General features: G+C 38.3%; 3 protein-coding genes and 1 long non-coding RNA gene across 4 annotated transcripts; 3 read left to right on the forward strand and 1 right to left on the reverse strand.

The window, feature by feature from the left end:
- The first annotated feature begins 1,656 nt into the window (after positions 1-1,656).
- LOC141657262 (putative methyltransferase PMT7) lies at positions 1,657-11,166 on the forward strand. Its single transcript, XM_074464428.1, has 7 exons — positions 1,657-2,063; positions 3,327-3,741; positions 4,115-4,404; positions 4,702-5,082; positions 6,139-6,385; positions 6,795-6,933; positions 10,591-11,166. Exons 1-7 carry the CDS (start codon positions 1,889-1,891, stop codon positions 10,747-10,749), a joined length of 1,806 nt encoding a protein of 601 aa, XP_074320529.1. The 5' UTR covers positions 1,657-1,888; the 3' UTR covers positions 10,750-11,166.
- A 26,591-nt stretch (positions 11,167-37,757) lies between these two features.
- On the forward strand, positions 37,758-39,368 carry LOC141657263 (uncharacterized). Its single transcript, XR_012548702.1, has 3 exons — positions 37,758-37,993; positions 38,274-38,367; positions 39,017-39,368. It is a non-coding gene; the product is annotated as an uncharacterized LOC141657263 (long non-coding RNA).
- A 2,072-nt stretch (positions 39,369-41,440) lies between these two features.
- Positions 41,441-43,630, forward strand: LOC141657266 (psbP domain-containing protein 6, chloroplastic). Its single transcript, XM_074464430.1, has 3 exons — positions 41,441-41,945; positions 42,355-42,671; positions 43,373-43,630. Exons 1-3 carry the CDS (start codon positions 41,582-41,584, stop codon positions 43,541-43,543), a joined length of 852 nt encoding a protein of 283 aa, XP_074320531.1. The 5' UTR covers positions 41,441-41,581; the 3' UTR covers positions 43,544-43,630.
- A 129-nt stretch (positions 43,631-43,759) lies between these two features.
- LOC141657265 (bZIP transcription factor 17-like) lies at positions 43,760-48,552 on the reverse strand. The gene is made up of 2 exons (XM_074464429.1): positions 46,704-48,552; positions 43,760-44,470 (listed from the first exon to the last, which is right to left on the reverse strand). The coding sequence occupies exons 1-2, from the start codon at positions 48,340-48,342 to the stop codon at positions 44,025-44,027; spliced, it is 2,085 nt and encodes a 694-aa protein (XP_074320530.1). The 5' UTR covers positions 48,343-48,552; the 3' UTR covers positions 43,760-44,024.
- Between the last annotated feature and the right edge of the window lie 23,537 nt (positions 48,553-72,089).

The raw sequence follows: 72,089 nt of genomic DNA on the forward strand, positions 1-72,089 counted from the left end.
GCCGATCTCGGTTTAAATGGAATAGTCAGTCCGACTGTTACATTCAAAAGCCGGATCCAACCAAAATTGATTTTCGAAGAAGGAAATACGTTGGTCTCCCAAGTACATCATTTGCAACTATTGTGGTAAAACTGGTCATGTCTTCAGTGCTTGCAAGAAGAGACATAATAATTTCAACAAGAACATTAAAGTTGTAAAAAAAAAAATGGATTAGAAAAGATATGTTGAGAAATGTAAAGGATAAGAGTCGGAATCATCGGGATGAGCCATAAGACATCTAAGATGTTCAATTTTAGAGGGTTTAGAGACTTTATCCTTGAAATGATGTGTGAGACACTTTTTTGCCTCTAGTTCCTCCTCGATGGTTTCATCTTCCTCGGAGTCGGACATTCCCAAATGGCGGGCATAACCTTATGCTTGTATTCTTTCTTAGCCTTATATCTCTTATCCTTAGACTTAATCTCATCCCACTTTGGACATTCTTTAATTTGATGTGATTTGTCACCACATTTAAAGCATCCAATGGTGGTAGTAGGTCGTTTCTTAGGAAAACGTTTTTTCGTATAATTGTTATTGAACCTTTTATGTCCTTGACCATTTACCATTCCTACTAAGTTCCTAGAGAACAAAGCAAACTCATCTTCCTCTTCATCCTCATCATAAATTGAAGAGGATGTTAGAACAAAACTATTTCCCTTTCAAGATTCACTAGAATGCTTGTCAAGATTGAACTCGTGAGCCATTAGTGATCCTATTAGTTCATGAAGAGATAGAGTAGATAAATCATTGGCCTCCTCTATGGCGGTTACCTTAGGTTGCCATATAGTGGTAAGACTGCGAAGAATTTTTTGAATGATGTCCTTAAACTCGAAATTTTTTCCTAGACTTTTTAGTTCATTGATAATACACGAAAAACGAGATGAAAAATTATTTATGGACTCATCCTTTGACATATGAAACATCTCATATTGTTGCACGACATCAGGTCAATACGGTGTTTTCTAACTTGAGACATCCTTTCATAGGCAAGAACAAAGGAGTCCCAAATTAGTTTAGCCGTAGGACATCAGGATATTCGACTCACTTCCGCCTCGCCTACACATCGTTGAAGAATCGACATTGCTTTCGAGTTTTTCTCGGCCAATTTGAAATCATTTTCATCATAATCCTTTTCGGCCTTGACCTTATAAAAACCTGTAAGAATGTCGGTTTCCTCAATAGCAAGAGGTCCGTCCTCAATGATTTTCCAACATTGATAATCGATACTTTTGATATAGTGCTCCATTTTGAGCTTCCACCATCCAAAATTCTCACCGGTAAAGACCGGGATCTTGAAGTGTTTTGAGGAATCCATATCCCAAGAATCAAACTCTAATACCTTAGACCTCATTAGTTTTTGAGCTTATGTGTATTTGTTCCGAGCTTTTTAAAGTTTATAAGTTACATTATAATTTTTGCCATCAAAACTCAAATTTAACAGAGTTATATTGTAATTTTTTAAGCTTAATGTCTAATTGAATGAACTAAGAAACTTTATAGTAAAACTCAGAAACTTTAAAATAAAACTCGAAAACTAATGCTAAAAAACTAAGCAATTGGTGGTAATATATCAGATATATAATCCATTTACTGGTGTATAATCCACCCGGTGTTAGTGTAAATAATTACCGGATGTAGTTCCTTCAACCGTAAAAGTGGAAAGCCACAGCCACCCTCGACAATCGACATCCACGTGACCATGGTCTTACTTTGTTCAGTGCAATGTTATTCATGTTCCTTTCTCCACCATCACTCCTGAATCATATTTCTCCCTCAAAAAAAACCTGCAGATCTCACCTGTAAAAAGACAATTAAACCCCTTTGATCTTCGTCCACAAACACATTAAACATGGGAACAACTGAATTTCTGACATGGGCAAAACCGGAATCAATCAAAGGCCAAACAATAATGGTGGGTTTGATTTTAATGGCAGCTTCGTTTTATGCAGGCACCCTTTTTGCTAATAATCCTCCTCTTTTACAAGATTTCTCTAATTCTTCACCTTCTCATAATTTTTCCCTTGGTAATTCACTAATTCTCTTTACCCACTTCTTAATTTTGTTCAGTTTTATTAAAGTTTCAATCTTTATATGATTAGTTTTCTGTAATGTTAATTTTGTTTACCCTCTTCCTAGTTTCTTTTAATGTTATTAAAGTTTCAATTTTTATATGATTAGTGTACTCTATTACTCTAATGGTAATTTTCCGTTCCGTCTCAGTCATTTGTTTACATTTTATATTCTCCGGAAGGGGTATTTTAATCAGGGTAAACAAATGATTGAGACGGACGGACTATTTGAGTTTATTATAGTGTTGGAAGTTTCATGTTTGAGGGATAAAGGCAAATTAGGTCTACCATTGTGTGGTGTAAGCTTAGTGCATGCATCTTTTTTGTTTTATTGGATTTGGGTTAGTGTGATTTATGCTTGTAGTGAGCTTTTGGTGAAGAAAGATCTAGAATGCTGTTTAGCTTTGGAAGTTATTAGCGTAGTGGTTAAGGCGGAATTAGTGATGATTGATTACATTGTATATCCATGCAAGTTGAAAATCTTTGCAACTCATTATAGCTCGAAAAAGAAGAAATTAGTGGCGTAATCTTTTTGAGATTGGTGATAGATCAAATTATGGGAATGCGATCCTCTTCGTTCAAGCAATGAGTTGATGGTTAATCAATTGAGCTAAATTTTAGTTGTAATCATGAGGAAGGAACTCTCAAAGATACTAAAGTGAAGGTGAATTGATGAAACATTGAAGCGAAGGAACGGAGAAGTAATAGATAGGATAGTTATGTTTCTCGTATTGACATTCCTACCCTACATTATGCCAATCAGTCTGTATATTATTCTGTGATGCACTTGTTAGGCAAAATGGTTCTTCACAATCACTTATCACTTATTGAACTTAAATACAACAACAATACTGCAGTGCCTCAAGGACTCTAGCAAATAGTGAAGGAAGGGATGGAATGTATGGAACCTTAACCTTGTATTAACAACACAAAGAAGGCTGTTTCTGAACACCCATTACGAAAATTACATTTGAGAATTGCATCAAATGGTTCTAACTCCATGATGAAAGAAGAACACCTAGTTTAGAAAACATAACTTATTGTGTGCAAAGTTGAGATGCTAACTTGATTTAAATTACATCAAATGGTTGCTCTACTCTTGAAGTAATTATGCAAACGATGATAAAACCTCTCACAATAGCATACATTTTTTTCATACTTCTAGATTCTCCGTTGCTTTTGTTCTTTGTGTAATTGACAGTAATAAATAAACTGCAGGTTCCTCAAGGTTTACAAATAGAGTTGCTCTAACTTATCGGAGAACGCCATTGATAATCCCTCAATCAGGGATGAATGTATGCCCAATAAACTTTAATGAGCATATTCCTTGCCATGACCCTTCCTATGTTAAAAAGTTGCTCCCGACACTAGATGCGTCAAGGAAGGAGGAACTGGAAAGACATTGCCCCCCTTCCGAGAAGCGTTTATTCTGTTTGGTGCCACCTCCCAAGGATTATAAAATACCAATTAGGTGGCCAGTTAGTAGAGATTACGTTTGGAGGAGTAATGTGAATCATACTCATCTTGCCGAAGTGAAAGGAGGCCAAAATTGGGTGCATGAAAAGGATGAGTTGTGGTGGTTCCCCGGTGGTGGTACTCATTTCAAGCATGGAGCCACTGAATATATTGATAGGTAGGTCATGTTAGGCTAATGCATGATAATTCTGACAAATAATTGAACTAAACTTCGTTCCGGGTTAGAATGTTGGTGGTGTCAGATTTTAAAAATTAATGCCCTGTGACATTGTGAGTGTCGAGCATTTGAATATATTGGACATAAACAAGATCAAGTTTTGTTCTTTTTTTTTTTTTTTTAGAAACTAGAGGGGTACTGAGTAGTGAGTACATCGTCTTTTTATTCCTGACTGTTGACTTACTATTTAAGTGTCGTTCTTTGCAATGTCTTCTTTGCTAGCCTGAGTACATTGCTATTGTAGCGGTCACAATTCTTTTTTTTTTGGTATTTTCTGCAGAAATTTTTATCTTCTGGCTTAATTTGTCTGCAGGTTAGGAAATATGACCACTAATGAGACAGGTGATCTGCGTTCTGCAGGGGTGTTTCAGGTCCTAGATGTTGGTTGTGGTGTTGCTAGCTTTGGGGCGTATTTGCTTCAATTGGGTATACAGACTATGTCATTTGCACCTAAGGATGGTCATGAAAATCAAATCCAGTTTGCTTTAGAACGAGGAATTGGGACAATGATTGCTGCCATATCCACAAAACAACTTCCTTACCCGACGAGCTCCTTTGACATGGTACATTGTTCAAGATGTCGCGTTGATTGGCATGAAAATGGTGGGTATTTTCAATCTCCTTAAATTTCTACTTGGGTTGTTCCCACTGATACCATATTTCTCTCTTAGAAAAATTCTCCCCGATTTTTTTTCAATTGTTGACATGAAAGAAATTTCGCGTTGCATATCAAAATGTATTGTCACTGGACTTTTTAACTCCAAATTAACTGGTACTCCACACTCTGCTTTAGAATGAAGATGTTTGCTTTGGGAGCCATTCTATTTTGCTTCTCAAACCTAATAGCTCAACCGATTTTACTTCATCTAGTGATTATACTGAATTTTGTACTATATGCAGATGGCATTCTGTTGAGAGAAGTTGATCGCCTATTAAGACCCAATGGATACTTTGTGTACTCTGCACCTCCAGCATATAGAAAGGATAAAGATTACCCCATTATATGGGATAAGTTGGTGAATATAACAACAGCCATGTGCTGGAAGCTCATAGCCAAGAAAGTTCAGACAGCAATCTGGGTTAAACCAGGAGATCAGTCATGTGTGCGACACAATGCCGAGAAGAACCTTGTCAAAATCTGTGATGTTACAGACATTTCTAAGCCATCATGGTATACGCCATTGGGTAATTGCGTAACATTTAGTGAACAAACAAATGTTAATAGACTTCCTCCACCACCAGAGCGTTTGTCAGTGTATTATGAGAGTCTCAGCAAATCAGGTAACATTTTACAATTTCTGATTCGACTAACCTGTATGTCATTAGCATTTGATATGAAATATTAAGGTTGTCAAAAAACTGGGTCATATTTGTGTTTTAGATCATGGTGCAAGTCCATACCATATTTCCCTCTTTTAAAAGACAAGTATACTGAAGTGGTCGAGATGAATAATGATCGAATTGAGCACTGGGATGTTCTTTGTTCATTTGTTTGAAAAATTGTGCCTTTTATTGCTTAATTTCTTGTATCAAACTATAAAACAAATGATTGCTTGTGTACCAAAATGATGATGATCTTTCAATTTTGGTTGTGCAGAATAATTAAACAAGTTCTATACTTAGTTGGGTCTTGGGTGGTATTGTTCTCATATTGCCCTCAATCATATAAACAATTTTGTTGATCGTGGAGGGACATTTTTTGGGTTTAACTTTCCATCCTTAAAAATGAGCTCTTTTGTGATCAATGTTTTTGGGACAATATTTTGGCAGTGTGAAAAGCTTTGACTGATGTTTTAGATCAATATTCGTGTGGTGATGTTGACACTTGACACTTAAAGGAGCCCTCATTAACAAGCACACTTATTTTTAAGGAATAAGAAGGGTGAAACAACATTCTAGGTCCAGAGCCTAGACATTTTAAACTCACGTACAAAAAAAACTGAATATCAACTAGTCTTGTTGGTCCATTAGCGTGTTAGTCATAGTACCAGTTCATTTTTCGGAGAGTTAGGCATTTAACTAAAGTGATCTGCGTAGTACTCCTAAGGTATTGGCCTAGTAGTAGATACGCAGGGGTTCTGGACTATTGATCGTTGGTTTGAATCCCCCTCCAAATTTAGAGACTGGTATGCCTTTGTGTACTCCCCCAAAAAAAATTATCCGCTTAGTTGGGTGTGGAAACACAGTTCATTTGCAACTTTGTAAATAGCTGATGTGAACAAGACATTGATTTCAAAGGTGTACCTTTTTACAAATGTGGACTCAGCAACTATTTTATACATGTTCTAAACAATATTTATATTATTTGATCGGGTGATTCACTGTATTGCTTGACAGGTATTAGTCGAGAACACTTTGCCACAGACACGCTGTTTTGGCAGAATCAAGTTCAAAAGTACTGGATGTTGATGAATGTTAACCAGACAGAGATTCGAAATGTGATGGACATGAATGCTCGTTTAGGTGGTTTTGCTGCATCTTTAACAACATATCCTGTTTGGGTAATGAATGTGGTTCCGTCAACCATAGATAATACATTGTCTGCAATCTACAACCGGGGTTTGCTAGGTGTTTTTCATGATTGGTGAGGCCCTATCTTGTAATGTCCCCCAGTTATCTACTATTTGCTGCACCCTTGTGTTTTTCAAAGTCTTACATGTACTCGATTTTTCAAATCATCTAATATTCTGATATACTAAACTTTAGTGATAGTTTATCTCACGTACTCGAGTTTACCTTTTTAGACGTTGTGTTTAGTCACTTTCAATTTATTATGCACTAATATGTCCTGTCATCAACAAATCCAAAGTATGGTGCTTAGGTTAGAAAATTCTATTTGTTGAACATAAGATTACATTAGATAGTTTGGAAAAGTAAAGGGTCTTTGTAGAATGTGGAAAAATATAGGGGTTCAGTATAAGAAATCCCAATATTTTTTAGATTTATGTACGTCAGCAGTCTCTTTCTAAACTTATTGAATGCTTCCTGTATAGGTGTGAGTCTTTCTCAACATATCCTCGAACATACGACCTTTTGCATGCAAATTATCTCCTCTCTCATTACAAAAATCGTGGGAATGGCTGTCAACTGGAAGATATAATGATGGAAATGGACCGTATTCTGAGACCGCAGGTATCTTCTTACTTTTGAATTGCTTCCATACACACCTTTAGACTCCTCCTCCTATTGCAAGTAAGTTTCTCAAACATCCCGCCTTAAAAGGGTTTGGGGTATTTTTTTTTTTTGGAGAAAACTATGATGATTGGTGGTGACCTCAATTGATCATTTGGTGACTTATAGAAGTGGAGGGTCTGGGAAGATTTGGAAGAGGTTGTAGAACGTGTCCCTATTGGAGAGAAATTGATCATTGGTGGTGACCTCAATGGGCATGTGGGTACTAGTCGAGTTGGCTTTGAGAACATTCATGGGGGTTTTGGGTTCGGGGAGAGAAATGAAGCAGGAAGTGACATATTGGATTTTGCTTTGGCATATGACTTGGGTATAATGAACACTTGGTTCGAGAAAAGACATTCTCATTTGGTGACTTATAGAAGTGGAGGTAATGCTAGTCAAATTGACTTCCTTTTGGTAAGGAATGTGTGGAGGAAAGAGTACACCGATTGCAAGGTCATACCCGGGGAAAGTGCCGCAACACAACATAGACTAGTGGTTCTTGATTTTCGGGGTAAGAGAGACTTGAGGAAGAGAAAGATAATCGGTGAGGCACGGATCAAGTGGTGGAAGCTACAAGGGGGAAACCAACAAGCGTTTTTGGATAAGGTTGGAAGTAGCGATATTTGGTCGGATTGTGAGGAGAAAGATATTGATGCAACGTGGGATAAATTGGAGCATGTTGTAAAGGAGTCAAGCGAGGGAGGTATTAGGGGAATCTAAAGGGAATAGACCATCAAGTAAGGACACATCTTGGTGGAACGATGTGGTGAGACAAGCGATAAAGACTAAACGTGAATGCTATAAGGTTTTGGGGAAATGCATGAGTGATGAGAACTTTGAAAAGTACAAGGAGGCTAGACGAGTCGCTAAAAAGGCCGTACGGGATGCGAGGGCAAAAGTTAACCAAGAAGTGTATGCCAGGTTGGACACGAGAGAAGGAGAGAAGGATATCTATAAACTGGCTCGCATAAGAGACCGAAAGACGAGAGATATTGGGAGAGTTAGGTGTGTGAAAGATATGGACGACAAGGTTACTTTCGGGATAACGAGATAAAGGCTAGATGGAGTTCTTACTTTGATAATTTATTCAATGAACATCAGGAACAAGGTTTTGGGGATGTAGAGGTAACACCAAGCATGGTTAACCGGGAATTTGTGCGTAGAATACAAAAGAGTGAAGTTAGAAAGGCGTTAAGGAAGATGGGGTCAAAGAAAGCAGAGGGACCGGATGGTATACCCATAGAAGTTTGGAGGTGCTTCGGGGAGAAAGGGATTGAATGGGTAACCATGCTCTTCAACAAGATTTGGAGGAGCAACAAGATGCCATCGGCTTGGAGGAAAAGCACTCTTGTCCCTTTGTACAAGAACAAAGGTGATGTCCAAGAGTGTGCCAATTATCGGGGAATTAAACTTATGAGTCATACAATGAAGTTATGGGAGCGGGTAATCGAGCAAAGGCTTAGGAGATATGTAGACATCTCGGAGAACCAATTTGGATTTATGCCCGGGAGATCGACTATGGATGCGATTTTTATCATGAGACAGTTGATGGAATACCATCGGGACAAGAAGAAGGATTTGCATATGGTTTTTATTGACTTGGAAAAGGCATATGATAGGGTACCAAGAGAAGTACTTTGGTGGGCTTTGGCGAGAAAGGGTGTGTCGCGAAAATATATTGACCTCATAAAGGACATGTATGAGGGGGCTAGTGCAAGTGTTCGCACTAATGTTGGGAGAACGGAAGAATTTCCTATTACCATCGGGGTGCATCAAGGTTCCGCACTTAGTCCTTTTCTCTTTGCTATAGTTATGGATGAGTTGACAAGGGATATTCAAGACATCCCTTGGTGTATGATGTTTGCTGATGATATTGTGTTGATTGATGAGACAAAAGAGGGGGTGGAGAGAAAGTTGGAATTGTGGAGGCAGACTTTAGAGACTCGTGGGTTCAGCCGAGCGGGGAGTAAGACCGAGTATTTGAGGTGTCGTTCACTAAGGTGGCGGGGTTGAGATCGACAGAGGCGGGGAGTATTATTTTCGATGGGAATGTTGTTGAGGGTTCGGATTTCTTCAGATATCTAGGATCTATTATTCAAAAAGATGGGGAGTTAGACGGAGATGTGGCTCACGGAATTAAAGCGGGATGGTTGAAATGGAAGAGTGCTTCAGGGGTTTTATGCGATAAAGATATGCCCCAAAGATTAAAGGAAAAATTTTATCGCACGGCAATTAGGCTCGCTTGCCCTACTTTACGACTCGAGTGTTGGGCGTGAAACATTGTCACATTCAAAAGATGAGTGTGGCGGAGATGCGCATGTTGAGGTGGATGTGCGGACATACAAGGAAAGATCGGTTAAGGAATGAGGTGATTTGGGAAAAGGTTAAAGTGGCGCCAATAGAGGACAAGATGATGGAAAACCGACTAAGATGGTTTGACCATGTGAGAAGGAGACCTATGGGCCTTTTGATTAGGGAGGTGGAGACTTGGAGAACGAGAAAAGGTCCCTAGAGGCAGAGGAAGACCGAGACAGGACATGGTTGAGAGTGATAGAGCACGATATGAGAGTTCGGGGACTTGAGGAGAGTATGGTGACGGATAGGGCACAATGGAGGGAAATGATACATGTGGATTTTTAGTATTTGATGTTTTTTTGTGATTTAGTGTTTTTATTTATTTATTTAATTTAAAGAAATTAATTTATTTATTTTTCTCTCCTTTATTACACACTTTTTCAACAACCACTTTCTTATAGATTTTACCTGGTTCATTCCGGATCCTTAACTCTATTTCGGTTTTTAAAAATCGTTTTAATCTTTTCTCTCGATTTAAATTTTAAGTTTTTATAAAAGAAAGACGGAATTCGATTTTAAAACCCCTAAGTTCACCTTGACTTTCCATTACATTTTCGTTCTCCCTTTTGTTTTTTATCTTCCCCTTTTTTATTCGCATTTTGAGGCGTGCGTTCACCCATGGACGGTTCGAAAGGATGATTCATGTCAGCCGACCCCAAATCATTTTGGGATTAAGGCTCTGATGTTGTTGTTGTTGTTGTAGAAAACTATGATGATACGATTGGTATAATACAATTGTCATTTTTCCCACTTCCCAGAATCAATATGAAACAGCTTATGAAGTCTAGAATATATACAGCGCACAATACTCGTATCTTGGTAGCCCGTGAGCCCTAGTAATACTCAAACATATAGAGAAAAATCATATTTTTAATTACATTCTTCTGCTACCGCATTATCTTATCCTATACAATAGCCATTTTCCAAATAGATTGATAAGTTTTGGTTAGGAGTTGGGACTTAATTTTGAAAAGGAAATGTCCGAAATGCTTTTTCACTCTTAAAATGTTAAAGGAGATGTTGCAGGTCTTGCGCTACTATTCCATTCGCAATTTGTTTATTTTAATTGACGAATAACTGGTGATATGACCACTTAATGTACCAAGTATATAACATGCTGAATTATTTGGGGACTCTTTAAAAAAAATGAAAGTTGATCTTTATTTTGGGGATTGAGGAAGTATATGTTTGAAGAGATAATGATGGAATATATTCCAGGTTATGAAACTAGAATCTCACGAAAAATGGTTATGCCTGTAGGGTTTTGTAATTATAAGGGATGAGGAATCGATCACGACAAGAGTTAAGGCTCTGGCACCCAAATTCCTTTGGGATGTGAGCTCGTACCAGTTGGAGGACAAACAGAAGCAGCCTGAAACTGTGCTAATATGTAGGAAGAAATTCTGGGCAATTGTGTAACTAATAGTCTAATAGGGTGCACCATAACAATCTGGATCTAATTTACAAGAGATTCTCGAGTCACCGTGAAATTCAATGCGACATCCATTGGCTCTAGGTGAAGGTGGTGAGAGAAAGGAACGGCGCTCGGACTCAAGATAAGTATGGCGGAAGTTGTGTAGCATGCTGCTTCTTGGAAGTTTTGCTTCTCTTGGTTGTTCCCGCTTGTATATTTCTGAGTTGCGATTTCATGATAAAATTATCGTGATATCAGTATGTGATGTTATTCCTTGTTTACAATTTTAAGTGAGTTAGCTAGGTACAGGCGTACAGTATATGAAATTGAAAATTTAGTGAACATATAGTATGTTCTGTTCCACATTATTATGTGGAACTGTCTCAGCAACGTAATTGCATTTTATGTTACACGCAGTTTCTCTTGTAACTTTGAGAGAGTCCTGGATTAGGGGAGCGGGTTTAGGTAGGAGTATTACAAACTATTCTTTATTCTCTGACTCGTTTTAAGTTTAAGATGCACTAGGTCTAGGTGACACAACATGCTTGTCAATTCCATTTTTTGTGTGTAACCGTTGATAACATTGTAACGAAGAACTCACCCTAGAGGCCTAGATACAGCTTTTTCGTACACGCTAACACGACACGCTTGAGACTTCTTCTTGCTTCAGTCAGGGAGAGGCAAACTTTCTTCCCGAAGGAGCTAGTTGACCTCCTTTTTCCGGGCCTGAGTTCAACTAGTATTGAAAGCTGGTCTCTCTTTGATTGAGGGAAACATCTAAGTAAGACGGAAACAACCCGGGACTTAATAATCTAAACCCTGGTTTAGTTGGAGCATTAAGAATAAGACTTTGCTGCCTCGAGCCCAGGAGACTCCCTGCCTGAGAGATATTCCAGCACGTGTTTGAGCATATGTTAACATTGTATAGTGTGGATACTCACATGAATAGTAATCAACTGGCCAAAGAAACACATATTGCTCCATTTCCATGGGTAGCGATTAAACTTTCGGCTTCATTAGGGATGAGGTGAGCAATCACCATACCAAACTCGCTTGGTTTGTCAATTCCGTTATTCATGCTCACACATTGTTGAACAAGTTTTTGGGTAAACCGTTTTCAGTTGTGGATTTCTCATATGAATTTTAAATGGTTTTTTTTAGGGTTTTTGTCAAACTTTGTAAAAAGACTACCTTATATTAATTTTTTTTGTTTTCAACTACCTTTGTTTTCTTTATTTTTGGTCAATAACTACCTATGCTAATAGTATAGACAAATTTGATTAGTTTTGGGCTTTAAACTATCTTATACGACTCTTTAATGTTTAAATCATGCCTAGACCAAATTTTGGAAAGTCATGATGTACTTACGCTTAATTTTAGTAGATGCTCGCAGTTATTATTGAAATGTGAAAAACATAAATCTTGGTCATCTGAAGTTAAATCGTGGTTTTTATGCGGTTGACCATTGTTGTTTGATGTTAACAGGGTCATGTGAGATAGGTTAATGTCGCTAAATCGATTAAATCTCGTCATCTCGTGAGCTTAGGTAGTTTTTGACCAAGATAAGAGAAAACAAAGGTAGTTTAAAACAATAAAAATAATATAAGGTAGTTTTTTTACAAATACCCTTAAATATAAGGTAGTTTTTTTTACAAAAAAGACCTTTTTTTTAACAATTTGTGTTATAAATGTATTTTTTGTAAAACCCGCCTTACAATAAGTATAACTGCTTTATGTTTATGACTTTGGCAATTAGCATGTAAGAGCATCTTCAATAGTAAGCTAGTTGCTACTGCTAGCACCAAAAAAAAAAAAAAAAAAATAGTAAGTTAGTAGCAACTAGCTTACCTTTGCCACCTCAGTTTTGTAAGCTACAACAATTTCAAACAACAATATACTCTAATGGTTTAGCCAATTTACAAGTAGCTTGATTGGACCTACTTCACACATTTCTCTATTTATTTATTCAATTTCTAAATTTTCAATTAAAATTAAATCTTTATTAATTGAATAACTATTTTCCTATTGGTCATATTTCTTTTATGGCTCCATTTGAGTAAGTAGCTCCATATTGTTTGAGCAAAGCTAGTCTGCATGAATAACTCCAATGGTTGAGCTACTAGCTTGTAACTTCTTAAAATTATAAGCAAGTCCTTTTTATCAACCATTAAAGATGCTATAAGAGCATCCACAATGGTAAGCTAGTTGCTACTAGCTTACCTTTGACACATAAGATTTTCAAGCTACATTATTTTTAAGCTAGAAACTAGTACAATGGTAAGCTACTTGTATTGTGGCTTAGAAATTAATTGTACTTCATGCCTATTTCCATGTGTTTTATTTTAGTTGGTAGATTTTCTGGTAGGACCATTTGAGCTACTTCTTGCCTCATTTTAGCTCAGCCATTTAAAATTTAGTTCAATAGAAGTGCTCCAATGGCTAAGCAACTAGCTTGACATTTTTTTATTTGCAAGCAAGTCCTTTTGGGTAACCATTGGAGATGCTCTAAGAATTATTGATAACTCAACTGCTTCACGATTAAGGTCGTGAAAATCAAATAATAAATGGAGTAGCTATAAGAATAAAGAATGGTTGGTGTATCTGCTAACATGTAATTACCTTAATGGTTTATTATGGATTTGGTGACAAATGTTTAAACAATATTGGCTAGTTTGTTGACAACAAAATGACGAATTAAGTTTCCATCAAGCTCACTGGTCAATATTGTTGCATCACTTGAGCCCCCTGCCAACTGCATATATTTCAACACAATTTCCGCTACTTGCTCTGTTCTATTTAATTATTTACATTTTTGAAAATATACAAAAATTCAAAAAATGTAAATAATTTAATAAAACAGAGGAAGTACGATATAATTAAACTTTTTTCAAACAAGCTAATTGCTCTATAATCTTGCATTATTTTGGCTTATATTCCATCTTAAAACTTTAAAATCACCGATAGAAATACTCCCTCCTATTCCAGATAACCGTCTCATTGTCCATTTCCGTCTATTCACAATAATGTCTCATTGTCCATTTTTGGTAAGTGTTGTGTGGTCCAAATTCAATTTCATTTCCGTCTATTCACATAACTGTCCCATTGTCCGTTTTGTGTGGTCTAAATTCACTTTCTTAATTCTTGTGCCATCTTCACAATGGGACGATTATCTGGAATATGAGGGAGTACAATACATAAATAGCGACACCATAATCGAACACATCTTTGATCTTCCTGTATACTTGTAGGCGACCTGTCAAAAGATAAGAATGCTCGTTTAGATGGTTATGTGTTGAGTTTATGGATTCAAGTACATAAGAGGGGGAGGGGGTGAATTATGTACTATTTAAAAATTTAACTTCAACTTTATTGATTTAAAGTGAGTTATAAGAACAAAAGAAATGAGAGAATACTTCGAATAATATTGAAAGACTAAACGAGTATTAAGATGAATGTTTGCTGAAGTATGAAAGTAACAATCTTTACGATTGTAGCTATTTGTCTCGGTTTATGGAATACTTGATGAGACCAAATGTGATATGATATGATGAATGTTACTTCGAAGGTTAAGCAAAGCAAAACAAAACAAACAAGATAAATAGCAGCGGAATAAAGTAAGAAGAATAAACACGAGATTTTTGAATTGGTTCGGCAAGAAACTTAAGTGCCTACGTCCAATCTACTTTTTATTGATTTCTTTTAGTGATATACTCCGACTACTAAAAGACCCGTACAATAAAAGCACCAACCTACTCCGGTTGTAATGCGAGTCCAAGAACTACTCCGTTCTTGTGACTAGCCAACTCGCAACCTACTCCGGTTGCCAAAGAGTTGAAGACTACTCCGTCCTAACTCTACACACACACTAAGAATGTTTTAAGGATCAAGCTTCCACTATCTTATTCTTAACAAAGAATTGAGGTGGACAACTTTTACAAGATCAACAATCATAAGTGAGAGAGTTTAGTATGTTAAAGTAACCGTAGCCAAGATTGTAACAACTTGAAGACTCTTAAAAGTTTTGCAAAAGAAACACGGTTTTAAGCTTTGAAAAACAATTTGCAAACTTGAAATAAATTTCAGAAAAAGTCTTAGGATTTTTAGAGGAAATGGCACGCCTTTTATAGAGGAAATGAGTAAGGGAGTTGCTAGGGTTTTGAAGGGTCAAAGACCATCACATGTGATGAGTCTCAACAACCTCCCAAACTTGCACCAAAGAAGGTTCTTAATCAAAAGGCAAAAGGTAGAAAGAGTGTTTGAAATTATCCCAAAAGTGACCACAAGTTTTCAGAAAACAAAGGATGTAAAACAAGTCACATGATGACAAACTTGCACAAAAATGGCAAAAGCCAAACCTTTCTTTAAGAAAGACCAAAGGGTCAAAATAGCACAAAGAGGAAACATTTTGAAAAAGATAATTACTCCAACTACCATTTCTTGAAGGCCAAATCCCTTTTAAAAAATCTGAAAGTTATTTTACCAAGTACAAGACACGTGAATGACATTTTGAAAGATAAGAAAGAGTTCAAATTGCTACGAATTGAGGCAATGATCCAGCGGTTGTTACTTTGAAAAATGTGATCGTCTTATTTGTTTCTATTACTCTAAAATACTTAACTTTCTAACTTGTACATTAGATGACACTAAAGACTCAATACAAAGGGATGATCAACAACTCAACACTTCTTAATCCATGCTTGATTTGATCATAAATCCTGAAAAGGTAAACTAAGATAGCACACATCAAATAGGCATGTTATCATCAATCAAAGGAACCCAACAAATTCCCCCTTTGATGATGACAAGCCCCAAACGAATGTATAAGCAATGTAAACACCTTAATTCAAGATTTTAATTAAGCAAGATCATATGAGAGAAGGGACTATATTACCTTATGGAGCAAGAACTTAGATCATACTTACCATGACAATTTTACATTGCCCCAAAACAAGAGTAAAAGCTAAGAAGGTTAGGCCTAGACATTAGTTAATCAATATGCAAAGAGATTAAGAGCATGAGTTTACCTTTTCCCCCTCTTGACATCATCAAAAAGGATAGGGATGTCAATGGCATTCAAGAGCAAACAACCATAAGAAAACACAAAAAGACACATATTACCGTGACAAGATAACAAAGTCAACACAAACATATGGATTAAACATAGTCTAACCATAGTTCACCATGGCTAAATAGAGTTTAATATACACCACCAAGCATAAAATAACGAGTGAAAGAAAAATAGTCTTAGGAGGGCACAACAAGGTGGGACAAAATAAAGAGTCAAGGATAAAGGCACAAGGTTGAAAAGGATAGGATAGGCTAAGGAGAGGAAGCTTGATCACCATCTGAGTCACTACCCAAGGGATCTTCATCCAATTGATTAACATGAGCATCATCACCATGTTCCTTTGTTGAGACAAGAGTGGAGATAATGTCCACTTCGCCACGAATGAGGTCCACGGTGGAGGCAAGAGGCGAGATGGCCATGTCCTTTTGACTAGCATCGTGCTTAATCCAAGCACTCAACTCAGCCACAGCTTGAAGAACTTCCCGCCAATTACCCGTACCAGCTTGACTAGACGACCCACCCTCTGGATCCGTCTTAATTTTCACAGAAATCAGTTCATCATTATCCACTTTGATAAGCATTTTCCCCATTTGACCATCACTCATGATGTCACACATGTCTAATGAACCCAAACTAGAACTCACTAATACCCCGTGTGCCTTGAGCACAATTGGCAACCACATTCCATAGGGTAAGTGAAGCGCACTAGAAGAGAGGGTTTACAGAGTTTGGTCGAAATGAGATGAAATCGCTTAAACATTAACCCAATCAAATTAACCTTTTTATGAGTTGCAATGTGATAAATTAGGTATTATTGGGCTATGGATAGCTTGCCCCGATCACACGAAGGGTAAATGGAACGACAAAGCATGTTAAAGACAATTCGAAGAGGAGGGGGTATTTGGGTGTTGCTAACTGGACCACAAGTGACGGTTTTAGGACACACAACTTGAGCGACACCTAGGGGTGAGGCGTAAGGTAAGGCAACCCAAGTTTCAGAGGGGAGATTATCATAACCTCCGGTTGGGATATTAAGAGCGGTAGAAAAATCAGATTGAGATAATTTGAGGGGCTTACCATTAACCTTAGCCGTAAGGAAATCACCCGATTTGTCCACTCGGACTGATGCAAAGAATTGAACCACTTCACTAACAAATACGGGTTCACGAAGTTCCAACAAATTTTCCCATCCTTGAGCCAAAATCATATCCCGGACACTGTGAAAGGCGGGAGACTCGAACCAGGACTGTTTGTATACCCGAGGAGAATGGATGGCTTTGGGGTTCATCAACCGCTCACAATTTTTGTAGATGGAGGTGGGAAGATCCAAACTTTCGAGTTGTTCCCAAACATGAGCCACATCCCATTTAGAGATTAGGGATACCGAATCAGAAGGTGAAAGGTACACTAATTTTTTCTTAGATGGTTTCGATTTTTTCAAGGGTGGTTCACTGGGTGTTTCAACAGGGGGATTGATTGTGGGGGTTTCAATGTCACTTTGCTCGACACTTTCAGAGATAGGGGTAAAGAGGATTCAGTCACCGTTGCTTTTCTTTTGTTGCTTTTCTTTGCCGGAATCGAATCTGACTCAGTAGACTTAGTCGGATCCTCATTCAAATCAATTGGAGTTTCTTCAATTTCATCGACATTCACAGTCACGGTTTCGGTGGAGGAGCTTGAGACAGTAGTACCCTTTTTCCGACCTCCTCGAGTACGACGCCCGACCATGGTGGAGATGGGGATGTCGTCAGATGGGACCGAGGTTGGTAGGACGGTGAAGAGAGGTGCTGGATGAGGGTTTGGTGGTTATGGGTTAGGTGATGGTGAAGGAGTTGTGGCTGTGTTTTGTGGAGGAAAGGCATGAGAGATTTTTTGAGAAGGCATGGTTTGAGATGTCGTTGGTGGGTCAGATGTGACAGGTGGAGTGGTCATTTTCACGGGTTTGATGGGTATAGGGGTATTGAAAGAAGTCTTGACCATGGTGGGTTATAGGGTAGGTGAGATTGAGGAATTTGGGAGATGAAGGGAGATGTGGGTTATTGGTAGTTCGGTGGATTGGGAGTAAATGGCCCAATAAATGAGGGAAGTGAGGTAGTTGGCCCAACCAATTAATTTTGATCATTCGAAATAAAACGCAAGGTAACATATTATAAACGTAAATTTAGATATGAGGTTGAGTGATTACCGACTCACGAATACGGTGTCAATTTTTGGTCTAAAAATGATATGAATGCACTTAGAACACTTAGTAACATATATCCATTTTAGTTTAATCAATTAAGGAAATTTGTAAAACTCACACTAAAAATCACAAGCAATTAATTAACCCAATTTCTAGTCTAAATTTCTCAAAATATTCTCTTGCAAGTGGCTTAGTGAAAATATCGGCAATTTGATTTTCGGTTTTGCAAAAGATAAGTTTAACATGTCCTTTTTCCACATGATCACGAATAAAATGGTGACGAATATCAATATGTTTGGTTTTAGAGTGTTGAATATGATTTTTGGAAATATTTATTGCACTCGTATTATCGCACATTATGGGAACGGAGTCAAAAATAATACCAAAATCCAAGAGTTGTTGTCTTACCCAAAGTAATTGAGAACAACAATGTGCGGCACTAACGTACTCACTTTAGGCCGTTGAAAGAGCTACCGTATTTTGTTTCTTTGAGCCCCAAGAGATTAAGCAAGGACCCAAGAATGTTGCAATTCCGGAGGTGCTCTTTCTATCAACCGTGCATCCCGCATAGTCCGCATCCGAAAAGCCTATGAGATCAAAAAGGACAATGTAAGGGATACCATAAGTATATATTTTGTGTTCCAATCAAATACCGAAAAATTCGTTTAACGGCTTTAAAATGTGATTCTTTCGGATTTGCTTGGAACCTAGCACATAAACAAACACTAAAGAGAATGTCGGGACGACTTGCGGTTAAGTAGAGAAGTGAGCCTATCATACCTCTATACACCTTATCGCTAACATTCTTACCGAGTTCATCCTTGTCCAATTTGGACCCGGCTACCATGGGTGTATCGTGTGACTTACCATTTGTCATCCCAAATTTCTTAAGCATTTCCTTAATGTACTTTTGTTGATGGATTATGATTCCTTCCTTTGATTGTTTAATTTGGAGCCCAAGGAAGAATCCTAGCTCACCCATCATGCTCATTTAAAACTCCGATTTCATTAGTTCCGAAAAATATAAGTAAAGGAGTTCATTTGTTGCACCAAATATAATGTCATCAACATATACTTGTACAACCAACAGTTCGTCTGACTGTGACTTTAAGAACAATGTTTTGTCAACGGAGCCTCTTTTAAAACCATTTTCAATAAGAAACTTAGACAATCTATCATACCAACACCTAGGTGCTTGTTTTAAACCATAAATAGCTTTGTCTAATTTGAAAACATGGTTAGGCAAGTCATTGTTCTCAAAACCCGGTGGTTGCTCTACAAAGACATCTTCTTCCAAATATCCATTTAAGAAAGCGGTTTTGACATCCATTTGGAAGAGTTTAATGCCTTTGCGAGGCGCAAAAGCTATAAGCAATCGTATGGCCTCAAGTCTAGCTACCGGTGCATAGGTTTCATCGTAATCAATACCCTCTTGTTGGTTATAACCTTGCACCACTAGCCTAGCCTTGTTCCTTACAATTTCTCCCGAGTCATCAAGCTTGTTGCGAAAGACCCACCTAGTACCAATGACGGTACGATTAGGCGGTCTAGGGACTAAGTGCAATACCTCGTTTCTTTTGAATTGATTGAGTTCTTCTTGCATAGCAAGCAACCAATCTGCATCAGTCAAGGCGACTGTTACATTTGAAGGTTAAATTTGAGAAAGGAAGGCATTGTGGGCACAATATTCGTTGAGATGAGCGAGATTGTTGATGAATGATCTTGTTCGAATTCCCGAGTTGAGATCGCTTGTGAGATTAGAGAGTGGATGAGAGCTTTGGTGTTTCCACTTCTTTGGAACAACGGTTTCTTGTTTCCCCTCAGCAGCATCAGTCACAGTGACTGTTTCTTTTGGCCTGAAGTGATCTTCATCATCACTGTTTTGGGTAGATTCAGTTCTGGAGGTGGAGGCAACAGTCGTTGGCTCTGTTGCTTCCATAGAGGAAACAGCAGCAGGTGTGCTACATGTTCCCCCTGAGCTGCTGATCTCCTTTGAAGGTGACAGTCCCTGTGTCTGTTGCAAGTCAGCGTTGGGAGCTTCTTCATTCTCGAACACGAAGTCTTTTCGAACAAGACCAATCTCAAACTCATCGTCATCATCATCTTCATCATCCACGTTTTGTACATGTCCAAGCACACTAGATTCATCAAAAATGACATGGATGCTTTCTTCAATTAACAAGGTTCGTTTATTGTAAACTTTATAGGCCTTGCTATGATCGGAGTAGCCAATAAATACTCCTTCATCACTACGTGGATCGAACTTACCCAAGTTGTTTTTACCATTGTTATGAACAAAACATTTGCTTCCAAAACATCTAAAATATGAAATATTGTGTTTTCTTCCACGTAGCAATTCATAGGGAGTTTTATTCAATATACTCCTTATCATGACACGATTATGAATGTAGCAAGCGGTATTTACCGCTTCGGCCCAAAAGTTCTTAGGCAACTTACTAGATAATAACATTGTTCTAGCCATTCCTTCAAGGGTTCTATTCATCATTTCAACCACACCAATTTGTTGTGGGGTTCTAGGAGCCGAGAAGTTATGGTCTACACCATTGTCATCACAATAAGCACCAAATGATGAGTTTTCGAATTCGGTTCCGTGATCGGTTCTCATTGAAACAAGTTTTAAATCAAGTTTATTTTGAATCTTTCTTAACCAAATTAGAAACTCATCAAATGTCTCATCCTTAGAGCTTAAGAAGAGTGCCCAAACAAACCTAGAGTAATCATCAACAATGACACACACATAACGACTACCACCTCTACTTCTAGTTCTCATTGGTCCACACAAGTCAATATGTAAAAGTTGCAAAGGTTGAGATGTACTCACAATTCTTTTGGATTTAAAGGAACTTCTAACATGTTTGCCGCTAGCACATTCATCACATACTTTATCAAAATCAAACTTCATATTAGAAATGCCTTCAACTAAGTCGAGTCTTTTAAGAGTATTAAGAGTTTTAGTACTAACATGACCAAACCTTTTATGCCATAACCAAGGATCATTGTTCATTACACTCATGCAAGACATGGTGTGACCGGATAGAGTGTTCAAATTAGTTAAGTATACGTCTTTGACACGTCTTCCTTCGAGTATTAGTTCATTAGTAGTGGCATCAAATATTCGACACATATTAGCACTAAATTCTACAATGTTACCCTTATCACAAAGTTGAGAAATACTAAGGAGATTATGCTTCAAACCTTTGACAAGCCGCACGTTGTCGACACAAAGTAATGGTGACTTACCAACCTTTCCAATGCCAATTACTTCACCTTTCTTGTTGTCACCAAACCTTACCGTGTCACCATTGTATGCTTTGAGTGAGAGGAATTGGCTTCTATCACCCGTCATGTGACGAGAGCATCCACTATCCAAGTACCAATTGTGGCCGCCTCTCACCAAGCCCTACACAAGATTAGATTTTGAGTTTAGGAACCCAAACAAACTTGGGTCCCCTTTTGTGATCAACATATCTTATGGTGTCTTTCCTAATCCACATTTGCTTAATTATTTTGATGTTCTTGTTAATGTCATGAAATCTTTTTCTACAAGTGTTGAGGACATGACCATTCTTACCACAATAATTGCAAATAATGTATTCGGGAAGACCAACATACTTTCTCCTTCTAAAATCAGTTTTAGGCTTACGGATGTGATCTGTCTGACCGTTCCATTTGAACCCCAAACCAGCAGTTTTGTTACATCTCTCGGTTTGATTCGTGAGGAAGTTTAACACGGTTTGACTTCCTTCCCATTTTTCAGTGATGTTTTTAGCACTCATAAGTTCATTGGTCAAGTCATTGACTCGTGAGAGGAGATGCAAATTCTTTTCTTTTTCCCTCTTGAGTTCATCATTGTTAACACTTTCTAAAGACAACCTTTTCTCAACTATGAAGTCATGGGTGTGGTTGTTGAGTTTAGACACGAGATACATGATTCGTTCTTTAGACTCTTCATATTTAGACGTCATCTCATCAAGACGTTTGTTTAGATCAACGAATTCATCGGATCTATGATGAGAAGTAGATCTAGAAGTGCTACATTCGGGCATACCCTTTTGAAGAAAGGTAAGCCTTTCATGAAGAACTTCTATTTCTTTCTTGAGACAAGCTATCTCACCTTTTAGACACTTGTTTTCATTGACCAAGCATTCGACCTTTTCTTTGGACTTGTCTAAGTGTTTGTCGAAAGCAACAGTCTAGACTGTTTCTCTTAGGTCGACAATCTCAACCACAAGGTCATAGACTTCATTTTCGAGAGCATCTTTGTCCTTCAAAAGATCATCACGTTCCTTGGTTAGTGAGGAAAATTGCATCACCAAGGTAGTGTTGACGTTTTCAAGGTCAGAGACGTCCGTGGGGGTTATCTTAAGACGCTCTAGTTCTTTAGTCAAATGTTTGTTTAACTTGTTGACTCTTTTAACTTCATCATAAGCTTCGAGGAGGTGACGGTGATTTTGTCTGTTGCTTTTAGTTCATTTTTAAGGTTGAAGTTCTTTTGAGCAATTTCCTCAATCTCATTTTGCATTACCTCAAGCTTATCATTTTGAAACCGACACTTATCAAAAAGTTAGTCAAGAAGCTTACATACTTTCTCTTTGGAGTAAGTTCTAGCCTTGGCCTTTAGATGGTTTACCTCGTTGTCGGAATCGTCGGGATTAGGCATGAGGCATCTTAAGTGTTCAAATTTTGAGGTTTTTGAGATTTTTTCTTTAGAATGATTTGTAAGACACGTTTTAGCCTCTAGTTCCTCCTCGATAAGTTTCTTATCTTCCTCGGAGTCGGACATTCCCCAAATAGCACTCATGACTCTATGTTTGTAGTCCTTTTTAACCTTTTCTCTTCTTTCCTTTGATTTGATATCATCCCACTTGGGACATTCTTTAATTTGGTGAGTTTTATCACCACATTTAAAGCATCCCATGGTGGAGTTAGGTCGTCTCTTAGGAAAGCGTTTTTTCGAGTAGTTATTAGTGAACCTTTTATTTCCTTGACCATTGACTAACCCGGCTAGGTTTCTTGAGAACATAGCAAACTCATCTTCCTGCTCAACTTCTCCATCACTTGGAGAAGATGTGAGGGCGAGACTCTTTCCCTTTGAGGACTCACTAGAATGCTTATCGAGATTAAACTCATGAGCCATTAGTGATCCCATTAGTTCATGAAGAGATAGGGTTGACAAGTCTTTAGCTTCCTCTATGGCGGTGACCTTGGGTTGCCACTTAGAGGTTAGACTACGAAGGATTTTTTGAATAATGTCCTCGGACTCGAAGTTCCTTCCTAGACTCTTAAGCTCATTAATAAAACAAGAAAAACGTGAAGAGAAACTATTTATGGACTCGTCCTTTGACATTCTAAACATCTCATATTGTTGCATGAGAAGGTCAACACGGTGTTTTCTTACTTGGGACGTCCCTTCATAGGCAAGTACAAGGGAATCCCAAATAGATTTTGCCGTAGGACATCCGGAGATTCGACTAACTTCCTCCTCACCAACACAACGTTGAAGAATCGACATTGCTTCGGAATTCTTTTCGGCAAGTTTAAAGTCGTTTTCATTGTAATTTCTTTCCTCTTTTGTCTTGGTGAAACCGTTTAAGATATCGGTTTCCTCAATGGCAAGAGGTCCATTTTGGATGATGTTCCAACATTGATAATCGATACTTTTGATGTAATGTTCCATTTTGAGTGTCCACCATCCAAAATTCGAACCGGTAAAGACCGGGATCTTGGAGTGTTTCTCGGAATCCATTACCCACGAATCAAACTCTAAGGCGATTAGCCTCGATCAAGAGCACGAGGCTCTGATTGTAATACCACGGTTTTATGAGTCTCTGGGTACTCTATCGAGTGGGCCTTACTCTGTCGAGTAAGTGTGTTTTGCGTTTTAAAATAGTTTCTGACCTGTAGGGTACTCGATCGAGTAGCCTTGGTACTCGATCGAGTAGGCGACACTCGATCGAGTACGTCAGTTACTCGATCGAGTAAGTGTGTTTTACGGGGTTGTTTTGTCGGGTTTTGCTAATAACGCGAGTTTAATATAAAAGGTTTCCATCAGTTTCTTTAATCATTTTTAACCTTTCTAAACCTTTCAAAAGAAAAAGGAGTTACGTAGTTCTCTCTCGTCGCGTTGTTGGCAAATCCCCAAGGCTAGGAGTGTCGGATCATGTCGTTCTTTGCATCATAGTGTTCCTTGCGTCAAGGGTAAGATCTACATACCAATTTTATAGTATTTCGTTAAGTTTCGTTAAACCCTAATTTTGGGATTGGGGGTTTTCTATGTTTATGTTGATGTGGTAGTGATGGTATGATTATGTGTATAGGAGAAGGGTTTGTAGAGGAAAGGTTTTGAGACAGCTTCTAGATCGTCTGATGTTTATGTTGCATTCCAGGTAGGGTTTCCCTACTCAGTATTAGTCCCATAATGCATTGTTGGTGTTGTGTAATTGCTGATTATTATCGTATTGGTTTTATGACGGTTGTTGATTGATTGCTGTTGATGGTTGTGATTGTTTGTCTCTGGTTCTCGAGATACGTTCTCGGCTGAGTGGAGTCACTTGCGGGAGTGGCTTCACGCCGTAGTTTCGCCCTCCGTGGAACCCGCCAAGAGAGGGGATGTGCACATTAATGGGACAGGGTTATCGCTCGGTATGATGAGCGGGGATTTGGTTGGTACGGCTGCGGTCCCCATTTGGGTGGTCCAGTGGGACGATCGGTGACGGAGATTGATTGGTGTGGGTGATTGTGTATGATTTGTTTGAGTGTGTTGTTTCTCATCTTGTTGGTTATATAAATTGTGTGATTAGTCTTGACCCCGTTTAATGTTTTAAAAACTGTGGTGATCCATTCGGGGGTGGTGAGCAGTATTGAGCAGGTATGATATGACGCGTATGGGATAACTGGGATGAGTCATCACGTGGCATTTAGAAGTCTTCCGCTGTGTCAGACGACGTTTTATAGCTTTGATAGTTTTAACAGTAGACCTCTGAGAATCTTGTATTTCAGTTTTGGTTTTTGGTTTTGATCATGTAATCACTTTAAACTATTTCGTTATTTAAATTATGTTTCTTCATTGTCATTTGATTATCATTGCCTCGGGTAACCGAGATGGTAGCACTTCCATCCCTTGAGTGGTCCTGGTAAGGCACTTGAAGTATGGGGGTGTTACAAAATGGTATCAGAGCGACGATCCTGAAACCTGTAACCAATGAATCCAATATACATAGGGAGTCAATTAAAATGAACCCGGGGTAGAAGTTGTAGGAGCTAATGCAAAGACTTAGGAGACGTCCTAAAGTCGCGAACTCGCCCTACAATTTTGAACCGGTCACCATGGGATATGAGTTGGGATCGCTATGTATTTATCTTATGAAGTTGTATATTTTGTGGTTGATGTTGTTAAAAGGCCATGGCTGTGCTTGTAGTAGTGTGATGTTTAGGAGTTCGAGAGTTTTGATAGTGGCATGATGATGTTTATGAGTGTAAGTAAATTTCGAGGACGAAGTTCCTTTTAAGGGTGGTAGAATGTAACATTCCGTTTGATGTTATGAGTACCTTGATATTGGATTATCTAGTGGATGATATTTTACGGAGCTAGCAGCGTTTGTGTTGCTAGTGTATGGAGTTAGGATCGAGAGAGATATAATGGAGTTGGTACGATATCGTGAGCCATGTTGTGGAAGTAGGAATAGTTGGTGGAGTTGGGGTTACGAGTTCATGTTTGGTCGGTTGGGGTTTTGTTTTGAGTTCTTAGTTGGTTGTTGTATCTTGATCGAGTTAGTATGTTTGTTTTTGGGTATGGGTTGAACTTCGGGGACGAAGTTCTTTTTAAGGAGGGAAGACTGTAATACCACGGTTTTATGAGTCTCTGGGTACTCTATCGAGTGGGCCTTACTCTGTCGAGTAAGTGTGTTTTGCGTTTTAAAATAGTTTCTGACCTGTAGGGTACTCGATCGATTAGTCTTGGTACTCGATCGAGTAGGCGGCACTCGATCGAGTACGTCAGTTACTCGATCGAGTAAGTGTGTTTTACGGGGTTGTTTTGTCGGGTTTTGCTAATAACGCGAGTTTAATATAAAAGGTTTCCGTCAGTTTCTTTAATCATTTTTAACCTTTCTAAACCTTTCAAAAGAAAAAGGAGTTACGTAGTTCTCTCTCATCGCGTTGTTGGCAAATCCCCAAGGCTAGGAGTGTCGGATCATCTCGTTCTTTGCATCATAGTGTTCCTTGCGTCAAGGGTAAGATCTACATACCAATTTTATAGTATTTCGTTAAGTTTCGTTAAACCCTAATTTTGGGATTGAGGGTTTTCTATGTTTATGTTGATGTGGTAGTGATGGTATGATTATGTGTATAGGAGAAGGGTTCGTAGAGGAAAGGTTTTGAGACAGCTGCTAGATCGTTTGATGTTTGTGTTGCATTCCAGGTAGGGTTTCCCTACTCAGTATTAGTCCCATAATGCATTGTTGGTGTTGTGTAATTGCTGATTATTATCGTATTGGTTTTATGACGGTTGTTGATTGATTGCTGTTGATGGTTGTGATTGTTTGTCTCTGGTTCTCGAGATGCGTTCTCGGCTGAGTGGAGTCACTTGCGGGAGTGGCTTCACGCCCTAGTTTCGCCCTCTGTGGAACCCACCACGGGAGGGGATGTGCACATTAATGGGGACAGGGTTATCGCTCGGTATGATGAGCGGGGATTTGGTGGGTACGGCTGCGGTCCCCCACTGGCAGGGTTGGTCCAGTGGACAGTCGGTGACGGAGATTGATTGGTGTGGGTGATTGTGTGTGACTGTTTGAGCTGTGTTGTTTACTATACTATTGGTTATATAAATTGTGTGATTAGTACTGACCCCGTTTAATGTTTTAAAAACCGTGGTGATCCATTCGGGGGTGGTGAGCAGTATTGAGCAGGTATGATATGACGCGTATGGGATAGCTGGGATGAGTCATCACGTGGCAGTTAGAAGTCTTCCGCTATGTCAGACGACGTTTTATAGCTTTGATAGTTTTAACAGTAGACCGTCTGAGAATCTTGTATTTCAGTTTTGGTTTTTGGTTTTGATCATATAATCACTTTAAACTATTTCGTTATTTAAATTATGTTTCTTCATTGTCATTTGATTATCATTGCCTCAGGTAACCAAGATGGTAGCATTTCCATCCCTTGAGTAGTCCTGGTAAGGCACTTGGAGTATGGGGGTGTTACACTGATACCAATTGTTGAGTTTATGGATTCAAGTACCTAAGAGGGGGAGGGGGTGAATTAGGTACTATTTAAAAATTTAATTTCAACTTTATTGATTTAAAGTGAGTTATAAGAACAAAAAAAATGAGAGAATACTTCGAATAATATTGAAAGACTAAACGAGTATTAAGATGAATGTTTGCTGAAGTATGAAAGTAACAACTGATCTGACTGTAGCTATTTGTCTCAGTTTATGGAATACGGATCGAGACCAAATGTGAAAAAAGATGATGAACTGTTACTTCGAAGGTTAAGCAAAGCAAAACAAAACAAACAAGATAAATAGCAGCGGAATAAAGTAAGAAGAATAAACACGAGATTTTTGAATTGGTTCGGCAAGAAACTCAAGTGCCTACGTCCAATCTACTTTTTATTGATTTCTTTTAGTGATCTACTCCGACTACTAAAAGACCCGTACAATAAAAGTACCAACCTACTCCGGTTGTAATGTGAGTCCAAGAACTACTCCGTTCTTGTGACTAGCCAACTCGCAACCTACTCCGGTTGCCAAAGAGTTGAAGACTACTCCGTCCTAACTCTACACACACACTAAGAATGTTTTAAGGATCAAGCTTCCACTATCTTATTCTTAACAAAGAATTGAGGTGGACAACTTTTACAAGATCAACAATCATAAGTGAGAGAGTTGAGTATGTTAAAGTAACCGTAGCCAAGATTGTAACAACTTGAAGACTCTTAAAAGTTTTGCAAAAGAAACACGGTTTTAAGCTTTGAAAAACAATTTGCAAACTTGAAATAAATTTCAGAAAAAGTCTTAGGATTTTTAGAGGAAATGGCACGCCTTTTATAGAGGAAATGAGTAAGAGAGTTGCTAGGGTTTTGAAGGGTCAAAGACCATCACATGTGATGAGTCTCAACAACCTTCCAAACTTGCACCAAAGAAGGTTCTTAATCAAAAGGCCAAAGGTAGAAAGAGTGTTTGAAATTATCCCAAAAGTGACCACAAGTTTTCAGAAAACGAAGGATGTGAAACAAGTCACATGATGACAAACTTGCACAAAAATGGCAAAAGCCAAACCTTTCTTTAAGAAAGACCAAAGGGTCAAAATAGCACAAAAAGGAAACATTTTGAAAAAGATAATTACTCCAACTACCATTTCTTGAAGGCCAAATCCCTTTTAAAAAATCTGAAAGTTATTTTACCAAGTACAAGACACGTGAATGACATTTTGAAAGATAAGAAAGAGTTCAAGTTGTTTCGAATTGAGGCAACAGTCCAAGCAGCTGTTACTTGTGAAAGTAACAGTCGTCTTGACTGTTTCTATTACTCTAAAATACTTAACTTGTTGGAAATGATGGCTGTAAAAGCCAAGTTGCCTTGTCCAACTTTCCTTTTGGTATCCCACATCGGTGGATTAGTTTGGTCTCCATGTGTTTATATTGGCTTTTGTCTATCACTAGCCAATTGTGTGGACCAAGGAGGCTTTTGTTGGGAGTATTGGGCCTGTGGGTTTGGGTCCAAACACACACGCGCGCGCGCGCCGGCCTGGCCCGGCTCGAGCTCGGGCTCGGGTTTGGGTTTGGGTTTGGGTAGAGCACCTGCGGTGCGGGCCAAAGGCCCCCTTTTAATCTTTTTTTTTGGGCTTGTGTGTAGTGGGCTGTCCACATTCAGTGTACTGGAATTGTAACAGTCAGTCAATTAAGGCTGTTAGTGGAGCGATTAAAGAGCTGTTAATGCTCCACTAATCCCGTTTGACTGCTGCGTTTGTGGAGCAGTTTTTGGCTCCACTGTTGATCTATTTTCGCTATAAATAGATCAACACGCTTCTCTCCAGAATACACACAACAATACTCTCCTCTCTTCTTTCTCCTCTTCTCTACTTATAATTTCTGGGTAATGATTATTATTTCCGTTCCAAGTCTCACGATTCGAGTGGGCGTTGCGAGTGGAGGCGTAGTGTTATCCTTGGGAACTACCAGGCACTAGCTGATCGCCACCACGGTCGTGCATCGGAATATAGTTTTCAAGGCGGTGGCTCGTTACACGGCACTACGATTCGGGTTATATCTCTTGTTTTTTCGCTTTTTCATTGTTCGCATATTTTCTCCAACAATTTGAAAACTATATATTTGTTGTTGTTAATTGTTGTAACAATGTCGTCATTTTAGCAAAAACCCTTCCCGATTTGACTAAACTTGAGAAATTAGACGGTCATAACTATAAGCGTTGGTCACGTAAACCGTTGATGTTTTTCGAACAACCGGAAATTGATTATGTCTTTGTTTAGTGACCCTTTGCTCTGTTAAAGAGGTCATTCATCGAGACCGTAGAGAACACCCCTCCTGCTAAATCTGTTGTTAAGTCAAACGAAGAGGATATTAAGAAATTTGATAAGGACAATAAACTTGTTAGATGCCAGCTTCTAAACAACATGACCGACACCCTTTTTGACCTATTTATGGTTCATAAGTCCTCCAAACTGATATGGGAGTCCTTAGAAGCCAAGTATGGGGCTGATGATGCGGGGAAAAAGAAATATGTTGTGGGTAAGTGGCTGGAATTTCAGATGGCTGACGGGAAACCCATCATGGAACAAGTTCATGTCTACGAAAACCTATGTGCTGATGTAGTGAATGAGGGTATGAAATTAGATGACATTTTCGTGGCTAATGTTCTGTTAGAAAAGTTCCCTCCCTCCGGTCCGACTATAGGAACCACCTTAAGCATAAGAAAAAGGACCTGTCTCTCCAAGAACTAGTAGGACACATGAGGACCGAAGAGGCAAATCGCCTTAAAGACAAACCTGTTAGTCAACCTGTTAAAACTTCTGTTGCTGCTGTTAATGCTAATCTGGTTGAGTCTGGCGGTCCGTCTTATACTGAGAAGTTCAAGGGTAAGGGTAAGGCCAAGGTTGGTCAGGGTAAGAACCAGGGTCAGGCTAAGAAGAATGGTCCAGGGAAGCATACCAAACCGGTTGCTAAGATTCGAAACCAAAGGGTCCCATTGTTTGCTACGTCGTGGGAAACCTGGTCACAAAGCCTACCGAGTGCACCTTTGAAAAGAAGACTCTTTGAAGCCAATGTTGCTATGATGATGATGACATTCTTCTTTGTGGTTGTGGAAGCTAATCCGGTGGGTAATGTTCTTTGAATGGGTCTTGGATCGGCGCTTCCAGGCATCTCGTGGCGATAAGGGATTATTTGCTAAGTTCGAGGAGGTAGCGATGGGGAATGCGTCTACATGGGTAATTCTTCATCGCAATGATCACAGCAAAGGCAAGATCTTTCTCAAACTCACCTCGGGAAAACACTTGCTCTCACCAATGTTTTATTTGTACCCTCATTGCGTCGAAACCTCGTGTCTGGTGCCTTATTGAACAAAGTGGTTTGAAACTTGTTTTTGAGGTGACAAGGTTGTAATGTCGCGTAATGGGGAATTTGTGGGCAAGGGTTATCTTTCTGGGGGTCTTTTGTATTGAACACGATTGAGTTTTTAATAATATTGCATCTATCTCGCTTATATTCTTTGAGTCTATTGATGTTTGGCATGGTAGATTAGGTCATGTGAATGTTGACTATATTAAAAAACTTAGAACTATGAGTTTAATTCCAAGTTTGACGAGTCAAGAATTCTCTAAATGTGCTAGCTGTGTTGAGGCTAAATTCACAAAGAAACCTAGTAAACCAGTCACAACTAGGAATACGAGTCTTCTTGAGTTAATTCACACCGACCTAGCTGACTTCAAAAATGTGGCAAGCAGAGGTGGAAAGAATTATTATGTCACCTTTATAGACGACTGTTCAAGGTACACCCGTATTTATCTGCTTAAGACTAAAGATGAAGCAGAACAATCGTTTATAAACTTTAAAAATGAAGTCGAAAATCAACTCGACAGAAAAATTAAAAGGGTAAGGTCTGATAGAGGTGGTGAGTATAAATCTAGTTATCTAGCCGACTTTTGTGCTTCTAACGGTTTAATACATGAGACTAGTCCACCTTACTTACCTCAGTCTAACGGTGTAGCTGAACGAAAAAATAGAACCTTAAAAGAGATGATGAATGCTATGCTTTTAAGTTCTGGCCTATCTGACGATATGTGGGGGGAAGCAATTCTATCGGCTTGTCACATTCTTAACCGTGTACCTCATAAGAAACTTGACAAGACACCCTATGAAATTTGGAAGGGCTATCCTCCTAACCTGAGTTACCTTAAGGTATGGGGGTGTTTGGCTAAAGTGGGTTTACCAGATTTTAGGAGACCTACCGTTGGACCAAAGACCTATGATTGTGTTTTTATAGGTTATGCTCAAAATAGTTCTGCTTATAGATTCATGTCTTTAAGTGATCGTTCTATATCTGAAGCTAGAGATGCTGTGTTTTTTGAGCATGTTTTTCCATTACAGAAGAATGTTGATTCACCTCCTAGTTTACCTGTTACATCTGTTGATATCTCTTCACATGCTAGTAGTAGCTCTTCTATTGATCATGTTGTTGAACCTAGAAGGACTAAGAGACCTAGATGTCCAAAGAACTTTGGAGCTGATTTTGTTTCAACTTTGCTGTCTGAACATGGATACACTGTTTGTGCTAGGGATGAATTTGTTTTGACTTTTTAATAGAAGATGACCCAAAAACGTATAGTGAGGCAATGAAATCAATTGATGCTAATTTTTGGAAAGATGCTATTAAAAGTGAACTTGACTCTATTGTGTCAAATACGACTTGGGAGTTGACTGATTTACCTAAAGGTAGTAAACCCATTACAAGTAAATGGATCTTTAAAAAGAAAATGAGACCTGACGGTACAATAGAGAGGTTCAAAGCGAGACTTGTAGTTAGAGGCTTTACACAAAATAAGGGTATTGATTATTTTGATACTTACTCTCCAGTGACCAAAATTTCGACTATTAGGACTCTTATCGCCTTAGCTGCTATTCATAACCTTGTTATACATCAGATGGATGTTAAAACTGCTTTTTTGAATGGTGAACTAAGGGAAGAGATCTATATGTCTCAACCTGAAGGTTTTGTGATTGAGGGTCAAGAGAGTAAAGTGTGTAAACTGAACAAGTCTCTTTATGGACTGAAACAAGCACCTAAACAGTGGTATGAGAAATTTAACAACACTTTGATAAGTAATGGCTATGTGGTTAACAATTCTGATTCATGTGTTTATTCAAAAGTAATAGAATCTGATTGTGTGCTTATATGCCTTTATGTTGATGACATGTTAATACTTGGTAATAATTTAGAGGTGATAATTAGAACCAAAGAATTTTTGTCATCACAATTTGAGATGAAGGACTTAGGAGAAGCTGATGTTATCCTAGGAGTTAAGGTCATCCGAAACCCCAATGGAATCTGTCTAAGTCAATCTCATTATGTTGAAAAAGTGTTGAGAAAGTTTAACTGCTTTGATGATGTGCCTGCTAGAACACCCTATGATCCTAGTGTAGCATTGTGTAAAAACTTGGGCAAGAGTGTTTCCCAAGAAGAGTATGCTAAAATCCTAGGTAGTGTGATGTTTTTAATGAACGTACTCGACCGAGATATTGCTTATGCGAGTTAGTAGGCGAGTCGTTATACACATAACCCTAGCAATGAACACTGGAATGCTCTTCGTCGTTTACTAAAATACCTAAAGGGAACAGTTGACTTATGTTTGCATTATAGTAAATTTTCTTTGTGTTAGAGGGATATTGTGATGCGGCGGGTTGCAGGTAACGATGAGATCTGTTCTACTAGTGGTTATGTCTTTACCATGGGTGGAGGTGCTATATCGTGGAAGTCTTCTAAACAGACTTGTATTGCACGCTCTACCATGGAATCTGAGTTCATAGCTCTTGAGTTGGCAGGACAAGAGGCTGAATGGTTGAAAAACCTTTTAGCTGATATACCAGTGTGGGGCGGACGGCTAACACCGGTCTCCCTGCACTGTGACTCGCAGGCTGCTATTGGTGTTGCAAAGAATAGTGTCTACAATTCGAAAAAGAGACATATTCGAATAAGGCACGCTGCAGTTAGACAACTCCAAGACAATGGAGTGATTGCTTTGGACTATGTGAAGTCCGAAACAATCTTCCGATCCCTTTACTAAAGGGTGGCTAGGAGACTAGTCGTTGATACGTCGAGGGGAATGGGGCTTAAGTCCTTAGGTCAAGAGTGAGACTTGACTAGGTCTAAAGCTTCTATTCCTATGGCGTTGTATGATTCATAGCCTTTATGGTGGTGCTTTTGAGACGCACTTGATGGATCATACACCAGGTTGGACTTGGGTCCTTAATGACTCATGTGAGAAGTGCTATTGAGAAGCACTTGAGTCACCTACGTAGGTGTAACGATCATTAGACTATGAGAAGTCTTCTGAACACATCTATTAGTACCGAGGTAAACGCATAACTCTAAAAGAGCGCGTTGCACTTTCGTGAACGATCTTAATTTCGAAGGTATGATATGTGTTGTGGGGGGTATCGACCGAAGCTCAGCTAGGAATTCAAATCGCAAGATATTCTCTCGCTGTAAGTAAGTTGTTTCCTCATTTCACTAAAGTGTCAATTCAAATCGTAAGATATTGATACCTAAGTATCCAATCCTTCCTTTACCCAGGAATTTCTTCTCTTTGCTTTTCCTCGCCATCTGTGGGGGATTGTTGGAAATGATGGCTGTAAAAGCCAAGTTGCCTTGTCCAACTTTCCTTTTGGTATCCCACATCGGTGGATTAGTTTGGTCTCCATGTGTTTATATTGGCTTTTGTCTATCACTAGCCAATTGTGTGGACCAAGGAGGCTTTTGTTGGGAGTATTGGGCCTGTGGGTTTGGGTCCAAACACACACGCGCGCGCGCGCCGGCCTGGCCCGGCTCGAGCTCGGGCTCGGGTTTGGGTTTGGGTTTGGGTAGAGCACCTGCGGTGCGGGCCAAAGGCCCCCTTTTAATCTTTTTTTTTTGGGCTTGTGTGTAGTGGGCTGTCCACATTCGATTGTCTTTGGAATTGTAACGATCGATCAATTAAGGTCATTAGTGGAGCGATTAAAGAGCTGTTAATGCTCCACTAATCCCGTTTGACTGCTGCGTTTGTGGAGCAGTTTTTGGCTCCACCGTTGATCTATTTTCGCTATAAATAGATCAACACGCTCTCTCGAATACACACAACAATACTCTCTCTCTTCTTTCTCCTCTTCTCTACTTATAATTTCGGGTAATGATTATTATTTCCGTTCCAAGTCTCAGCCCGAGTGGGCGTTCGAGTGGAGACCGTAGTGTTATCCTTGGGGAACTACCTAGGCACTAGCCGATCGCCACCACGGTCGCATTAGGAATATAGTTTTCAAGGCAGTGGCTCCGTTACCACGGCACTACGATTCGGGTTATATCTCTTCTGTTTTTTCGCTTTTTCATTGTTGCTGCATATTTTCTCCAACATAACTTTCTAACTTGTACATTAGATGACACTAAAGACTCGATACAAAGGAATGATCAACAACTCAACACTTCTTAATCCATGCTTGATTTGATCATAAATCCTGAAAAGGTAAACTAAGATAGCACACATCAAATGGGCATGTTATCATCAATCAAAGGAACCCAACATTATGACTTTTACAAAGTATTATTCCTCTAAATCAGGTAAATAAATGACCGGGACGTGGGAAATATATTTTCCTTTTTTTACGAAAATATAAGAAGTTTAATGAAATAAGGGACCAAAAGAAAAGATAGTTAAGATCAATTAGACCAAAGTAGACCTGGCAAAACGGGTCACTCGGGTCGGGTACGGGTCGGGTCAGTTCGGGTCTGCCACATATTTTGGGTCGGGTTGGGTCGGGTCGGGTCACTTTCGGGTTTCGGGTCAATTTCGGGTGACCTGTTATCGGGTCATTTCGGGTCGGGTCATTTTCGGGTATAGGTCATTTTGGTCGGGTTGCTTTTGAGTTAATGGCTAAGCACTTAAGTTAATACTATTTTGATTAAGAAATGCTATTTTGCAAATTTAACCATTTATTAAGGATTATTGTAACCAATGAAACTTTATTTTGATATATATAATATTAATATGAGTTAGTACTAGTCGTTTCGGGTCATTTTTGGTCACTTCAAGTCATTTGGGATCGAGTCGAGTTATGAGTCGGGTCTTTTTGGATTAGGTCACCTCGGGTCGGGTCAACATCGGGTCGAGACAATGTTCGGGTTGGTCCAGGTGGTCGGGTCAATTCGGGTTTCGGGTCATATTCGGGTCAAGCAAGTTCGGGTCATTTTCGGGTCTCGGATCAGCCTTTTCGGGTCGGGTCATTCGGGTCTGACCCATTTTGCCAGGTCTAGACCAAAGTACCATTAAAATAGACCACGTGTGCAGTTTAGACCAAATTCGAAACGAACACGAAAATAAAGTTTGAACGCATTCAATTAGAGTTACATCATAAACTTGCCAACTTAATCACGCACCCTTTGTTACGTGGATATGGACACCTCCAGTTTTAGTTCCCTTATTTCTGTCTCTCTGTACTAACTAAATATCTAAATCTTTTATTTTTCATGTCAAATACTACCTCTATTCAACTTATATCACCCCATTTTAATATAATACCCCTCACATATAATAGAGAAATGGGGTGATAATTGTTAAATGGAGGGAGTATACTGTAATAATCTAAAATATCTCAGGATATTTTCTCTAATAATATTTCTCTAACACACTTGTTAATTGTTATCGTTATGTTGGACAATTTATCGACAATAAAGAAACAAAGTATCTTCCTTTACCATGTATATTACCATATTCGACCATTCGTGACCACAAAAACCAAATAGATTTAGTCCGGTAGTTATTCACTGCATTTTTTAACTATTTCGTTAAGGGTTTGATCCTGCCTATAAAAATGACGTAAATTTTTTGATCAGCCGTTGACCTTTTCATGAGAACACCCCTAAGTTCGGATGAGGGGATTGTAAATTGTCGTTAATGGTAACATATACGGTTTAAAAAAACAAAATTCGTGACCACAAAGAGGGAGAGTGCCAGAGTGGAGTGATTATGATAGGGCGATTTAATTATGCGAGGTACGAAAACTTGTTTGTAATCAAATCATTAGTGACTACTGTTACTAGATAACCACACAATTGTGTCTACGATAACTCATACTCCGTATAATTCTTACTTCCTCGTCGTTCCACAAAATTTGGCCGACGTATATTCAATATTGAAATGGGTTTGACTACTATTCTTGAGGAGACAAAACAAAACAGAGTAAAAGTCGAAGTGTGGTGGATCGGATTATGTATGTGTGCTAAATTATTTCCGGTTAGGTTTGGGTGCAATCGAGCTGAGTCGATATCAAGCTCAGCAAAGTTTGAGATTGTCTCATATATAGAAAATCAAACCGATATTGAGCTCGAGTTCTTAAAATCAGTGTTCGATCTCGGCTTGGGCCTAAGCAAGATTAAAATATAAAAGTTAAGTGTGCGTAACTACATCATGACTTTTGAAAATATCAAATGATACTAAAGTTATGGATTTCATATTTGAATAACAATTACAAACATCTACTAAAGTTAAGCGTGCGTAAGTACATCATGACTTTTGAAATTTGGGCCTAAGCAAGATTAAAACATAAAAGAGTTATGTAAGATATGTTAAAGCTGGAAAACAGAGCAAATATGTGACTCTGAGCGTATGTAGTTTTTGACAAAAAATAAAGAAAGCAAAGGAAGTTGAAAATAAAAAAAATAATAACAAGATAGTTTTTGACCAAAAAATCCTAAATTTAATTTAAAAATATCAAACGATAATTAGGAAATAAAAACGAGCTCAAATGAGCTTTTGTTCTTAAGCTTTGTTGAGCTCGCAATCGATTCAATTTTTTGTCAAGCTTGGCTAGAGCTAGACTCAAGCTATGTCAAACCTAGTTAAACTCGTTCTTTGACTGAACCAATTTCAAAGTCTTTATCAAGAAACCATTACTATTTTTTACATTGTCTGCCGTAACAATATAAGAAAATAAGAATATCTACAACTTCTAAAATGCATACGAGTCATGTAAATAATTGTGTAGTTCATGCGTTAGCTTATGTTGTGCCTAGAGTAGATGGTAAAGTCTTGTGTCAGATGGGTTACCAACTTACCCACCGTCTGCAAACTCTGTTGTTTTGTTCGATTTATCTTTAATGAAGTAATGCCCTTCGGGACTTTTTCTCTTAAAAAAACACTCCATCCGTTCTGGTCATTTGTTGTCCTTTGGTTTTAGCACAAAGACCAAGGAAAGAGGAGATGGTCAATAACTAAATGACATGTGAACCAAATTGAGGGTGAATAATCAAATTGTTCATCAAAATGCATTCTTAAAATAAAAATAATAACAATTGACTGAGACATCTAAAATAAAAAAGAACAACAAATGACCGAAACAAAGAGGGAGTACTAATTACACAAGATTTTATCTTCAATAATATCCTAATCGACCTCAAGCTAATAGCCGTGTGAAGGAAAAACGTGGCATAAAAAAATGGACTTTCCACGGCTAAGTAACGGAACTTTCCTAAGTTCCTTGTAAACTTAACTAACTTGTCACCAATTCTTCGTCTATATAAACATCAATCCTCCTTGTATTCTCTTTCAAACTACAAGTCTTTATTAAACTTATCTCATCTCATTTAACACTTTACAAAAACAAACAAGTTTCTTTTACACAAACTACTTACTTACTTTCAACATTATGGCCAAGACTCAGACCATCCAACAACAACAACAACAACAACAAAACATGGACAACGCCCCTCCTGCTGGTATGTTACTTATATCGATCACAAATTCTTGTCGAAGACAATCTCATACCGTAATTTAGTGTGAGATTGTACGCTTAGCGTAGTTTAATGTGTCGTAGTTGTTTCTCTTGTGTTTTAACCTATGATTGAACGTATTAACTAAAAATGGGTTAAATATCAACCGTATCGGTAAAATATTGGAATAGTATGATGTATTTAACTTTTAGAAATTGAGACGAGTTTAATTTATTCGATTATTTGGGAATTAATTTAATTTTAATTTTGGTTTGATGCTATTTAGGCTACCCAACTCTTGTAACTCCTGAGGGAAAGATAAAGAAGAAGGGATTGTTCCGTACCAAGCAAAAGGGTGAAAAGGGTTTCATTGAAGGATGGTATGTTATTTCTCATCATCTCTTAATTTTCCTACTCTTCAACTATGTCGATCCCCACATATACTCTATAAAACGGTCTTACGACATAACTGACCCAAGTATGTCGATCACGATTTTTGGATAGATAGATCTGTTTTTGTATAAAGCCGCCTTAAAAGAGACTAACATGCGATGTGTGCTACTCCGTATTTTTAGCGGAGTTGGTAGAGTTGATATATTTTTAAGTATGCTTGTAAATACACAAATACATCTGGGAAAATTAACTTTATTACCGTCTTAAGGAAAACTTATGACGCAAAATGAATACAACTCTCCGATTTAATCATATTTTAGAAAATCTAACCACATCAATTAATTTGTAAAAAAAAGAAGCATGTGACTTGGCAAATTTTTTATATAAAACTGTTTTACATAAGCATTATTGTAAAATTAAGTGATTATTTACCTTAAAACCCAACCAAAATAACTTCTATCAATCACCAATTTCCATAATAAAAACATTAAGGTCTTTCGTTATATAGTTTTACAATGTCATATGGTAAAAAACCGTTTTATACGAGACTTACACTTTTAAAGTCCAAAACGAGTTAATTATTTTTCTTGTTTGGTACAGAAATAATAAGTGTGTTTAATTTGACAATAATTGCAGTTTGGCAGCATTATGCTGTTGTTTCATCTGTGAAGAGTGCTGTTGCTAGATTGATTCTTTGGCTTGATCATCATCATCACAAGTTCTCAACGTCACTACTCGTGACCATGTTGTTATCTTTTTCATTATTTGTCGAGTTTCACATTTTTTATTGTCAAAAAAAATTAATTACTACGTATGTAATTATGGACACATCGTCGTATCATTTATATTTCTTGTGCGTTTGATTTTCACCTTGTAGTGATTTATCAATTTTACCTTATGTTTTCCTCATGTAAAGAAATTTTTTTCTCTGGGAGTTCAAAATTTGTGTATGTAGATATAAAATAAATATTTGTGTTCAGTTATCGACTTATCGTACTCTATATGTGCTTTTTTTTTAATAGTCATTTAATTAGCATGTTGAAATCGTTCTCTACACCCTTTTTCAAAGAAAAATGAGTGGGAAGACAATTATGATACATGGGTGTAGGAAAAAAAATGAGCAGTTATTTTTACTTGTGACGAAAAAGAACGTGTACATCTTAGAAACACTTTCTCTTTTTTACATTATTTTAACTGCTTTGATACGTCACAACTTTCTCACAAGAGTTTGTGAAAAATGAGTAGCACTTGGAAGATATTGGTTGATGCAAAAGTGGACCTTGTTAAGGCCAAACATTTCAACAAAGCTACCCACAACCACAAACAAAATGATGCATATATCACCATCAACCTTATGCTATTAATTTGAAGTGGTTGGAGCACCACTACTTCTTCCATATTAAAAAGGAAATGGTGATGGGGTGGTTGATACTCCCTTTTCATGTATGTGTGTGTCATGAATCTAAGCAAGGTCGATCTTATCAGTTAAATATCAACAAACTACAAATTACAAATTACAATTCTTACCAGTCAAATACTCCTCTCAGTTTGTTAATTACATAAATATAACGTCTTGACTAACACATCATGTATATATGAGCCAAGTTTAGTCTTTCCACATCGACATAGGAGCATAGCAGTGAGTAAAGACCCTTTCTATTTTCTTAAAAGAAATGGTGGTTCATTATCTTTTTAAAGATTCAGATTTAATTCTGAACTGATCAGATAGTGTACTTTCAAAAAAAGAAAAGGATTAATAGGTATAAGATGGAAATATATAATATAATACCCCATGTGAAAAGAAATGGAGATCCTCATTCATAGAAGACTATAACAATGAAAACTTATAATTTGTGGTAAAAAAGGAAAAATTATTACAGAATGAAAAATTATACTTTCTCCGTTCTGGTCAATTGTTGTCCTTTTATTTTGGCACAAAGATCAAGAAAAGGGGAGGGGGCCAATTATTAGATGACATGTGAACCAAATTAAATGTTAAAGATCAAATTGCTCATCAAATACAATTCTAAAACAGAAAGAACAATTGATTGAGATACCCAAAAATGAATTAGGACAACAAATGACCAGAATAGAGGGAGTATATTTATTCTCGATGTTTTGGATCCGTTATTTCAAAAATGAGTGTCCCATTATTTAGAACCATAGTCAAATTCAGGTGTTACTCGACTTACCATCTAGCAAGGATACAAATGAAGAGGTTAAGAAAGACCACCGGGAAGAGAATTGCTAATTTCTTGTCCAAAAAATCCATTTTTATCTTAGGTCTTGTTTGGTTGCCCATCCAATTTATGAGAATTTTAAAATCTCATTAATTTTGATTTTTAGAGGTTGTTTGGTGGTTACCTTATTTTTTGTGAAATGGGGGAGTTTCAGTCTTCAAGGAGTTTCCAACTCCTACATAATTGGGGAATTTAACTACCGACCCCTCTTATGGTCATTGGAAACTCCTAGGAGAATAAAACTCCAACATTGCATTGCAAATTGGATTTCTCTAATTCATGTGAATTTTAATGTAGGAATTAAACTTCTGTGCATTGCAAATTAACACATGAATTTGATTTCCGTATGAACCAAACGAGGCCTTAGTGGGTGTATCAGTCGTTTGTTTTTGGATGAGCAATTGGATTATTCACATCATTTTGATTCACTTGTCGTTTAACTATAATAAGTGCAATTGATCGCCTCTGCTCTTATTGATCTTAATGTACCGATTACAAAAAAAAAGGAGTATAATTTTCTCTATTATCCACGATCCATTAAACTGTAATTTCTGGCTCCGGCATTGAACCATGACTTCGAGGCCATTTTCTCTCCATTTCCTCAAAAGAAATGGAGAGGCAAGTACTTATTAATGGCCCGGATCGCCTATTGACAACATCTAACGGTTCTAAATTTACACATAAAAATAAAGGAAAATGAGATTGAAAGAGGAAATTATTATTTAAGGAGATTGTAAAAGGAAATGGAGAGAAAGAAAATGGAGAGGATCCATTTCCCATGACTTCCTCCCTATACTCCATTCAAAGTAGGGCATGACATGAAATCCAAAATGCCACTTCACACCTTGATGGATCAAGTTGAACCTCTCATATCCAAATCTCAAACATTCAAACCTCATCCAAAATCCTCATATTTTATCCTCCTCAAAACTCAAACAACTCATAACTAACTAACTCAAACATGGCCATTGCATCACTAACTCAATTACCCTTAACTCAATCCACAACCTCTTCATCAACCTCCATTAAATCCAACTACAACAACCTTAAACAAATCTCCTCTCATTTCCAACCCAAAATTTCTTCAAAAAACACATTCTTACAACTACAAAAACAAAGTCTTACAAGTCTTAAACAAGAAGGAAGGTTAAGAAGAGATATATTAAGAGGAATTGCATTATTTCCTCTTATAGAAATAGGTGTAGTTATCCCTCCTTCCATTGCTAAGGAAGTTGAAGTTGGCTCATATCTTCCTCCTTCCTCTTTTGATCCTTCTTTTGTTCTTTTCCAAGCTTCTTCTAAGGACACCCCCGCCCTTCGTGCAGGTCAGTTTCGTAATCCTTCGTGCATGCAAAATCTTGAATATATACGAAATGTTCTGAAATATTATATGGTTTTGAACATGTTGGTTGTTGTAACAATTCCGTGTTTTATATTTATGGAAAATGAATTAGCGTTACCTTATTGTACACTCGGTCATCAACTGGGTGAGAACGGACTAGCTATCTCATTCATCAGATTCTTTACATTTGCTTCTGATGCAGATTTTTAGGGCCTTACGCCCTTACATACATGTGATTTTAAAGGTATTTATGTCGTGTTAACCATACATTTAAACCTAAAGAAGGAAGCATAAAGAATGTGCTGAACATACGGAAAAAGGAAAATGTAAAGAATCTCGTGAATGATGAGAGGGAGTAACATCTGAATAGGTTGTTAGTAATGGTATTGCAGGAAATGTAGCACCATATCAGTTTGTGTTGCCACCAACATGGAAGCAACAGAGGATAGCCAACATACTGTCAGGAAATTACTGTCAACCAAAGTGTGCAGAGCCATGGATTGAGGTTAAATTTGAAGATGAAAAGCAGGGTAAAATCCAGGTTGTGGCTTCCCCTCTCATTCGCCTTACTAACAAGCCTAATGCTACAATTGAAGATATTGGAACTCCTGAAAAACTCATTGCTTCCCTTGGCCCTTTCGTCACCGGAAACACCCTTGACCCTGATGAATTGGTCCAAACTACTATCGAAAAGATCGGTGACCAGACGGTAAGATTTCTAAAGATTCTTTTTTTTGTTTAGTTTTACAGGTATAAATTATACAAGTAATACTAAAGGATCGAACCTAATTCATGAATATTACACCTCATTGACTTTACCGGCTAAACTAACTTGTACTCGGTGAAATCCAAGTTCTTGTAACATTTGCACCCGAAAAGTTCTGAACTCCAATAATCCGACACAATTCAAAATGACCGATGATTTATTCTCGACCCAAATGATCCATCAGTCAGATCTTGTGGCCTAAACCTATATACAATGCCTGATATTATATCTATTGTCTGTCAGAAAGATGTGCTTTACACCTAGTAAAAATTACTAGTAAGTTTCTGCACAAATTCTTATTTCAGACCGCAAGATCCGTCTGAAATAATAAGACGGGTCATTTCCTCTCACAAAATATCCATTTAGGAAGTGAGTGGGAAAGCACATGGGGTGTCCCACCACCCATGTGATTTCCACTTGTGAGAGGTCTTATTGTTTCAGACGTATCTTGCGGTCTGAAGCAAGACGGACTGAAGTTTCTGAAATAATGCATACCATGAAAGCATGAATGAAGAAGACCGATATGCATCATGTATCTGAAATTAACCCTATTCAAGCTTTACACAAATGACCTGTTTGCCAAGTCTCGTCTGATTTAGAAGGCTATGTGATAAGTTGGTTAACCTTATTGTTGGATGTAACAGTACTACAAATATGAGTTGGAGACACCATATGCTCAGACGGGAACACACAATCTAGCAAAAGCAACAGCAAAAGGGAATACAGTTATATTATTTGTGGCCAGTGCAAATGACAAACAATGGCCGACTGCTAAGAAAACCCTGCAGACAATACTTGATTCTTTCCAAGTTTAGGGTAGTATACTGTATTTGCTAAATACGGAGTACAACATTATATACCTGTCTTTTTTGTATACTGAGCTACTGTGATTCGGCTGTAAATGTAGGACGCCAGTGTGTCAGAGATCATGTATTTTACACATTTATTATGCAAAAAAAGAATCATGTTTGGGAAAAAAGTGTCAAAGAATCATCCCTATATATTCTACATCATAAACGATACTCATGAACTTCAATATAAGTTTCATAACTTTCTGCAAGTTACTTTTATTTTTGTAAAATCGAAAGACTCAAGTCAAAGAGTTACAGTAAAAGGCCGTTTCAACATGAAAACAACTCGGTTTACAAGAGAGAAACCAGCTAAGTAAAGATGTCACTGTAAGGTTTATAGTCTACAACTCTACATTAATTTACTAGTAATACTGCAATACTGTACAAAACTATGGTGGAGAAAGCAGACTATAGTTCCATCACTGTTTTCTTCATTCTTAACCTTTCATGTCGTTAGCAGATTAGAGCTTGATCCCATAAATGGAAGCATGCATGAATAAGTTACATACTTCACACTATCGATAAGCACAACAACAAAGATTCTAGATAGAGTCTTTGGTCCCATTATGCCTTCACCATCACCATCGCCGACTTCTCGGGGATCAACAAGAACTGAGACAACCACTGAAGAATGGGATTTATTGCTCTGGAGTCCATCACTCTGTTCATGTAGTCCCATGTAATCTTCAGTAGTGTTGAGTGTAGGATCAAATGGGGGAATAGTGTGTTCATGGAGGATCCTTCTATTCTTTGTTTTGTTGGGACGGGTAGAATTTAGACCGTCTTCGGAAGTCATGTTAGCTACTGATGTAGCTGGAACAATTGATCCAGGAGTTGGTGAGATATCAAACTGGAACACTTCCGTGCACATGCCGGAACTCAACATAGGCCCTGAAGAGAAAAGGTACCAATGAATAAATGATCATAGAATGAGGTGGATGAATATGAATGTGATCCTCGATTAAGCATGCAATTTTAGCCTTTCAGGCAAGCATTATCAGAGAGGCTTTGTACAAGACCATGAAACATGATGTATATATATGAACTCCCAAAAAATATCAATAATACTGTAAAGATGTCAGTGAATCAAAAAGAGAGGTTGGGTGGAGATAAACAATGGGGATGCTTGCTAGTTCATCTCAATAGTGTGAAAAAAAATCACTTCAGAACATATCTCGGTAGACGCATCACACAGAAAAGGTAGAGGTCCACCAGTCTAATTCCAATTACCTCGCTTTTACAGTCTAATTCCAATTACCTCGCTTTTACATACATTACACTGAGAACACAACCCAGCAACAATAACAAATGTGACTTCAATAAATGGTCAAGAAAAAAAAAACGATTTTGTCCAGTGGCTCCCCGCTCCATTCAGGATAATTAATTTTTTTTAAGCTTGCAGCATGTAAAATAATCCCCTTGAATTAGCAAAGAAACATGTTCTTAAATTAACGAAAATCCACAAGCTAATAATCCTCAATACTCCTTTATGCCATCTTGGCTACGATTCTAGGAACGAAATTGGTGATAGAATGAAGGAAAGGAACATGAAGCTTAATCACATTTCAAAAGTCCACTTCTCCCCATCCTTAGAATCCCATTTCCTCTCCTCCGAATCCGTCCAACCCAATTTACTAACCAAACAAAGAATTTTGTCCTCCTCCACAACCCTCTGAAAAGTGAAAAAAATAGGTATACATCTTGTTTGGAAAAAAACAATTAAATCCAGCCAACAGCTGTGGCGGACGGAAGATTTTTCAACTTGGGTGGAGCACATTTTTTTCTTTCCAATGATTTCGAGGGGACAATTAATAAATTTTACAAGTCAATTGTACAAAAAATAAAAGCTTTTTTCTATGTGGTACCCTCCTGATTTTTTGAATTCTACATGGTACACCTCGTTTTAAAAAAAAAAACATTAGCGTACCCCTAAACTTAATGAAAATTTCTTAAAATACCTAGAGGCTAGAGCGCTCTAACTCGTCTCTTTTAAATGTTTAGTTTATTCGCTTTCTATTGCCTTTTTGACAATAATTTGTCGAATCATTTGCATAAATATCGTTCTCTCAATGATAAAACATATTTTTTTTTTACAAAATTTAACTGTTTAAAATCTCAAATTTTAGTAGTTTGAGTATTTTAAGAAGCATTTACCTAGAGGCTAGAGCGCTCTAACTCGTCTCTTTTAAATGTTTAGTTTATTCGCTTTCTATTGCTTTTTTGACAATAATTTGTCGAATCATTTGCAGAAATATCGTTTACTCAATGATAAAAACATATTTTTTTTACAAAATTTAACTGTTTAAAATCTCAAATTTTAGTAGTTTGAGTATTTTAAGAAGCATTTACCAAGCTTAGCAGTACCAGTTCTGTTTGTAAAAAAAACGAACAGTACCATCATAGCACGTATAATTCAAAACAACACGAGGGTACCTTGTAAAAAAAACCCGAATAAATAAATATTCCCTCCATTTTACTCAATTCACCCTATTTAGCTTTTGTTGTGAGGGAGAATGATCAAATGAAGCTAATTGAGTGAAATGGAGGGAGTATAAGCTAGAGTATCATTTCTTCAAATGATTTGGACAAACTAGTTTATTACTTAAATTCCCAAAACTAAGGAAACAAAAATTTAGTAATATGTTTACCACATAGATCGAACCCAAAAACATCTTACCCTAAAACTCGCTGAATGCCGTTGAATTACGATCGTTACTGTGGACTAAATAACTTTTTGCGCAATGAGCCCAAGACAGAAGGTAAGAATATATGCTAGCTAGTAAAAAGCTTTCCCAGGGGTTCGAACTCACGCCACCCTGAGACAATACTAGTTGCTCATTGCCACGAAACTAACATTTCAGTGAATTATTCATGGGATAAAAATTATTCGTCTATGTTTTGGTGGTGGTGGGAATGTTCCCCCTCTAATCAGCTAATCGCGAACAGAGATATGGTTATGAGTAAAACAAACCATCATATCAATATTCCAACTTTTCCGCATCAAATACCTAATACTCTAGTAGGCATGTATGATTAATAAATGAAGCATATGACCACATATGGATATATGATAAACGCGACTTAAGAAGCGGGGAAGACAAAATAATATAGTGCAAAACAATACCTGCAAGGCCTTCACGGAACCACTGTTGTAGCTTGCCATCTGAACCAACTGGAGTAAAATCAGTAGAACCGGACGGAAGAGCCCTTTGCCTTCCATTCTGATTTCTGTCAAGGTGAGGGTACCTCCAATCATTACTTCCGGGTCCAGGAGTAGGATATGGTGGGTAACTCCCATGAATAGCTAAACTGGTCTCCTCGCTAGTCGTTGGTCCCACTGCCATATTAGAAGTCATTGCTTTCTCACTTGCAAGCACAGAATGAATGATCAAATTCCCATCAATTTTGACCAACTTATCATTCCTTGGAACATATAATGACGCAACAAGAGGCTCACTAGTGTTCCCCCCTTTTGAACTATTTAACTCCTGAACAACTCTCCCATGACCAAACCTCCCATCCCCATGCGGCAGCCTGTCCACATGCTTATCAACCATAAACACTGATCCCTTCTGAACCCCACCATACCTAACATTAACCATCGGCACAAGCCCTCCAAACAACAACATAAAGAACAACAGCCCAAGCAAACTCACGCTGGCGACCTTCTTCGTCTTCCTTTCAGACGATTTTTTGACCTTAGGAGCCGGAGTAGGCTGCTGAGGCTTCCACCTAGGTATCGGAACCAAAGGAACACTTGAGCCATGAGGCTTGACCATATAAGCAGGAGGGTACCCCATCCAAGGGTAAGGCATTGGCGCCATAGGATATGTGGGTGGCCCCACCCCTCCAGCAGCCAACTGCTGCCTCAACGTAGCATTCTCCGCCATAAAATATGAAATCTTGCCGTTCAAATCTGTGATAGTCGAGACCATAGACTTAACCTTCTCCTCCAACTCCTCAACGTACTGTTTTTTCCTCTGCCTCGAAAGATGTGCGCTCTCCCTATTCCTAATCAACCTCGCCTTCTTCTTTTCATCCTCATCACCCCCTCCCTCCAAATTATCATCACTCGAAAGCACAGTCGCATTCACATTCGAGTTCGACCTCCTATACTTACTACTCCTAGTTTCGGCAGCACGATCTTTCTCAATTCCTTTCTTCCGTTTCGACTTCGACACACATTTACTACTACTATCATTGCTGTTATCATTCCTATAGCTCTGATTACTGGTTTTCCCTTCTTCAATCTCAGTCATTTGCCGGCTTAAATCCGAATTAATCGCATTATCATTACTATTATTATTAATCAACAAATGCGACGAAGAAACATCAGGATCACAAGAATTACCTGAATAAACACCTGAATTACTCTTTGAACATCCCACGTTCGAACCCGCTGAAGAATTCGGATCCGGATTCGCCTCCATAGACGGTGAATCATAAACCCTTACGTCATCCAATGTCTGATTATTCCCCAAATTGCAGAAATTAGGGTTCGCCGGATCTTCCGAAACGTCATAACTAATCGGGTCGGAATTAGGTTCAGGTTGTTGGAGGAGGTTGTCGGCGAAGGAGAGATCGTCAAAAGAGAGGTCAAAGTCAACATCAAAGGGGAAATCGTCAACCCCGAAATCAACAGTGACGTCATCGAGTTCAGGAAAAAGGGGGAAACCGTCGTCAAGGGGAGGTGTAGGTAATCCAACAGCGTCGTTTTGGAATTGTTGGTGGTGGTGATGGTCGAACGCAATTGGATCTTCCATTAGAAGGAGAAATTTGGGGAATAGTTAATTGAAAGTAGAAGAATTGATTGAATTGGGATGGAATTTGATTTAGGGTTACAGTATGATTTTGCGGGAGATTGGAAGTTTGGAACCAACACCAAGGAATGAAGGAAAGGAGTTTCGAGAAACAATTGAAGTAGCACGTTGGGATTATCAATTACGGTATTCACTTGAATCAGTTTCAGCCTTGGGGAAACAATTGACTCTATGTCCGTTTTAGAGAAAAAAACCCGAGTCAAATATAATATATGAGTTAAGAAATCGCAAATTTTAGTTCATTTTTATTTATGTGGGATAATGTTTGACCAATTTTATATTTAAAATGGATTAAACCATTTTGTGTTTGAAGTAGACCTGTCAAACAGGTCGGGCGGGTCGGGTCGGGTCAGATACGGGTCACGGGTCGGGTTAGAGTCAGAATACGGGTCAAGAAATAATTTTTAAAGTCTTTTTTAAACGATTTTTTTAATTTAAAAAATATTTTTTAAAAAGTAAAATATATTTAAAATTATTATTTTAATCATATTCATCATATACAATAATTATATTGATATAATTATTAAAATAAATTTTTTTAATAATTATTTTATTATTAAATATTATAAAAGTTATATAAAATTGACTTTTTAGTTGAATTTTTAATTTTATGTAATAAAAAATAATTTTTTAACTATATTTTCAAATATAATATATAAATATCAATATTTTTAATAAAATTCATGATTTTCCCTTCCGTTCGGGCCGGGTCTCGACCCTAAAATAACGGTCATTTCGGGTTCGGGTCAAACGGGTTGCGGGTCGAAAAAACCGGTTTGTAACCCTAAAACGGGTCGGGCGGGTCGGGTTGGGTTTTTGGGCCGGGTCGATTTTTGACAGGTCTAGTTTGAAGAGATCAACTTTAACAGCTAGTCTTGCTATAAAGACGGGTCAAATAGTTTGAAAGAGGTGACATTTTTTGCCCCCATCACCCCACTTGTTGATTGTCCTATTAGGAATGTGATATTGTATTTGGCTCGTCTTTAGTTATAGACGGATATGTGCCGTCTATAATGAGATTTTGTGCAACTTTAATTATATTGTCCAAACTTCAACAAGAACCAAAAAATGCGTAGATCAAGTCGACTTAATCATATGGATGCAGATGTCAATTAGTTCAGATGTGGTACTTAGATAGTTAAACCTGGCAAAATTGATCGGCCTGGGTAATCTGATATGTACCCGACCCGACACCGAACTCAAGACCCGAACCAAATTGACCAGACCTGGACGTTTATTATTGTACATTAATTATTATCCACAAATAACTTGACGATAGTTGACCCGAAGATGATCCGTACCTGAAATGACTGGCCCCACTCGAGCCGATCATAAGTCTACAAACCTGAAATTGACCCGACCCGGAATTACCCATCTTGATTGACCCGTTTGCCACGTCAACTGTACTCATGACCCGTGTTTAACTCTGTCAGCAACATATTTGCCATTGTGACGCCCTTCACACTGAAAAAATCATATGGACCAAAATGGTTTTCGTAAGCAAAATTGTAAGATGTACAAATTTTGCGAATTATTAAATTTCTTGTTTTTAAATTAATAGTAAAAAAATGGATAAATTACAAATACTAACCAATTAAACAATAACTAAAATGGAAGGTCAAGCTTCAATTTTGGAAATTATTTCACTCCATGGTTCGATTTTTGGAAATTATTTCACTACATGGCAAATGGGTGGGAAATTATTTCACTCCATTTAGTTCATTTTGGAAATTATTTCACTTCATGGTTCGATTTAGTCTCGAACGAGACTCAAAAGTAAAACTAAACTAAAATAAGTTGGTAGAACTGTAGGCCGAACAAAATAAGTATGATCCAATTTAATCAAAATTAAGTTAGGGTTGTTCATTTAATGGTATGAGTCGAAAACAAGACCGTACCGCTTAGTTTGGCTAAACCATATTTGATTGATCCAAACAAAAGACCAAACCGAACTGCTTCAAACCAAACTATATTTTACTTGGTTCGGTCTGCAGTATAGCTAATTACGCTAATTTGATTTTCGTTTCAATCCTTAACTAAACTTATATAACAAAAAATCTAAATTGGACTAGTACACTACAAGAAAAACTAAAACAGGCGACCGAAATTTGGCGACTGATATATTTAGTCGCCAAATTGGCGACTGATTTTCAAATTGGCGACTGAAATCAGTCGCCAATTTGGCGACTGTCTTTTTTAAAAAGGGAATCAAACTTGGCGACCGAGATTTTAAATTTGGCGACTGATTTATGTGTAGTCGCTAATTTGGCGATTGAAATTCAGTCGCCAAAATGAATTTCAGTCGCCAATTTTTTTAGTAGAAACCAGGCTGTCATTTTTTAAAAAAGGAATCAATTTGGCGACCGAGTTTTAAAATTTGGCGACTGATATATGTGTAGTCGCCAAATTTGGCGACTGAAATTCAGTCGCCAAAATGAAATTCAGTCGCCAAAATTTTTAATAGAAACCAGCCTCTCTCATACTTTACTCTTTACGAAACAAAAAAAAAAAAAAAAAAACTCGGGAGAGCGAAACAGCGGCGACGACGACACAACCAACCAACAACACCACACAATCACCCTTCCACCGCCATTTCCACCGCCACATCCACCCTCTTTAATTAGGTTAGTTGTTTTTGTTTAATTTCAGTTTAATTAGTTTAATTTGTTAGATTAATTTGTAGTTAGTTTGATTAATTTGTGGTTAGTTGGTTAGATTTATTTGTAGTTAGTATGTTTGATTAATTTGTAGTTAGATTTAGTTTAATTTGTAGTTAGATTTAGTTTAATTTGTGTTTGAATTAAAAGGGAATGATTAAAGGGGTTTTTGTCTTGGTTTAGGGTTATGGGTGGGGGTGGTTCGGTGGGTGGTGGTCGGCCGGCGGTCGGCCGTGGTTGGGGTGGATCGTGGGGTGGTGTTTGGTGTTGGTAGCTAAGTGAAACCGTCTCATTATCATTAGTATTAAGCTAAGTGAAACCGTCTTAATTAATATTATTATTATTATTATATTATTATTACTAAGTTAAGTGAAAACGTCGTATTATTATTAATATTAAGTTAAGTGAAATCGTCTTTTGCATTAATGGAATTAGCTAAGTGGAACCGTCTTTTGGATTAAGAGAAATTAACTATAACCTTGTTTTTTTTTGTTTTTCTTTTCTCTTTTCAGGGTTGTCACCGCGCTGCTAGGCACCACCGTACGCGGTAGCTGTTGCTTCTTGTTTTCTTTTCATTTTTGCTTTTACTTGATTAGGTAACCTTCTCTTACCAGTTACCTTTTAAATTTATTAATTTTAGTTCAAATTATGCTACGGACTTTAGGATGGAAACCTTTATTATGTGGTTGAATTGTGCTATTGATTGACTTAATTAATTTAGTACTAGATTGTGTTGTTGTTTGATTTGATGTTGACTTAGTACCCGTTCAAGAATTACTCATTAGGAACTCATTAGGAGTAATTCTTGAATAGTCCCCATTTTGGGACTGTCTTTGTACGTTTCAAGTCATTTAGGTAGTAAACACGTACTTGTGATTTATTAATGAGGAATGAGTTTGGTGGCGATCCCTTTAATGTTCTCTGAATACATGTATATGTGGAGTAATTAGTTATTCTACATAGATGTGTATTTGGAGAACTGAAGGGAATTGCTGCCGAATTTTTTCCTCATTAATAAATTACAAGTGTGTTTGCTAGTGACTTGAAACGTAAATTGACGGGTTTAGGTTGGAGTGATAAGGACCCCATTCGAAGATGGATTACTTATTGACAATATTTATATATTGTTTTCATATGTTTATTGTATAATGTGGAGTATAATGTTTAAATTTTGTATGTAATATTATTGTTATTTTTTAAAAATGTTTAAATTATTGTGGGGTCTTCTTTAGATTAAAATGAAGAGATTGGAACGTTCATGGATGTATGAAGGAAGATTAGACCATTCCAATAAGAAAAGACGTCCTACCGCTAGATTTATAAAGGGTGTTAGCGAGTTTATTGAAATTGCTAAACAACAAGATGAATATGACTTGGTAGACAAAAAACTTAGGTGTCCTTGTGTCAAATGCAAAAACCTGAAATACCAGCTTGACATTGTAGTAGAAGAACATCTCATTATAAAAGGGTTTAAGCCAAATTATTACAATTGGATTTCACATGGAGAAGCATATTCTCCAATTCATGAACAAGCTCACACCCAACAAATACAAAATGATGAGAACCCATATAGAGAGATGGTTGTTGATGCTATGGATTCCACTATTTTTAATAGTGATGACCATACAACCATTTCTGAAGAACAACCGCCACACCCACAAGCAAAAGCCTTTCTTGACATGTTAAAAGCCTCAGAAAAACCCTTGTATGAAGGAAGCAGAATGACATTGTTACAAGCCGCTTCTAGGCTAATTACCTTGAAATGTGAGTTTAATATGCCATTTGTTGCTGTTGATGGCATTGCCTCGTTCCTTGAGGAATCTTTCCCCGATGATAATATCATGACCCGAAGTTTCTATACTACCAAAAAAGTAGTTAAAGGTCTTCAGTTACCGCATGAAAAGATTGATGCATGTCCTGAAGGATGTATGCTATTTTGGAAAGATGATGCTTTGCTTGAAAAATGTAAAGATTGTGGGGCGGATAGATATGAGACAAGTGAAGGAGATACAATTTTAGTGTTGAAAAAAGGCAACGGTAGTAAGAGGGCCAAAAAGAGTAAGAAACCAATAGCATGTAACCAATTGTTTTACTTTCCTCTCGCACCAAGACTTCAAAGAATCTATGCCACCAAAAACATTGCCGAACAAATGAGATGGCACAAAGAAAACCCACATGCTCCGGGGAAGATGAGTCATCCTAGTGATGGGGAAGAATGGAAACGATTTGATCAGATGTATCCTGATTTTGCCAAGGAACCCCGCAATGTACGACTTGGCTTGTGTACGGATGGATTTGATCCTTTCGGTAATTTTGGGAGGAAGTATTCTTGTTGGCCCGTTATGGTCACACCATACAATTTACCACCTTGGTTATGTATGAAAAGACCATTTATCTTCTTGTCACTTATTGTTCCCGGACCAAAAAGTCCGAAACGTAATTTGGATGTTTATTTACAACCATTGGTGGAGGAGTTGAAATATTTGTGGGAAGTTGGGATGGAAACTTATGATGTGTCTTAAAAACAAAATTTTCAACTTAAAGCTTCCCTTTTGTGGACAATAAATGATTTTCCCGCCAATGGTATGCTATCTGGGTGGTCTACACAAGGAAAAAAAGCATGTCCTTGTTGCATGGAGGAAAGTAAAGCATTTTGGCTTCCCAATAGCAAGAAAATAAGCTGGTTTGATTGTCATAGATGCTTCTTACGAGAGGGAAATCCACATAGGAGGAACAAGAAAGTTTTCACAAAAGGTAAAGAGGTGCTTGATGCCCTTCCGAAACGAGTGCCCGGGGATGAGATATGGAAGACGGTATGTGATTTACCATCCCCTATTGATGGTACCGAGGAAGAATTTAAAGAATTGAAAAAGCAGAAAAACGGTTAGTTTAAAAGAAACATTCTTTGGGACCTTCCTTATTGGAAGACAATGTTGATAAGACATAATTTGGATGTAATGCACATAGAAAAGAATTTTTTTGAGCAACTAATTGACATGATCATGGATGTAGAAGGTGAAAAATGTGATAGCATTGCTTCTAGAAAAGATTTGCAGAAATTTTGTCATCGTCCCAAATTACACATTCGCGGCGACGGGTCTAAGCCAACATCCATTTTCACTCTCGACAAAGCTAAGAGAAAGGTATTGTGTGAGTGGTTACAAAATTTGAAGTTTCCTGATGGGTATGCATCAGATTTTAGTCGATGTGTTGATCTTAAGAAGCTGAAGTTGCAAGGCTTGAAAAGTCATGATTGTCATGTTTTCATGGAGCGATTATTACTCGTTGCTTTGAAACACCTCGTGCCTACAAACGTTTGGAATGCAGTTGTTGAGATTAGTCAATTCTTCCGAGATTTATGTGCCTCTTCAATATGTGTTGATGACATGATTTAAATCGGAAGAGCAAATACACAGATATTGTGTAAGCTTGAAATGATCTTTCCTCCTGCATTTTTAACTCCATGGAGCATCTACCGGTTCATTTGCCATATGAAGCCAAAGTTGGGGACCCGTCCAATATAGGTGGATGTATCCATTTGAAAGGTAATTAAGATAATCTAGCTACTTTTAAATTAAAATTAATAATAATAACTAATCTATTTATTATATGTTAACTTTATTATTAATAAAACTCATCATTAACTTTTATAGGTTTCTTAATCATTTGAAGAAAAAAATTGGTAATAAAGCTAGGGTGGAAGGTTCTATATGCAATGCTTATTTAACGGAAGAGATTGCAAACTTTTGTTCTCTTTACTTTGAAAAACATATAGAAACCAAAGCAAAAAACTTGAATGTTGAGAAACCGGATGAAATAGACGGAAGTTTACCCGAATTTTTTCAAACTCAAGATGATGAAGGGTGTTCATCAAAGAGGCAAACAAGATATTTGGATGATAAGGAGTATAATCGTGCCCACCTTTACGTGCTATCTAATTGTGACCTCTTGGAGTCATACGAAACACAGTTTGTTAATGATTTCATTCAGAGGAATCCTAATATAAGTAAGGATGATGTTTGGGACAAACATGAGGACCAATTTCCATCATGGTTTCAGAAACATGTAATTAAGTTGAATATTCAAGATGATTTGATAAGAAGTTTGGCTTTTGGTCCATAAAAAATGGTAAGAACGTGGAATCGATACTCGGTTAATGGGTTTAATTTTCAAACATTCAACCACGGTAAAGGTAAGGCTAGGTGCAATTGGGGGGTTACTATTTCTTCTCTTGATGACAACGAATACTATGGTATAGTTGAAGATATATTTGAAATTAGTTATAATGGACGTTACCGAGCTTATAAAACTGTCTTATTCAAGGTTGACTGGAAGGATAATTCTGTGGCTGGAATGAGAGTACATGAACAATACAAGCTTGTAGAAGTGAATCGTACTAGAACATACTCTAAGTATGATCCATTTATACTTGCACATCAAGCTCATCAAGTGTATTTTGCTACTTATCCAAGCACAACAAATGATAGAAATCAAAATGCGTGGTGTGCAATCTTTAAGACAAAGGCACGGTCACAAGTTGATACAACTTTTTTCCAAGAAGAAAACGTTTCAAATGAAACACTTTTCTCTCCACCCGATGAAATCAACTATGAGCATGAGAATAAAGATGGTGAAGACATGGAAAAGGAAGAATATTATGATGTGGAAGAGAGACTGTCGGGGGAGGATGAGGCGGAGGAGGAGGAGAGAAGGGAAGAAGAGGAGGAGAGGAGGGGGGAAGAGGAGGTGAGGAGGAGAAGGGAGGAGGAGAAAAGGAGGAGGAAGGACGAGGGGTTTGGAGAGGAAGATGATTATGATGATGATGATGACGATGATGAGGATGAGGATGAGGATGAGGACGAGGGGTTTGGAGATGAAGATGATTAAATTGGTATAATTTTGTATTCCTCAAAAGTAAATTATTAAAATTTAGAAGTCTGTATAATTTTCATTTATCATTATTTGTGTTAATTTTTATTTGTATTACTGGAGATGACTGGAGCAGGTCGAGGTAGGAAGCGTGGAGGCGGCTCAGGTTCTGGACAGAGTACGCGTGCGAAGGAGGAGGAGGAGTTTGTGCAGGAGGATGCGATGCAGACAGACGGTGACGGTAACGGTGAGGAGAGATCGACGCGCTACCGACGAGCCAAGATGGTGCCGATACGGTACACTTCGGATCATCGGATGATTCTTGAGCCGGCGGGATTATGGTAAGTTTTATTCTTTATTAGTCTACTATTTTTTTTTTTTTTTTTTTTTGTAAAATAATAATTGTTTCTAATTTTACATGTTCAAAATAAATGCAGGTTTATGGACGATTGCGTGGTACGAGGTGTCACGAAAAGCACGAAGACTAATTTCGTGGGTCCAATTCCTGTGGGAAATTATCTGTATACTTCCCTTAATTTAGAAGGATTATAACGATTTAACAATGATGATTAAAGGTCATAAACAAAATACATAAACAAAGTATAAGGATTCAGAATTAACCTTCGGTCTTAGCAAATATTGTAACACCCCCATATTCAGAGGAGCCTTAACTAGGCCTTCCTTAGCATATAAGGGCGCTACCATCTCGGTTGCCCGAGGATAGTAATAATCAAATGTCGATAAAAGAACTATTATATTGTATTACAAGCGATTTAAACCAACAAACGATATGAAAGATAAAACTCAAAGACTACTCGCTATGACTATCGAATCTCGTGAAGACTCATCCCTGCCCAGACTCTAGCTATCAACAACATCAGCACCTGCTAAGACCGACTGCTCACCATAAGGGATCACGGCAGACACATAACAAACAAACAACCACACAAGGTCAGTACTGAGATAAGGCACAACAATCGCAACTATAATTAACAACACAATACACGCTGTCATCCTCATACACAATCACGATAATCCAACCAACCTCCGTCCGATCGGTCCACCGGACCCTCGCAGCGATGGGGGACCGCAGCCTGCCGTTCCCACCAAATCCCCGCTCCTCATAATGAGCGATAACCCTGTCCATTAATGTGCACATCCCCTTCCGTGGCGGGTTCCACGAAGGGCGAAACTAGGGCGTGAAGCCACTCCCGCAAGTGACCCCACTCAGCCGAGGACACGCCTCGAGAACCAGAAACAATCAACCACAATCACCATCACAACCGTCACAATACAACTACGATACTAAGCAATCACAATACAACCACAACGACCGACATACTAGATCATCTACAGAAACTGAGTAGGCGAACCTACCTTTGAGCAACTGCAAATAATCTATGCCGACAAACAACCTATCCAGCGACCAAGCAAAGCCTATAGGGAGAAACTCAGCAAAAGACCGCTACCCGACTCAAGTGACGTTCTTTTAAGACACAAGGATCTTCACATAGGCTTCCATGGAGGTTTTGAGGTGAAGGGAAGGGAAAGAGGCGACTGAAGGATAGGAGGAAAGTGGCGGAAGTGATATGCGGATTTAACAAAACGCGATATAAAACCCTTGCTGATAACTCGGTACTCGATCGAGTACCCAACATACTCGATCGAGTGGCCCCCTACTCGATCAAGTAACCTAGCTACTCGATCGAGTAGCCTCTACTCTGTCGAGTACCACTCTTAACACGCAACCCAAGATGATTTTGACACTCACTTCTAAGGCTATTCCCGCTCCCAAGGTCAGTCAACGCTGGTCAAAGGGTCTCAAAAAGGGCGGGTATTACAGTCTTCCCCCCTTAAAAGAACTTCGTCCCCGAAGTTCAACTCACCTATCTCACGCACAAGACACGGAAAAACACGACATTACCAAACTTCCTACTCAAACCATTTGCCCCGGAAATACCATCCCCCCATGTCATCATCATCACCGTCTCACGCTCTATACCTATCGACTCTTACAACTATCATGCAAACATTATCACCGTTGATTGTCACTCTACATGTATGCATCAATTCTTACAAATTATTATATATCAAACATCGACCTTGCCATACGAGCCAACACAAACGACCATCGCTCATCATGTGATAACAACTATCAACCCGAAACATCATGTGATAACAACTATCAACCCGAAACGTATCTCGTATCAACTTCATGCTGCACAACTAACACCACGTGTTACTCACTAATTCGTTCTATTACGACACATCGCACCACAACTAGCTCTTTATGATGGTCCTTTAAAACATACTATCACATTCATTTTAACGAACTAAAGTAACTACCTAGACTTCATATAAGCAATGTGACCAACGTAGTAACAAAGATTAGTAATTAAACAACAAAGCCTTGTAAACGAGTAACAACATAACTTCAAAACCGGCCTTTTTATTTTGCGACATTACTCTTCCCCTCTAAAAAGGAACTTCGTCCTCGAAGTTCACCACCCAAATTTCAACGCATATTACTTATTATTTGATTCATGACATGAGTTAAAAACATATTATTTATTGTGGACATTACTCGCTAAGCATAAACTCGTTAAATTATAAATCATACATAACTCACCGGGATAACTAGTCGCCATCGATAAAGCACGTTAATATTGTACGCACAACGTATGAAGAAATGTAACTTCAATGAGTGAATGGTAATATGGCATATGTAAATTTAAAACAATCAAGAAACCGTCGCCACTTCACTAATTGTTACAAACACGCATATAAAACCGAAACTTGACTTCCAACATATGAAATTAACGGTTCAAAAGTGTTTCTACGCACTAATAACCACATTAAACATCAAACTTGCAATTATAAAACGATTGAACATTTTTAATTTTCGAAAACCTCCTGTAACAGTGCTACTCGATCGAGTATATAGCGGTACTCGATCGAGTGCCATGCTACTCGATCGAGTGTCTTGGCTACTCGATCGAGTAGCCCACAGATCAGAAAGTTTTACTTCATACATGCCTGCAGCTACTCGATAGAGTACGGGGTACTCTGTCGAGTACCTACAGGCCAAAATGCCTATGAAGCTCGTCGTAAACCAACATACATGTACGTAATCGTCATATAACTCGAGTCGGGATGACGCCCCGACTCCCAACATCCTGCAATAAGGTCAAAATATCAAATCCGGCCTTATGTCCAACAATACAAGTCCAACTAAATCTCAACGAAAACAACTACTAAAGTCTAACAACACTACCAACATCTAAAACCATCTACCATCAACAAAGATAAGTACAAGGAGTATCACTCCTCCTGCTGCTGCTGCTGCTTAACCATCACCTCATCATCACCACCACCGCCAGAAGTACCTGCTCCCGATGATCTGATCCCCACATCCACTCCTGCTCCTGCTCCTGGGCCCACGTACCATGGAGTTAAGCCACCGTAGGCAAAGGACTGAGGTGTCCCTCACGTCGACTGATCCACCCCGTAGGAATGGAAAACCCCTTTGTAGTCCCCAACTCCACTCCACCACACCGGATGCGGTCCCTCGGTCCCTATCCCCTGAGCGTACGCCATCTCGTGCATGTTCCGGAGTGTCAAGTTAGATGGCACTCTCTCCGCCAAGTAGCTGGATCGCGTCTCCGGGGTGTCGAGGTAAGGGTAGCACGGAAAAGGATGTTGCTGCTGCTGTGGTGCCACCGGCTATGGCCTAGTCTCCGAGGTCCTCTCCCTCACTCGACGGGGTCCTCTCCCCAACCTAGGTCTCTCCACTGCCACAACTGACGCATTCTCGCCCTTCTTCGGCTTTAGCATCACCTCGAGAATCGTGTCGTCGATGAGGTAGGTCTGTAGATGGCGGGGTCTATCATCATCCTCCTCCTCCTCCTCATCATCGGAGTCCACCGTCACTACCGCCGGCTCTAAGGGCTCCGTGGGTGGGAGGTGCTCAGGAGCTGGAATCTTCATCCAACTCACGCCCCACACCCTCCAAGCTAAGCTACCGTCGGCCCAAAGTCCTCAACCATTTCGGTCGAGATAGTAGTCACGATCCATGGTGGGCAGGGTAACTAGAGGCACGTACTCCGAAGAAGCCTCGAAAGAGGTTAGCTTTTCAGCTAACCGAGTGGCGATGGCGCCACAACTCAATACGGGAAGAGGCGGTGGCCATCAAGGCAAGGGCAAAGACAAACCATCGAAGGAGCATTAAAGACCACTTTCCCGGTCCGCTCCGGTTCAATTAAGACATCGAAGTAATACCTCATGGTTGTTCACCATCGATATCCGGTCGATCATAAAGGAGGTTCGAGAGAGAACGAAGAAAGATCCTCAATGTGACATCGAACGTCATTAATCGCATGTTACCCGAGGTAGGAGCTGGTTTCGGTCGACAAGGCATTAGGCGGCATACACCGCACTCAGCAGGATATCGGTGATGGAGTCCTTGGGAGGCTTGGCCAACCCAAGGTGGGAAGCAAATTGGTCCATAGAAAGCAAGAAACTAGTGTGCATCAATCGAAACTCAACGGTCCGGCGGCGGGTCATAGATAAAGGAGCTCATAAACTCCAAGGTAAGAAAAGGATAAGAGTGTTTCCTCACCTATACAAACCCATAAGGCCCAAGGTCTCAAATATGTGACGGACATCCGTCTCTATCTCCAATTCCTCCAACAATGTAGTATCTATACACCTCGTTGGTCTCATCTTACGTTTTTGTAAAACTACAAAACGCTCTCATTTGTTTGAAATCAACAAAAACAACAGAAGGGTACTCTGGAACTGCGGGTACCACAGGTCCACTCCCTTCCCCCATCTCAGGTGGATTACCCCTCCCCCGTTTACTTTGACGAGTTCTTATGTTCAGTCTCGGCATCTGTTTCGGCATATGTTCAAACAAACTTGTATAAACATGTAAACATTTACTTCATGTAATTCGGACTTTACACATTCAGCTAGGCATACAAATTTCACCCACAAATTTGACATGTGAAGCACATAATTCATGTTATTAACCTTGAATATTAAGTTAAGTACACACATTCACCAACAGTTTCCCAAATTTGACATACAAGCTCAGTTTACCACTACTCATAAGCCACGGTTGTGAAAAATTTATCATGGTGATTACACATGCTCAACAAATTCGAATATCCTAGCATGATTCTAAAGGTTGTTCCAAACACACTTCTAATCACATGTGAGGCATTCTTACTAGTTCATGGAAAAGAATAACTTAGAACATATCATTATCACCCTTCAATATTATGAACAACAACTCAATTAAATTTTTCAGACGGTCCTTACAGCTGTAACAATTTTGGCATATTTTTCATCAATTATCATCACTACAAACATATTGAAGTTCAACTTACACTTAGACAGTCATACACAACACCAAATTCCAATTATAAATCACGAATTTCCATTTGAGGCACTTTTAAGACGGAGTTTTAAGGCAACTTTCTAAGGTGAAAATCATCAAAATCCATCCTTCAACATGATATAAACAATGTATAATACCCAATCCCACCATCTAATCAATGTGAATCAATCAAAAATCAATTTCAATTTTGTAAACCCTAGAAATTTCGACCCCCAAATTGCAAGTTTCTAATCCATATTACAGCAATTAATCATCAACAATCAAGAAAGAAGACATGTGAATCATATTCCAGCAGTTAAAGGCAACAAATGGATCATATGAATCGAAATTTTCAAGTTATGTAATCATCCTCCACAAGTTTAAAACATAAAAACATGTAAATAGAGTAGAAATCATACCTTGATCAAGTAGTGAAGTAAAGGAACGAAATTATACAGAGAAAATAACCCCAAATTAACCACCACCAACACTAGATATGAGAGATTTTTGAGGGTTTGAGAGGAAATAGGCTTAGGTTTTCGAATTATAGAGGAAGAATGAGAAGAAATAGAAAGGAGAAGGGTTTTAAGAAACCCGTAGGATTCTCTGTACAGTAACCTACTCGATCGAGTGTCTAGGGTACTCGATCGAGTACCACCCTACTCGATCGAGTAGGAGCCATTTCGTCGAGTATCTGCAGAAAATCTTTCCACATCCCGACGTCATAGCTTCCTAACTAGATCGAGTGAGGTCTACTCGGTCTAGTAAACACTCGCACTCGGTCAAGTATAGTTAAGTACTCGGTCGGAAGTACAAAGTAAATCAGAGATACTTGCAAAATAACACCGCGTGTCGATTCCAAACTAAGATCGGAATTCGACACTAATTATCACCTTCGATCACGTTTTACAATCATTACTCACGCACAACGTATCACCTTACTAATAAGGTGTATGCCACCTTACGCTACACAACTACCCAACTCGGTTTACCTGCTACTGAGTCACTCTTAAGCTTAGTCACGTCATCCTATCATACTCAAAACTTGTCTTAACATGTCGCTACCAAACTCGCTTTCACAATAACATGAAACACATAATTAGCATTAACTCATTCTTTCTTATAACATATAATTGCATATCCTCATAACCAATTACTCTATCATGTTCTACATTCAATTATAAGCAATTCATCTTACACAAATCGATTGTCACGCAGCGGAAAAGTTTCAACTAATTAACAAAGCATATATACATTACCATATGTTATGATTCGAATTATAACTCAACAATTCTATAACTATCATCATCGTACTCACGGCAAGGTTTATAGACTCGTACATGACTACCGTCACCATCAACTTACAGCAACCACCAACATGTTCATCCTTCTATTATAGCACACCCATTCACATTCCCAAGTATTTCTATCGAATAGACTTTTGTCACGCAACTCCAAATTATCACACAAGCTCACTAATCATGCCCACACTTCACTAAACACGGCCCAAATACAGCTATTACGTCCTTACTAACGCTAACTAAAGCTCAACTACAGGTAGCTCCGACACAATTAGCATACACGTCACACATATACACACGGACTCCACATTCCTGTACCATGTGACTGGCTTAAGTATCATGGGGCCAAGATTTTGAAATGAGGGCGCCTACTCACCCAAAACCTAGCATCAGCTGGGGCTCCCATTACACATACACCAGGTTCATTTTATTAGACTCACTATGTTCATTATTTTTATTTGTTACAGGTTCCAAAATCGTCGCTCTGATACCACTTTGTAACACCCCCATATTCAGAGGAGCCTTAACTAGGCCTTCCTTAGCATATAAGGGCGTTACCATCTCGGTTGCCCAAGGATAGTAATAATCAAATGTCGATAAAAGAACTATTATATTGTATTACAAGCGATTTAAACCAACAAATGATATGAAAGATACAACTCAAAGACTACTCACTATGACTATCGAATCTCGTGAAGACTCATCCCTGCCCAGACTCCAGCTATCAAAAACATCAGCACCTGCTAAGACCGACTGCTCACCATAAGGGATCACGGCAGACACATAACAAACAAACAACCACACAAGGTCAGTACTGAGATAAGGCACAACAATCGCAACTATAATTAACAACACAATACACGCTGTCATCCTCATACACAATCACGATAATCCAACCAACCTCCGTCACTGACTGTCCACCGGACCAGCCCTGCCAGTGGGGGACCGCAGCCGTTCCCACCAAATCCCCACTTCTCATAATGAGCGATAACCCTGTCCATTAATGTGCACATCCCCTTCCGTGACGGGTTCCACGAAGGGCGAAACTAGGGCGTGAAGCCACTCCCGCAAGTGACTCCACTCAGCCGAGGACACGCCTCGAGAACCAGAAACAATCAACCACAATCACCATCACAACCGTCACAATACAACTACGATACTAAGCAATCACAATACAACCACAACGACCGACATACTAGACCATCTACAGAAACTGAGTAGGCGAACCTACCTTTGAGCAACTGCAACCAATCCATGCCGACAAACAACCTATCCAGCGACCAAGCAAAGCCTATAGGGAGAAACTCAGCAAAAGACCGCTACCCGACTCAAGTGACGCTCTTCTAAGACACAAGGATCTTCACATAGGCTTCCATGGAGGTTTTGAGGTGAAGGGAAGGGAAAGAGGCGACTGAAGGATAGGAGGAAAGTGGCGGAAGTGATATGCGGATTTAACAAAACGCGATATAAAACCCTTGCTGATAACTCGGTACTCGATCGAGTACCCAACATACTCGATCGAGTGGCCCCCTACTCGATCGAGTAACCTAGCTACTCGATCGATTAGCCTCTACTCTGTCGAGTACCACTCTTAACACGCAACCCAAGATGATTTTGGCACTCACTTCTAAGGCTATTCCCGCTCCCAAGGTCAGTCAACGCTGGTCAAAGGGTCTCAAAAAGGGCGGGTATTACAAATATGGCCTAAGAACAATATTAAAATTGATATTCGCCTATTAGTTGCGCCCAAGACGATCTGAGATATGCCCTTCGATTATGCTAGAAATCGATCTAAAATTTTCTGTAAAATTTAGTTGTTTTTGTGTTTTCTGATGAGAGAGAGGAGGCAAGGTCAAGAAAAAGTATTCGGGTAGAAATAAATCTCTCCCTTTCTTTTTATACTGACCGAATTATCGAGTTAATTAGGAAAGAATAATACTTTCCTAATTTTCGGCCATCAGACCGAAATAAGGACTATCAGCTCCTTATTTTTGGTCTTTCCAAAAATATATAATATGTGTTGAATTGTCATCTAGTGAGGATCGAACCCATGACCTCTTGGTATGTGTACCCTCACTATTACCACTATGACACATTCATCTTGTTGATATTAAACATAACTGATTATATTTAATTACGAATTAACAGATTAATTCGTCCAAGCTAACATTAAATATATTTAACTAAATATAACTTATTATATTTAATTTACGAATTGACAGTTAATTCGTCTCAACTTAATATTATTTAATTTTATTAAATAATTATCTCATCAACACATTGACTAACTTTTTAGTCATTTTGGGCATCAATGTAATTATATTTCTATAACCACATTTCTCAAACACATCCTATAGGTGTGACCTTTAGGGACCAGTTGATCACCGCCATCTGTATGATAATAACGTCAAACTTTCTAGCAAGCCAACCGTTATTAGGTAAACGTTAATCAACTGATTAAATATACGAAGTATACCCTTGTGAACCTGTAAGAGATTTACAAATGTTATCACACTAATTTGTGGAGGACACAAGCTCCAACAAACTCCCACTTGTCCTCACAAGTGTATGTGCGATAACCGATTCTCATATCCTATAAAATTTCTCCCACTCAATGTAAAACAATTTGCAAATCCGAATTCACAAAGATCGTATTTTACAAGCGATCAATATCAAGAGTGGTTTCCCCGACTAGAGAGTAACTTAACTGATAAACGAATCAACATTCGAGCATGGCCATGCATTTCAGTTACAACTCCTCGAGTGGCCCCGAGAAATAACTATACCGATAAAGGTTGGATATTTTCCTCAACTCAAATCCCTGCAGATGTAAGCACAGTATGAAATGACCCAGAAAAAATCTACTTAGCCCCAGTTACGGTAGACCGTGAGAAAGAAACCAAAGTCACCCAAAAACGGCCTTAATCTCAAGAGACAGTTGATAGTCAAAAGAATCGACTCTAGGAACACAATGGATGTCCTATCCATGACCTGGCACCGAATGTTATTAAACATTTAGGACTCCATTACGCTGTCACAAAAAGTTGTCCTACGAGGTATCGTGATAATCTCGCATCTGTGATCGATCAGTCAACCGTTTGACTTATGGCTCGTTGAACCCACCATCAATCGACTGCACAATATAATAGCCGGAGTTATCAACTCACATTGGCGATTACGGACCAAACAAATATAATGTAATTCAGTTCACTTTGTGGCGTTCAATGTTGTCAGTACAATCCACATGAAAAACAAAATATTATATATATAAAACGATGAAGTTATAAATAGTATATGAAAAAGATAATGTATCAAATCCATAATCAAGTACTACAACTCAGGAACATGTTTAATTCCCATGGAGTTAACATGCCCTACATGCTTATCATAATTCAACGGTTTGGTGAGAGGATCCGCGATGTTATCATCCGTCGCAATCTTGTTAATCACTATCTCTTCTTGCTCCACGTAATCACGGATCAGGTGAGCTTTCCAAAGTACATGTCTAGATTTGTTGCTAGACTTTGGCTCCTTAGCCTGGAAGATGGCAAGAATATAATCTTGCTCCCAATCGACTTGATATATAAGCATGGTTCTTCGACCGATCGAGTGAAACCATACTCTTTTATCACTTGGTCGAAACGATGATTCCAACTCCGAGAAGCTTGCTTAAGTCCATAAATGGAACGCTTAAGCTTGCATACTTTCTTAGGATGTTTAGGATCTATGAAACCTTCGGGTTGCACCATGTACAACTCTTCCTCCAAATAACCGTTTAAGAAGGCGGTTTTCACATCCATTTGCCAAATCTCATAATCATGAAATGCAGCAATTGCTAAGATTATCTGAATGGAACGTAACATGACTACAGGTGCAAAAATCTCATCATAATACAATCCTTGCACTTGAGTGAAACCTTTTGCCACAAGTCGTGCCTTATAGATATCTGGTTGCGCGTCTACAGAACGCTTTATTTTGTAAAGCCATTTGCACTGTAGAGGTTTTACCTTATTAGGTAAATCAACTAGATCCCATACGTTATTCTCATACATGGAGTCCATCTCGGATTGCATGGCTTCAAGCCATAGCTTTGAGTCGGAACAGGCCATAGCACCTTTATAGGTTGCGGGTTCATTACTTTCTAGAAGTAAAACGTCATTCTCCTCGACCATACCAATGTATCTGTCCGGAGGATGAGAGTCTCTACCGACCTCCTAGGTTCCTCAGGAATATTAACCGTATCATCAGTTGGAGGAACCACTTCCTCCATCCGTTCCTCGGTCGTTGGTTCTGGAATCTCCGACAGCTCGAAGGTTCTATTACTCGTCTTGTTCTCGAGAAATTCTTTCTCTAAGAACGTCGCACTAGCCGCAACAAAAACTCGATGTTCGGTAGGCGAATAGAAGTAATGACCAAATGTTTCTTTTGGATAACCTATAAAGTATGTCTTGACCGATCGTGGGCCGATCTTATCCTCGTGTCTCCACTTGACATAAGCCTCGCAGCCCCAAACCCGAATAAAGGACAAGTTAGGGACCGTTCCCTTCCACATTTCATATGGAGTCTTGTCGACAGCTTTAGACGGACTTCGGTTAAGTATAAGAGCGGGCCGACAAAGAGCATAACCCCATAATGAACGGCACTACCGTGTGACTCATCATGGATCAAACCATATCAAGTAAGGTTCGATTTCTCCGTTCGGACACACCATTCAATTGAGGTGTTCCAGGTGGAGTTAATTGCAAAACGATTCCACGATCTTTGGTGTTGATCAAACTCATTTGAAAGATATTCGCCACCCCGATCTGAACGGAGTGCTTTAACCTTTCTACCCAGTTGGTTCTGTACCCTATTCCGATATTCCTTGAATTTCTCAAAGGACTCACTTTTATGCTTCATTAAGTAGACATATCCGTATCTACTTAAATCGTCTGTGAAAGTGATAAAATATCTATAGCCATCTCTAGCGGTAATAGACATAGGTCCACATACGTCCGTATGTATGAGTCCTAATAGGTCACTAGCGCGCATTCCAACACCTTTGAAGGAAATTCGAGTCATCTTGCCAATGAGACATGATTCACACGTGCCATATGTAGAAAAATCGAACGCGGGAATAGTCCCATTATCGACGAGTTTCTTCACGCGTTTCTCATTTATGTGTCCCATTCGACAATGCCATAGATAGGTTTGATCTTTGTCACCAACCTTTAATTTCTTATTATTCATGTGTAATACTTCCGTGGTTTGGTCTAAGATATATATTCCATTCATGGAAACTGCTTTGCCATAAATCATTTCATTAAAAGAGAAAATACAGCTATTATCCTTTATTGAAAATGCAAAACCGTCTTTAGCAAGTACGGAAACAGAAATAATGTTCTTAGATAAACTGGGTACATAGTAACATTTATTTAAAGATAACTCAAAACCACTAGGGAGTTGGATTACATATGTCCCCTTCGAGGCAAAGCAGACAACTCGTGCTCCATTCGACTCGCAGTCCACATCACCTTTTTCGAGAGGTATGATGTTCTTTAGGCCCCGCAAATGATTACTGAGATGAGAACCACAACCTAAAAGATCTAGTACCCAAGTTCCGAAACTTGCATGGTTAATCTCAATCATATGAATATAAGATGACATACCAACAGGAACGACGCGGCCTGCCTTGATGTCCTCACGGTAGACGGGACAGTTCCTCCTCCAATGTCCAGTCTTGTGACAATGGTGGCACTTTATGTCACCGCCCTTTCTCTTTGCTTTGCCTTCTGAGCCACTAGTCTCACCAGGCCCACTCTTACCGTTTCCTGACTTCTTAAACTTTGGCTTACCTACAGCTAGGTCGCCATGAGCCTTGCCCTTACCCTTACCTTTGTTGTAAATTGTGAGAACATCCTGCTTCACGCTCCCACTCAATTTCATATCCTTCTCGGCCCTGTACGAGAAGGAGTGTAGCTCATGAGGACTCTTTTTCAAGTCATTCATATAGTAGTTCGCCCCGAAAAGGGCAAAACCATCGTGAAGAGAATGAAGCATTCGGTCAATGACAATGCTCTCACCGATTTTACAATTCGGTGCCTCCGCTTCTCGACATTCTCAATCATGTGAAGAATGTGTGGGCTAACCGGTTGGCCCTTCTGGAGTTTCGCATCAAAGAAGCGACAGGTATGCTCATATGTAACGATTTCGGTGCCTTTGAGAACTCGTTAGTGAGCGTGGTGAAAATATTGTTTGCACCTTTGGCAATGAAGCGTCTCTGCAAATTGGTTTCTATTGCAAAGATGAGTACGTTCTTTATCGCACCCGCTTCCATAACGAAATCACTATAAGCGAGTGACTCGTTGGCTCCTGCATTTGGGCCTGGGTTGACCGGTATTGGCTCAATTAAATACCCGAGCTTACCGTCAAAGTCAATGGCGCATTCCGTAGTGCCGCCTCCCAGTCCGCAAAGTTGGACCCATCATTCTTCAGTCGCGTGGACTGATTCATTTGGTCCATGAATATTTTTAGCCAGGACGAACGATCTAGTGTGGCACTAGGCATTGAGATTGCGTTATTTCCAGCCATTTGTTGAAACAGTATTATTGATAATAAACGTGTTCTACACTGCGAAAGAAGAATAAAATAATAAGCATGTGCATCGTTTTTATTTTAAGTCTAATGAACTAATGTCATAACGTGAAGACTCAAAACATTTATACAATTGACCTCCCTCAAGAATTATATAAATGACCCCAAGACTCAATTCTCTGTAAATTGATAAGCTAACCTTTTAGCTAATTCTACCGTTAGAATTCTTGGTCGATAAATTTATGTAAATACTATCTTTAGTCCATCATAATCACGAGAAACTCTTCGGACTATGATGTTGAGGTAAACTAAGTCAACACAACTACTTACCCAACGTAGAAGGGGTCATATTAGGCCTACCAACGAAGAAGGGATTCATAGATGTTTGCCCTTATAAAGACTAATCTCAATTTCCGTTTTAGAGGAAGATCCCATCACTTTTATTTAAATTCATTTTAAGTGAACTATAATCTAGCATGCGAGAATGATTAAACTAAAGTGATGGCTTAAAGTCTGTGACATCTGCATGTCCATGAAAACTAACATACAACCTATATGAGTCAATTTTCATGCATTTTAGTAGTAGGTGGTTTGGTTTTAGGCGGAAAATGATGCAATTACTAACATGTGAATGAAACGCAATAATAATGAAAAACGTAAAAAAAAAAACAGTAAAAGTCCTAGTGTGGCCTATCCTATCAAAATGAACAATAAATACAAGTTTGGAATCCATCCTTGGACCCGAGATGCTTGTCTTGATGTTCCATCTTGATCCATGTAGCGGGAGTGAGCTTGAATCTTCATCTTTAGTCTTCTTTGAAATTACTATAAATAAAATTACATAATTGACCTATTTATTACATTCTAATTTCAAAACCCAAAACTAAAATAAAGGAGATTCGAGATCTCATAATTACATAAAAATCATGTTTCCTTCATTACGAAAACATAATTAGATTAAGGCCACACTAAGTATTACAAATTACAACCGATTGCAAAATTAAATACGTAAATAAATTTCATTCATTCGATTCATTCAACAAAATTAAAAGCATCAACTAAAATAAATTAAACATACATTACACAATTCTTTAATTATGTTGATTAATTTATCCAAACCACCTATTTAAATTAAATTAAGTGACAATTCCGTAATTTAATCACATTAATTTCATTCTTAATCCATATTAAACTTGTAATATGAATTCTATCCGTCAAAATTTTAAACTGCTTTAAAATAACTCGGTATCTTTAAATTGTGAACCGATTCACAATAACTAATTGGCCAAAATAAAATAAAATAAAATAAAAAAAACAAAATCCAATTTTTTCTTACTTTTGGGTCTCGGCAAAAAGGAAAACAATTTTTTTTTTTTATTTGTAAACTCAGCTCACGGCTGAAAAAAAAACCCAATAAATTTTTTTTTTCGGAAATAAGGCAAAAACAAGGAAAGAAAAAAACTTTCCTTTTCTTTTTCTTTTAGATTCGGCAAAAAGAAAAATAACCCAAAAAAAAAAGTTTTATTTTTTTATTTTTTTATTTTATGAACACTGTTCACGGTGAACAGTACTGAACAGAAAAAAAAAAAAAACAACGACGGTAAAAAAATAAAACAACCGTCACAAAAAAACTTGCGGCAAGAATTGCCCAAAAACAAATCCGATGAAGAAAATGTTTACAGTTGCTATATAGAACGTGATTTAGCAAGTGAATTAATGAACATGATTAATCTTATATGCTAAAACTATATAACAAAAACAAGTTCTTGTCTCATCGACATGATTATTCCATTAACAATTTAATTTAATCCGAATTAAATCAAGGTATCTACAAATTCATTTTATTATCATCTTAACATATTAAAACAATAATTCATATGAATCAAATGGAAATAAATCATCAACAAAGGAAAAACAGGCCGAAAAAAAAAAATTCTCTCAGCACAAAAAAAATTTCAGCCGAAAACCCTAAATTTTTTTTTTCGAATCCCCTTTGTTTACATACATATTTTATGAAAATCATCAAAAATAAAATCGTGGCCTAATGCTCTGATACCACTTGTGGGAATTATCTGTATACTTCCCTTAATTTAGAAGGATTATAACGATTTAACAATGATGATTAAAAGTCATAAACAAAATACATAAACAAAGTATAAGGATTCAGAATTAACCTTCGGTCCTAGCAAATATGGCCTAAGAACAATATCAAAATTGATATTCGCCTATTAGTTGCACCCAAGACGATCTGAGATATGCCCTTCGATTATGCTAGAAATCGATCTAAAATTTTCTGTAAAATTTAGTTGTTTTTGTGTTTTGTGATGAGAGAGAGGAGGCATGGTCAAGAAAAAGCATTCGGGTAGAAATAAATCTCTCCCTTTCTTTTTATACTGACCGAATTATCGAGTTAATTAGGAAAGAATAATACTTTCCTAATTTTCGGCCATCAGACCGAAATAAGGACTATCAGCTCCTTATTTTTGGTCTTTCCAAAAATGTATAATATGTGTTGAATTGTCATCTAGTGAGGATCGAACCCATGACCTCTTGGTATGTGTACCCTCACTATTACCACTATGACACATTCATCTTGTTGATATTAAACATAACTGATTATATTTAATTACGTATTAACAGATTAATTCGTCCAAGCTAACATTAAATATATTTAACTAAATATAACTTATTATATTTAATTTACGAATTGACAGTTAATTCGTCTCAACTTAATATTATTTAATTTATTAAATAATTATCTCATCAACACATTGACTAACTTTTTAGTCATTTTGGGCATCAATGTAATTATATTTCTATAACCACATTTCTCAAACACATCCTATAGGTGTGACCTTTAGGGACCAGTTGATCACCGCCATATGTATGATAATAACGTCAAACTTTCTA

The sequence above is a fragment of the Silene latifolia genome, chromosome 5, assembly GCF_048544455.1.
Source record: "Silene latifolia isolate original U9 population chromosome 5, ASM4854445v1, whole genome shotgun sequence".
NCBI lineage: Eukaryota > Viridiplantae > Streptophyta > Magnoliopsida > Caryophyllales > Caryophyllaceae > Silene > Silene latifolia.

Excerpts from the sequence above, each read along its gene's own strand:
- LOC141657262 (XM_074464428.1), top strand. The coding sequence starts at position 1,889 with ATGGGAACAACTGAATTTCTGACATGGGCAAAACCGGAATCAATCAAA. Across the intron at positions 5,083-6,138 it reads TGAGAGTCTCAGCAAATCAG|GTATTAGTCGAGAACACTTT; the intron begins GTAACATTTTAC and ends ATTGCTTGACAG. Across the intron at positions 6,934-10,590 it reads ACCGTATTCTGAGACCGCAG|GGTTTTGTAATTATAAGGGA; the intron begins GTATCTTCTTAC and ends TTATGCCTGTAG.
- LOC141657266 (XM_074464430.1), top strand. The coding sequence starts at position 41,582 with ATGGCCATTGCATCACTAACTCAATTACCCTTAACTCAATCCACAACC. Across the intron at positions 41,946-42,354 it reads CACCCCCGCCCTTCGTGCAG|GAAATGTAGCACCATATCAG; the intron begins GTCAGTTTCGTA and ends ATGGTATTGCAG. Across the intron at positions 42,672-43,372 it reads AAAAGATCGGTGACCAGACG|TACTACAAATATGAGTTGGA; the intron begins GTAAGATTTCTA and ends TGGATGTAACAG.
- LOC141657265 (XM_074464429.1), bottom strand. The coding sequence starts at position 48,342 with ATGGAAGATCCAATTGCGTTCGACCATCACCACCACCAACAATTCCAA. Across the intron at positions 44,471-46,703 it reads GTTCCGTGAAGGCCTTGCAG|GGCCTATGTTGAGTTCCGGC; the intron begins GTATTGTTTTGC and ends TTTTCTCTTCAG.